Source organism: Lepidochelys kempii, chromosome 8 (assembly GCF_965140285.1).
Source record: "Lepidochelys kempii isolate rLepKem1 chromosome 8, rLepKem1.hap1, whole genome shotgun sequence".
NCBI classification, from domain to species: domain Eukaryota; kingdom Metazoa; phylum Chordata; order Testudines; family Cheloniidae; genus Lepidochelys; species Lepidochelys kempii.
In genome coordinates this window covers 92,905,708-92,977,796 of record NC_136387.1, presented here as the reverse complement: position 1 = coordinate 92,977,796, position 72,089 = coordinate 92,905,708, and the positions used below count along the sequence as shown (strand labels likewise).

At 43.6% G+C, this 72,089-nt stretch overlaps 1 protein-coding gene and 1 long non-coding RNA gene across 2 annotated transcripts; one reads left to right on the top strand and one right to left on the bottom strand.

The window, feature by feature from the left end:
* Positions 1-8,465: 8,465 nt before the first annotated feature.
* JUN (Jun proto-oncogene, AP-1 transcription factor subunit) lies at positions 8,466-10,841 on the bottom strand. Its single transcript, XM_073357534.2, has 2 exons — positions 10,163-10,841; positions 8,466-10,012 (listed from the first exon to the last, which is right to left on the bottom strand). Exon 2 carries the CDS (start codon positions 9,986-9,988, stop codon positions 9,044-9,046), a length of 945 nt encoding a protein of 314 aa, XP_073213635.1. The 5' UTR covers positions 9,989-10,012; positions 10,163-10,841; the 3' UTR covers positions 8,466-9,043.
* Positions 10,842-27,106: 16,265 nt separating this feature from the next.
* On the top strand, positions 27,107-47,010 carry LOC140916592 (uncharacterized). The gene is made up of 3 exons (XR_012160559.1): positions 27,107-27,278; positions 31,288-31,402; positions 44,657-47,010. It is a non-coding gene; the product is annotated as an uncharacterized LOC140916592 (long non-coding RNA).
* Positions 47,011-72,089: the final 25,079 nt, after the last annotated feature.

The following is a 72,089-nucleotide window of genomic DNA, read 5'->3' as shown; positions in this document are numbered from 1 at the left end:
CAGGGTGAAGGACTCAAACTAGAAAAAACAAGATATTTTGTCTTAGTTTCCCTCCTCCCCTCTCCTCATTGGCAATTTCAGTTAATTCAGGCACTTGTTGATTAACCTGAAGTGATAGGGACCGAATCTTGATTGGCTCCTGTAGGCACTATCGGAGTATTAATAATAATTAATAAAATTAGTTTTTAATGCTTTTTTATAAGGAGATTTAAGCAGGCAGCTTCTGGTATTTACTTCATATTTTTATACACCAGTGGAAGAAGCCATGATTTCTGTTCATGATTCATCAGAGTAAAATGGTGCATGAACAAATTGGCCCATAAGTAAAATTTACAACAGGGCAGACTTTTGCAGAGTATATCTGTATTAACAGAAGGAAGCATCTCTTTTGTCCAGTTAGCTAGTCAGTAGGTCAACCTCTTGAAAGTACTAAGGCTTCATTTACATAAGAGCTATTAGTAGCTTTTACTTTCTCAAACTAAATATCATGGCCAGATTTTCAAATTGGGTGTCTAAAGTTAGGCTCCTAAAGCCAAAGTTAGACATCTAAATTGAAGTGGCTTGATTTTCACAGGCCTTGAGCTGCTGGGATTTGTGAGTGCTCAGCATCTCTTAAAATCAGGCCACTTTGAGTTGGATGAATAACATTAGGCACCAATGTTGACAGTAGTGGGACATATTTAAAGAAAAATCTCAGTAACTTCTGAGGTAGTTGAAACTTTTTTGAATCTCCCGTTTCTTCTTTGAGTATGTGTCTGTGTGGATCCTACTTTAGGTGTGCATGTGCTTCATGCACATGAGATTGAAGTCTTTTGAATGACAGTGTCTGTTGGAGCACATCTGTGTTCTCACGTCCCCCATCCTGAGACCATAAAGTGCAGAGTGGCCACAACTGTCCCCAATTCCCTTGGACATTCAGAATCCTAGATAAGGGAGACTCAGAAAAAGCAGGATTGGAGGACAGGTGGTGGGAGCCACATGAATTACATCTCATAGAACCTCGATAGGTAAGTAACCAGTCTTTCTTCTTCAGGCATTCTATTCATTCTTTTTTGAGCTGTTCTGAAAAATGGAATTTCTACCCCATATGAAATTCTGCTATTTCAACATTTGGTCTCATCCCAAAATAGGACAAAAAGTCAAAATATTGAAGATTTTTGCTGAGCAAAATTCTGAAAATATTCAGTTCATAACCTTTTGACATGAAAACTTTGCCATTTTCAATCAAAACAATATTTTATTTTGAATATTCCTGTTAAAAAAATCAGAAAATATAGTCAAACATTTAAAAAAAACACAACTTATTTTTCTCAAAAAATTTTCAGCCAAACAATTTTGAGCAGCTCTACTTACTTCGCAGTATTTATGTGGCTTTTTTACTCTTTTGAGTTTTAGTTTTAGCTCCAATGAAAGCGGACCGGTTACTTCCACCTTCTGGTTCTCACAGCTTAGCAGGATATTGTGGCAGCTGGACTTTTAACACTGCAGAGAACTACAGAAATAAAAATACGTGTCATGGAGGGTGGAATAAATTCACAACAAATTCAGGTTTGAATTTTTAAATCTCCCTTTCCCCACTTCATTTTGTTGTTGTTGTTTGTGCATCTACACTGTGGGGCCTGTCCTGGGGGAGGAAGCTTGAAATTCCAGTCCAAATTTTACATCTATTTCGCACCTCTAGTTTAAGGCATGAGTATATGAGGATAATTGGGAACTATGGCCCCGATCCTGCAACTGGGTCTGTCTAGGTGAACTCTGGTGCCTGTGTGAAGACCTATTCCAGTGAGACTCTGTGGGCATAAAGATTCAACCACACAGATCTGATTAAAGGAGTGGGTCCTACATATGTAAAATTAGGGACTTTAATGGGCAGAATGAAGAACTGGCTGAGAGTTTTACAAATACATCAGGGACAAAAGGAACGTCAAAGGTGGTGCAGGGCTTCTGGTAAAGAGGAGATAACGTAAATAACAGAGTAGGACATGGAGAAGGCTAAAATACTCAATAGCTATATTGCTGTCTTTGTTATAGAAGATGAAGAAAGTAGGAGGCTCAGGAAGATGTATAATACTTGGAATCTAGAAATATTAGGAATCAGAATTAAGAAGAGTCAGGACAAAATACTGAGTTCCTGTCAAAACTGACAGGCCCCACTTGTGAATTTGCTCCACAAGGGCAGCCAGATCACTTCTTTTAAATACAGTAATTTTAAAGTGTCAAGTTCAGACACAATTGAAACAAATTTCAGGTACATAAAATCATCTCCAGTTTCCCAAGGTTTCAAACAGGGCTTCGTGAATAGCTTGTTGAACTTGTCCCATACAGGACTCCTGCTACTGTTCAGAATATTATTAATCTCTTAATATGGACTAAATTTGTGTTTGTTCTTTGAATTATTCACCCAGCTCTTTTGAAAGCATGGAAATGTGATGCCCTTTGAAATCTCTGCAGGAACTTCCTGTCCACTGCTGTGGTTGGTTTCAGAATCACAAGGCAGCTTTTGCTTTTTTAAAAAAATCTGTATATTTGTACCAGCCACATGCATTTCCTGGAAAAAATGCTCCCAGGCTCCTGATATGTGGTCCCTCCTGTAGATTGACCCTGTTCTTTCCTGACTAACAGATGACCTGAGCAAAATCTGTTTTCAAAGGCATTTATTTTCTTTTAAAACCTGCATCCTTCAATGACAGTAGCTGCTTTTTAGTGCCATCTGCTGGAATTGTCTCCAATCTCACTAGGTACTCATATCTTCCCTGCTGTCTGAGCATTTCAAAACCCAGGTCTAACAACATACCAGATTAAAAGGAGTAGCATGGTGAGTGTCCCCAGTTTGGAGAAATTTCTGGTAGGAGCTGTTACTGTGTGTTGTGTCACTTAGCTATGCTAAGTATTGTCTGATGAATACAAGGCTCAAAATACAATTTTTTTAGGAAGTTTAAGACATTTTCTCCTTCCACTTCAATTTTGTCCATGAAATTAATTTCCAGGTTCTTCACAGATGTATGGACTACACCAATACAGGAACCTGCCAGATCCCAACCTTCTAGGCTTTGCCTCAAGACCCCAGAGAAGTTAGTAACATCCCCCTTTCTGAATTAGGTTTTTCCCTTCTTCCCTAACTAGCCACTGTTGGTGTGTCACAGTTGAGGCAGAAAAAATATGAACATCTAATGTGACCTTCTGAATTGAGACTGTAGTGTATTTCAGTGAAGAAACAATAAACAATGATATGCAAAATCACAAGAGAGGATCTGCTGTGGAAAACCACTTTAAAACTGCTTATGTCTTTGTAGGTGCTTAACCACAATTACATGATTACTCGCTACTAATTTTCTTTGTCATAAGCACAAGTTTTGCACATAGGAGTATTGTATAGTGTTCGTTTCAGCAACAGACATGAGCAGAGCTGGGATATCACCACGTCTTGGGTGGGTTGCTGAGCACAACGTCATGGGTTGCAAAGGGTTGCTCTGTGATCCTGCTACCATCATCATGGTGTTCAACTTAACCATTAAGTGTCCATCCAAGTACAGGAGATGGAATCTGGGGTCAAATATCTCTTGCTACCGCATATTGTAGGGATCTGTGGGACTAGAACATGGGCTTGCAGTATCTGAGACAGCTGATGGTTCCACGTCGCCACTAGGAAGTCAGGCAGAGCTGAATCCAAGGATCACTGGGAGATTTGGCACCGTAGGAAGTACCACCCAAAAGGTCCAGAGTGCCAGCAGCCTTGTAATTGGACCCTGGTCAATATTTAACCCTGGAGGGTGGATGTCAGGAGGTGTTGTGTGTCCAAGGTCAGCAGTACTACCTAGTGGTAATACTCTGGACTATGTCACCCAGTGGTGAGAGTCCAGGATTCCCTTTCCTAGCAGTTACCGGCTGAGGGGGGCATGGAAACAGGAACCCAGGCCAACCCTGCTCTACAGGGGTTCCAACCCAGGACTCTTAAAAGCAATAGTCCATACACATGACTTAGGGACTGGCACCCTGACTCCAGTTCCCTGGGTCACTTCCTATCCCCCAGCTTCTGTTTCTCCATCAGCACCATGGGTCTGCCTTGGGATCCTGCTTGACATCCTCTCAGGTCCATCTCTGGAGCACCTTCCCCTTCTGGCAGCGACTCATCCCCCGGGCTCCCTGCAGTTGAAGGGTCTGTAGCAGCTTGGCTGTAAGGCCAGATCCTGGCTGCTTGGAGTCCTGGCTGCTTGGAGCCCTGGCAGCTTCTCTGCAAGAGGCTTGTGCACCCAGCTGCTCTCCTGCTCCATCCACTGAGATTCAGCTGAGCTGCTCTCTTTTGAATGCTCCCTTCACTGGGAGTATGCCCAGCATAGGTGAGGGTACATGGCTTCCTGTGTTCATTGCAGCTGTGCCCATTCAGTGCAGGGTCTGTTCACACCATCACAGTGGACCAGGAAGTTTGGGCAATAACACAGACATCTGGCCTGCAGTGACATTAGCATTGGTCTTGCCTTGCCTGCTGATCTCCAGTCTCTGACCCCAGCCTGATTCTTGCCTATCAGTTCTGGCTCTAGTGATTGCTCTGATCCCTGCTTGCTGATTATAGCCTTGTGGCTGTCCTTGACTTTTGGAACCCAGCCCAGCTGTGACTGCTAAACCAGACTGCCTATGCCCTGGTCCCTTAGACAAATGCCTACATTTTGAAAGGCTTTTCCAATGCAGGGTGATTAGTGTCCCTCTTCTCTTCTCCCCACCCCCCCCACCCGACCCCGTAATGTTTCTGTGTTAGACTTTGAGGTAGACTGTACATTGTAATATGTTGGTGTGTATGTTTAAAAAAATTCTCCTTGTTACATTGGATTTTTGTTTACTCCTTATGTTTGTAACCATTTTATTTGTGATTTAACAACTTTGGACACACTGCTGCAACTGTTCTAGTTTTCTCAGGTGTGGGGAAATCTATCATATTATCTAGCTTTGGGAAAATATTGTAGCCGAGGCACTGAACTAAACTTACAGATTTGGGTTGTCCTCCAAGCTTTGCCACAAACTTCCTGTGTAAGCTAGGACAAGTCCCCTAATCCCTCTGTGCCTTCTCTGCCCAGCAATCAGAGAGATAATAAGGATTGCCTACCTTGCAGGGCTGTTGGGAGGATACATTTATTAATGCAGGTGCAGTGCTCAGATACTACAGTGATGAGCATCATAGAAAATCCTATTGGTTTTTCTCAAAGGTAATTATAATAGATTCTCCCTTTGCCCAGAGGGTAGGATAGATCCTACCCTTGCCCATAGGGCATAATAGATCACAGAGTTGCAGATGGTTTGTTTTTATTTTCATGGAGAAGGTGACTTGAGGCACCTACTGGCCATTGTACCTCAGTAGTGGTGTATGTTACCTACTAGGTGTATGCTACATACTAGGTGTATGCTACCTAGTGAGTTATGGTGGCTTAATGGTGCTGTGATTTGAGATCAGCATTTTCCAAACCTAATCACACATAAAGAGCAGAGATTCAAGGATGGAGGAATCTGTTAGTTACTATTACTGCTGTCTGAGAATAAAAATGACAGGCAGAATTTCCTTTACAAAGCAGAATAAAATAGATATTGACTGGTTTTCCTTTTTATAGTGGCAAGCAGTTATCCTTTGGGCTGAAAATTATTCAGTGAATAATCATGATCAAAGACCTGTTGTGGCTCACTTTTTCTACCCATATGGGAAATAGTGGTGTGTGGGGTTATTTTTTAATATACTATAGACTCAAACGCTAATCAATATTTCTGTAACACAAACACACTGTTCTGATTAGAATGCTCACTGCCTGGGCACTTCTATGTAGCCTGCTCTCTTTGAAACCCTGCCTTTTTTCTGACTTCACTTCCTGAATCTGCTGACAACGCTCACTGCCAAGTAAAATACATGTCCACAATGCTGTTGTTTGCAAAATATTCCCTTGCGAGTACAGCTGGGGCAATAAAAAGTTTCTCTCTAAACCACAGAGAACGGACTATCTCTTATATGAGCAAGAAATAGTATGCATTAGACAATATGTAATCTCAACATTTAAGCAAATATTGAATTGCTGCATTTTTCCTTCAAGTCTCCCCTTATTCTTGTGCCTCGGGATCACTGAGTGACCTAGAAAGCATGATTAGACTGAAATTCAGCAGAAGTGAATCAATGGAGTGACAGACTGGCACTACTAGAGACTCTTCTCAAAACAGACACTTCCTCTGCGTACCCTGTAAGCTTGCCCTACCTGTAGTGGCCTGGTGTCTCAACACTGACCTCCAGACACCAAGGGGAGAGTTTAATACACTGTTCATCCCCTATTCTTCCCTTGGTCCCCCATGAGACTGCCTACTAGGATGGCTGTTAGGCCCAGGTCCTCAAAGGATTTGTGGAAATCAATGGAAACTTGGAGTCTAAATGCCTTTGAGGATCTCGGCCTCTTGTGCCAATTGCAATAAAGGATTTTGTGATGTACACACTTGTGTGTCGCAAACTGGACTGAGACAAGCAACTCAGTTCACAGGCGCTAGTGAACAACTATCCAACCCTGGACATATTCCTGGTTTTGTTACTACTAATCAAGCTTTTTCCTGTGTTATCAAATGTCATTTATAAGATGGAACACACTATAACTGTAACGTTAAGTGTGTGGATTATGATGAATGGGTGGGGCAGTATATCATGCAGCTGTGTCTAATTAAAATAGAATTTTGGAAATATTTGTTCGGGCGAGGGAGAAAAACCTTGCATGGTTAACTAAAAGCCTCATTAGTAGGATCTCCACTGTCAAGAGTTAAATCTGTACCTTTGCAGGTAATTAATCTTCTTACCCTGCTTATTTTGCTAGTTGGCACTTGTTAAGTCCCTGCAAAGTCACACCCAGCAATGCTGTGTATTATCCTTCTGCTTTCTATTCCTACATATGGTCAAAATCAACTTACCTTCCGGGTTGCTGACATCAGCAAAATGTACTCTTGGCAAACTACAGCATTCTCCCGGTAACCCTTTGTTTGGTAAGTGTTTGTTACAATTTTATGTATCTGATAGCTTTACTTTCTATTTGCTACTAATAACTCCAGCTACCAACATGTGTATAACAAGGAAAAAATTTACTATAGTATTATAACTTGAAACAATCCATCATGCATATGATTTGATACCCAAGGATCTATAACATGAGCAAAGGATCCCCTTTCAAAGGAAATATGTATGTATGCTATACAGGGAAATATATCTTGAGCTCAAGTAGTAGCAAAAAGTTTGTGTGCGCGTCAAAGTTTCACTAACACTTAATACCAGTGTGTATTATGTAGTTTTATTCTGAGATGTTAAGCACGACTGTCACCTTATTTCGTGTTGTACTCACTTATTTGTATTTTAACGAAAGACAAAACTTTCAAGCTACTATAAAAATATTAATCATTTGGTACCAGACCTATAATGTCTGTAATTAGTGAATTACACTTTCTGCCTATCTTTTCATAGTATCTGTTATCTCTGAGATACCTGGTTTTAAAATCACTCTGAATACATTTCTATAAACCAGACCGTTTAATTGGATACAGAGCCAGTAAGCTGAAAATCCTGAAATCATAAATTATATTATTTACCATAAACATGGGTTTATTTCAGATGAGTTAAGGGACTTCTCAGCTACTGCTTATGTTCTCATTCTATTATCAAAAGTATTCTCATACTTCCGTTTTTTAAATGTAAACCAAAAATGACAGGTAAATTGTCAATTTCCCTTTTTGTCCTTACTGAATGTCTTTTTATTTACATCCTAATTTTCAATTTATAGCTATAGCTACTTAAGTTCCCCCATTATGTTAAATTTCTCCAATTTTCATATTGGTCACTAAATTTTAGTCAGCAAAAATGTCTAAAAGGGAAAGGAATTCAAGATATGAAAAGGGCTTATAGAATGATTTTATTATGACAACAAATATTCATGAACAAAGACCACCTCTTATCTAGGAATAATTAGACAGTAATGAAGGCACCCATATGAAGGATACATTGTTTGTGAAGTGACCTACCTTAAAGATGATGTTGGGGATATTATTTTAATAAGTATCTAATATTAAATAGATAGTTACAGTTCAGACTATTCTAGCACAGGGCAATTTGGTACAATGGCAAACTCCTCAAATTTTTAAAGCTACTGTCTACATTGTGCTATTGGATTATGGTAGGCAATCCAATCTGAATTAAATCCATAAAACATTTCAAATGCATAAACTACTTCTGTTTATGTTACAGGGTGTGTTTTATCTTTTCCCTTCTGACACATTCTCCAGGACATGTCTTCTTGTTACAGTGTAAAATTAACATACACCAAACTCTAAATGGTAGAGTATGTGGTAGAGTCCTGATGTAGGTACTGGCAAAAAGAGAGGGGAGGGGGAATAAATGCATTTAATACTTTTATAATTTTCTTATATATAATAGAACCTTTCTGGACTTTTTCAGAAACAAACATAAAAAAAATTATATACTTTATTACAAATGGTAAATTCAGAGTGCTCAAAAAACCCTCATTTACAAACATTACTGGACAGAACACAAACATAAAAATAATTTACAAAGTCATGAAGTAGTTTATTGACATTAATCAGCTTTCATAAAATAAAAAAAATGTACATACACGATTTACTTGAAGGCAGGCAGTATAGTTCCATTTTTATCAGCCTCCCACAAACCTCCCTCCCATTTGTTTTCTTTAAGAGTATTACAGAAAGCAACCTACAGTCTCTATTGCAGTTTAACCTTTAATACTGAATGATCATCGAATGTTAGGTCCATGCAGGTCTTGGTCAATATTAAACAAAGATCTGATGTATCATCTGAGCAGGAACAGCACTTCTCAGAGCGGTGCTGCTTTGCCACTAGCTCAACTGAAGGCTCGCCAGTCTTTCCACACATGTGCTTTGTGGGGTGCAAGCAGGACTCAATGCCTCTCAGCCTTTACCATTAGCTTTATGTATCTGCCACTTGTTATGTGTTTGTTTTTTCTGTTGCTCTACCACAACATCATAGTTCTTTTTTTCCAAGTCAGTCTCTTCAAAATGTTTGCAACTGTTGTGTTAGCATTAGCTGGCATCCACTGTTGACATGGTTCATGACCTTCTGCTTAAGCTGTGCAACCTGTTCTCTGAGCATGTTGGCAGTGGATGCCAGTTCTGAGTTCTGGGCTTTCAAAGTTTTCACTTTTTCTTCCAATCTGGCAATCCTTTCCAACTTCCTTTTCCGGCATTTGGAGGCTGCAATTCTGTTTCTCATGCGCTTCCTCTCAGCCTTGATTCTCTCCTGTGACTCCATATCAATAGGGGACAGTGGAGGAGTCTCTCCTGGCATTTCAGGTACAGTCTGGGGCTCCTCTTTCAAAGCTTGCAGTCTGGGATGCTGCACTGGCATCTGAGGATTAATGTGATGCTGAGGTGGATAGCCCATGTTGTTTGCATTGTAGTTAGGTGCTGTGCTGAGTGCACTGGGGTTAAAGTTGCTGAGATTGGCATACACTGGAGGCTCACTGTGCAAAGTGGTGTTGAAACCATTGTTGCCAGCCATAGAAGAAACAGGTGTCATACCACCATTAACAGGTTGGGCAGCAGATGTAACACTGGGCATCGTATTCTGGTTGTGTAGCTCTGCCAGTGCCCTCACAAAGCCTTCAGCAAACCCTTCTTGCTCATCAGTAACATTTTTGGGACAGAGAAACTGTGTTGGGGTAGGAGTGGTGGTGATCAAGCCATTGCTGGACTGGATGATGAGCCTTTCCAGTTCAGGAGATGCCAGCTTGAGGAGACCAACATCTGGAGAGGTAAGAATATCAGCATTCTTGTTCCTCAGGTGGGGCTTGAGATTGCTTGAAGGATCAGCCAGATTTAGAGTCATATTCTGCTTCAGGACTTTAGGATTATTATATCCATAACCACCACTTTCTGGCTGTACAAAGGTAGCATTTAGGGCATCATCATAGAATGTAGGTTCCATCTTTGCAGTCATAGAACACAGTCCACAAAACTGTCTCTAAAGCAATAAGAATTAAACAGTGACAAACGCGTTTGTTTTCTAAGTCCCGTTCAAAGAAAGTTCACCTTCACTTTAAACTACTGCTAGTGTAACTCTTTCACCAATGAAAAAGCCTTTTAAAACAATCAGGATGAACGAAAGCCTTACTTTTTTGGCCACCGTGCAAGTGGCTGGAGTGTCTTTCCCCTGTTTCTTCAGCGCATCAGGGCCGAACTTTTTCAAACCCCAAAAAGAGTCAGCCTGAGAATGGAGTCGCAGCAGTCCTGGTGCCAGGTTCTGGGATCTCTCTCTCGAGTGAGACTGGGGAACGGGGGAGAAATCCAGTCTCTTGCTTTACGGTTTCACTCCGGAGTAAGTGTCCGACTGGGCAGCTTCGCCTCCTTATCGCTCGGCGGGAGGGTCAGAAATCCGGTCACTTTTCTGTCCCCTTCTGCTACGGCGGGGCTGTCTGGGGGAGCGCGCTGCAGAGCCCGGCCACTCGCCTGAGCGCTTCCCCGCCGCCTCCTCCGGCTGGCAGCCCCGGACCCCGCGGCGCCGGACCCCCCGGCGCAGAAGTTGTCCCAAGTATTTTCCCCTCCGCTCGCGCTGCCTGGACTCCGCCAGCTGCGGAGACGCTCCCGGCTCTCAGCCCTCGTCCGCCGCGGCTCGGGGTCCGAGCGGGCCTGGTCCCCGCCGGGAGCCGCCGCAACGCGAGACGCCTTGTCCCGGGTAATCGCCCAGCCGCGCTCGGGAGCTGCTCGCCGCGCTGCCAGAGCAGGCCCGCCGCTGCCGCTGCCGCTGCCCCGGAGCCCGCTGCACACTCTGAGCCCTTTCCCGGCGTGCAGCCCAACACTTATCAGCGAGCAGTAACCCACCAAAAATAGCCCATGATGTCACCCCGCGGCCTTCCCATTGGCTGCGGCAGCCTCCCCAGGGGGCGGCGGGCCGCGGGCCCGGCCTGTTGCAAAGGAGCCGGTCGCCATGGTCACCCCACCCCTAGAAGCTTCTCAGCGCCTCGCAGGGCACTGTGGGATGAGGTAATGCTTGTTCTCAGCGCGGGGCATTGTGGGCTGACGTATTGTTTTTGAATCTCTGGTTACCCGCTGAAGCGCTCTGGTGGGGTTGGAGGAGCTGGGCTGGAAGGGGGAGCCTCCTTAATAGGAAGGCACCAAGTGGTGGACGGAAGGGGGGTGGGGGCAGGTCCACAGAGGGAGACGCTCCTTTGGACACTGGGTGGCTAATGGGGTTTTAGTCAATCCTGCTGCTTGAGCCTTCACGGTTAAATCTGTTGGCAGGGGATTTGGTTAATCCTGGGCTGCCTGCTCGGCCTGTCTTTAGGCTGCTTTCTGAGCCCCCCCCTTCTGGGGTGGTACGGTCCTTAAGGTGGTCCGATCGCCTCAGTGGGCGCAGCCGCCGGTCGGCAGAAAACAGCGGCGAGGGCGGAGGAACCTGAGCCGCACGTGATTCCTGATCCCCCGCCCCCGCTGCTGCTGCCGCGGGGGCTGCGGAGCTATGCGCGGGGAGCCGGGGAGCGCGCGGCGTCTGCACACGCGCTGCGTGACCCCTGCGCGCTCAGGGGCTGGGGCGCCGCGGGGGGGAGGAGCGGCAGCCGCCGTCCCGGCCGCTCCCGGGGAGGGGAGGCGACCCCCGGCTGGGGGGGGGGCTGAGCGGGAAGGCAGCCTCCGAAGCTCCCGCCGGGTGTCCCGGCGGGCCCGGCTCGGGGCGATGCGCTCCCGCCCCTGACTCGCTCCCGCGTTCAAATCCTGGCCGCTCCCGCCTGGGAACTGCGGAGCGGGGCCGGGCCGGGGCTGACTCCACGTGATTCCCTCTCCTTGTGCGGAGCGAGAGACGTGCCTCGCTGGCAGGCGTGAGCCCCGCGGGTGGGGGGCGGGCGTGCCAGGGCCTCTCCCCGCCTTCCTGCCCGCCGGGCTCTGCCAGGTGCTCCCTGCTCTGGCCTCCCTTCTGCACCAGCTCTCCGAGAAACCGGAGAGAGTGTCGCGTTCACACGGAGCTTCCCCAGCCCCCAAGGGCTGCCGCTCTGTGCAGGTGCTGATGTTGCCATGAAAACGTGGCTCTGTCCGCTCTGCCAGTCTCACCGGGGCGGGGGGGGGGCGGGGGGGATTCATTTGTTACTCTGTGTCACGCTCTTCGGAAATAAAAGTGCTCAGTATTGGAGGGGCACCGCTGGCATGCCACCACCTCGGAGGACATACAGCGCTCAAGTCCAGGACAGGAAGGGAAGGAGGCTGCTGTATTATATTGTGCATAAGAGATCCACATTTCTTAGGCTCCTAGCAAGTAAAGCAGTTAAAAAAGAAAAGGAGGACTTGTGGCACCTTAGAGACTAACCAATTTATTTGAGCATGAGCTTTCCTGAGCTACAGCTCACTTCATCGGATGCCTACTGTGGAACTGTGCATCCGATGAAGGGAGCTGTAGCTCACGAAAGCTCATGCTCAAATAAATTGGTTAGTCTCTAAGGTGCCACAAGTACTCCTTTTTGCGAATACAGACTAACACGGCTGCTACTCTGAAACCAGTTAAAAAAGTTAGGTAGCCAAATTATCTGTTGATGTAAATTGTCACAGCTCTATGGAACTTTGCCAATTTACTCCAGAAGAGAATTTGGGCCACTATGTTAAATCGCCTCTTATTATATGTAAAACTGCAAATTATTCATGGATTTGAACAAGTACTTTAAAAAGTGAAGCATTCCAGTAATATTTTTTTGTTCTAAACATAAAAACTCCTTCCATTTCCAAATGGGATTTTTTAAAAAGAAATACAAATCCTAAGCAGAGGTAAATGTCATATCCCACTATTTTTCTAAATGATCTCCCAGTTTCTTTTTTCAGTTTGAATTTTTTTTTTCACGCGCCTTCCACTTGAATTTGAGCAGTATATTAACTTGCAAAAGAGCCAATGCTGCTGGTTTTGGAAAGTAACTGGTGTACAAATAACATGGGCAGTCTTTGTAGCATCTGGAGTAATAGTTTATGGTGTGAAATTTTAAATTCACTCCTGAACATATAGCCTACTATGTGAAGATTCTCTACATATTGCCACAGTACATGTAATCAAGATATGCCTATGTTCCAGAAAACTTAAATTCTGTGATGACAGGTTTCAGAGTGGTAGCCGTGTTAGTCTGTATCACAAGGACTCCTCATTGTTTTTGCTTAAATGCTGTGTAGCACACAACAAGAACTCCAACTGTTAAATAGTTTAAAAAATCAGTAATATAAAACATATATATAAATATATAATATAAAACGTAACATACAATAATAAATATATTTTATTTAAATAAGTAATATAAAACATAAGTAATAATAAATAAGTAATATAAAACATAACGTATAAATTAGTCTCTAAATCCAAGATCAGCCTGTTCAATGCTAGACACATTCATTTTTTAATTTATTTTTTAGCCTTTCCCTGCCTCATCAAAAACTACACTCAAGACAAATAAAATTGTATTCCATAAAGATACATTTCAGTTTTTCATTTGTCTATTCAACAATGGGAAATCTTTAATTTTACTTACTACCATCTCTTGTGCCATTTTTATATTATGATGTGTCAATGTGCAAAATTATCAAGTTCTTTAAAGGTTTGTCTACTGTGGGAAATTATTCTGGAAAAAGGGTAGAGTGTGAATTTAAAGCGCTGTAGCTATTCTGAAATAATTCCCTCTGTGGACACTCTTATTCCAGAATAAGAACACCTTTTCTGGGTTAGTTTAATCCATTATTAAACTAAACCAGAGAGAGGCCCATATCCTCAAAGGTTTTTAGGTGTCTAATTCCCATTGAAATTAATGGGAGTTAGGCACCTAAATACCTCTAAGGATTTGGGCTAAAGGCACTTCTACTCTGGAATAAGAGTGTCTACATGGGGAGCTATAGTACAATAGCTATTCTGGTCAATTTCCTCAGGTAGCTAAGCTCTAAATCTTAAGAGTGTTAAATAAGATCGCAACAATCTTTAATTTGTCCGGGAGCACTATTTTTATCTGCCTAACTCTATTTTTGCTGCTAACATTACAAAGCCAATTTAAGATGTAATTCAAGAATATGGTCAGTGTACTATTCAGGACTCTATATTTATCCAATTTTATTTGTATGAACTGAAAAACAGGTTACTGCTCCATTGGGGTCTGATCCAATATGAGTTATCAATATGAGTTTTCCATTGACTTAGTGAGTGTTAGAGTGGGTTGCTAGTTTACTGTTGTGTAGGGTTTTTTCTTTTCTTTTCTTTTTTTTCACCTACTTTGCTGCCAGGCAGGCTTTGACTTCCTTCCAGTCACAACGGTGGAGTTTCAGAACCATAGGTCAAAGTGGTCATTCCAGTTTTGCTGGGAACAAGTTGCTACCATGGCCTACTGTGAGGGCGGACACCCATCAAACACTAATTATGTTAACTGATACTCATTTAGAGGCTATTTGGTCAGTTGAGCAACACGCAGTTAAGCTGGTCATAAAAATGCCAAGTATACCTGCACAGCTTTGAAACCAAAGAAAAATTGACTTTATTTCCTTGTTCTGTTTGTTTCTTCCTGCTTGTTGCCTGTATATCATTCATCTGAAATGAGTGGTGGCTCTCTGCTCAGTGGAAGATTGGGAATCTTGGCTTAGCACCCAGCTGACCAACTGAGATTCATTCAGTACCATAGAACTCAGAGTCTGTCTGCACTTTAGCTGGGACCCTACCTCCCTGCCCTGGTAGACAGACACATATTAGCTCTGCTCAAGCTAGTGTACTAAAAATAGCAGTGTGAATGGTGTGGCACAGATGTTAGCACAGATTAGCCACCCAAATAGAAATCCATCCATCCTTGTGGGTCCATACTTCAGTGGCTAGCCCAACCCTCTGCCTGTGCCACAACGTCCACACTTATTTTTAGTGCACTAGCTTGAGCAGAGCTTGCACATGTCTGTTTACCTGGGCTGGGAGGCACACGCCCTGCTGCAGGGTAGACATCCCCTCAGAAAATCTGAATCAGAATTAGGCCCCATTGGTGCAGAGATTTTGAGTCTTCATGGCCAGCATCCACAGAGCTGGGGATTTTGGGTGAATAGATCCCTGAATCAGCTATTACTTTAGCCCCGGCTCTCCCCCTTTCCTGATCTCCTAAAGTAAATAGTGTTGTGAGATGAAAAAACACTGTGCCATTTGTAGATGAGATCCATTTACATGCCTGAATAAACTTACTTGTGGGTAGGAACTGGAAATTAACTATATATTTCCATTGATGTGACAGGCAGATGCTTTGACCAATGGTAATACAGATTTTCATAGAATCATAGAATATTAGGGTTGAAAGGGACCTCAGGAGGTCATCTAGTCCAACCCCCTGCTCAAAGCAGGACCAATCCCCAACTAAATCATCCCAGCCAGGGCTTTGTCAAGCCTGACCTTAAAAATATCTAAGGAAGGAGATTCCACCACCTCCCTAGGTAACCCATTCCAGTGTTTCACCACCCTCCTAGTGAAAAAGTTTTTCCTAATATCCAACCTATCAAATCCCCCCTCATTCTTCTCTTCCACAGACTAAACAATCCCAGTTCCCTCAGCCTCTCCTCATAAGTCATGTGTTCCAGTTCCCTAATAATTTTTGTTGCCCTCCGCTGGACGTTTTCCAATTTTTCCACATCCTTCTTGTAGTGTGGGTCCCAAAACTGGACACAGTACTCCAGATGAGGCTTCACCAATGTCGAATAGAGGGGAACGATCATGTCCCTCGATCTGCTGGCAATACCCCTACCTATACATCCCAAAATGCCGTTGGCCTTCTTGGCAACAAGGGCACACTGTTGACTCATATCCAGCTTCTCGTCTGCTGTAACCCCTAGGTCCTTTTCTGCAGATTTTGATTTATAGCGTTCTCTAATCAATCAATACAGGGTTGCATGAAGCGATCAGATGATCTGAATAATTAAATGGCCTTTTCAGGGACAAATTAACATTTTTCAGACACACAATATCCATATGAATTGTATTTGGTCTTGAGGAATTAATGGGTCAGTGACTGTGTTTTCACATTTACAGTGAGCACCTTTTTTTTGGCAACACTCGCAGAAGGAGCCAGGTGCTTTGAAAACTTAAATATAAAGCATAGATTGAATCATTAAGAATTCAGTTGAAATACTGTGTGATTTCTTCTTAATTGCCAGCCACCTCCTGAGTTTTGGGTTTATTTTGATGACCATTTGAAAAGGCATAAATAGTAGTCTGAACTCCAGGTGCAAGGGAAACAATACTTGTGGAAATAAAATACCTCCTTGTAACATGCCTAAAATAAAAAACCTACATTCAAGTGTCTCTCTTATTTTTCACCCACCTCTTTCCACATTACTACAGGAGCTCTGAGAATTTTTTTTTCCTTGCCTCATATCTTTAACCTTGAGGCTTTGTTCACCACTACCATCCTTCAGGAAGAGTAAGATTGGGAAACACTGGATCTTCTCAAACTGTACCTCAACTTGAGGAGTGAGAGACTGGGGCTGATGGCTGAAGTCAGGTTGCCTATAAAGCAGGAACAGAATGCTCTTCCTGGTGTTTGCATTTGAAAAGGGCCTATAAAACTGTGGTTTATCAGAATTACAAACACTTGTAGATTAGAGCGACAAGAGTGAGGTAATATCTTTTTTTTGGACCGACTTCTGTTGGTGAGAGAGACCATCTCTTTTGGTGAGACAGAAGAAGAGCTCAGTGTGAGCTCAAAAGCTCGTCTCTCACCAACAGCAATTGGTCCAATAAAAGATGTTACTTCACCCACCTTGTCTCTCTAATATCCTGGGACCAACACATTTACAACACTGCAAACACTTGTAAATGGTTATCTTGTCTTTCTCCTCCATCCCCTCTTAGTCATCACTTAGCCAAGATATACATATTTATCCCTTTTAATCTTGCTTCTTATCAATCCCTTTAGTCTGTCCCCTCCCACCCCCCCACCCCCCGCCCCAGACACATCATTTGAACGAATCACTGAATTTCCTCCAAATTATGTATTGATGGAATGGAGGGAAATGATGGGTGAGGGAGACAAGGTTGTGAATGATGGAGGAGGGGAAAAGTTGGGAGACTTTTCAAGACCCGTTGGGTTACCCCTGGGCCAGGACAGCAACACTGGGCACCAATCATGGTAAGGCAAGTGACATAGACTGTACTGAGGGGAGGTGTAGAAGTACAGGAAAAAACATTGGAAACAATGTTTATTTGCTCATTTGCACTTCAGGGTTTTTTTCAAATATTTTGTACAAGTAATTGGAACCTGTAGTATTTATATTTAACAATTAGAAGGAAAGGATTGCCATGGTCATCTCTAGAGCTGATCAAATAATAGTATTCACAAACAGTTGATGATTTTCCCCATCAGCTATTACATAACATTATTCACTAATATTTTCCCCCTTCCAATCTAGCTCTATAAATGATTGAATAATCACCAAATATATGTTGGGAAATATTGTTGTCAATCAATTTATTATTAATTATTATTATTCTTCAACTAGCTATAGTTATTGCACAATATCCTTTCATTGATATACTGGCTTGGTGAAAGTTAACTGCTATTGTGAGCCAAAATCCTGGATCTAACTCCCCCAAACGTTTAGGGTATTCCAGATCTGAATATCATGGCTTTAGTCTGTCTCTTGGTTATTATTTCTGTAGCACCAGAGGTGTGCATGGTAGTTTATGAAACACACAGCTGGACAAAGTCGCTGGGCTGTAAAGCTTATAATTGGGGATAGAGGCACTACAGAAAGTAAGGCTGGCAGAATAGCAGTTGATCAGCAATGGGAGTCCAGAGAAAGAAGCGGGTTTAAAGGTGAGATATAAAGGAAGAGTGGGAGGATATGTGACATATGGGAAACAGAAGGCTGTTTCCAGCCTAGCGGGCAGGCAGCATGAAAAAAAATCTATTATTCATAACATACAAATAAAAATATACAAATACAGTTGGGGTGGGGACTAGATGAATACACAACCTTGAAAGACATTTAACAGGCTTGAGGAAAAAGAGCAACTCTGGAAACGTTATTCAGGCTTGACTGAATTCCATTTCCATTGTGGAGCACCAAGGTTCATAAGTGCCGTTGTGTTTCAAGGTCTGGCTTGTTAACATTTCCAGAAAGTGTGTTTCAATGGCACGTTTTCTCCATAAGTAATGACCACAAACACTATTGATTTTATTTATCTGATATGACTGAAAACTTCTGATTAACAAGGGTTAACAATTCAGAGCCCTTGATAACATAGCCTTCCTTTTCAAAGCCATTTGATTATGACCCCAGAAAGGCTCTGGAATGCTTGTATTTTTAATTAATAAACAACCTGGCTTCCTATCAAAGCTGGAGCCTCACACTGTATCAGCAGCTGTTGGAGCAGCAGGGCTCCTGGCAAAGAGGAAAGATGGCACAGGAAAGGAAGTGACTCTGTGTGAGACCAGAAAGGCAAAAGTGTAAAGGACTGTGCAGGGAATTTGTAATGAGTTTTGGAGCCTTTCATCAGTAGGTTATGGGTTCGAATCGGGACCCAGGTTGTTACTGAAAATCCTTATTCATTACCATCTGACAGTTGTAAAGTGTCCTGTATGAAATGGCTTGGTGGTATCAATCTAGCTTTTAAAGAATTGGTGTCCACACCACAGAACCCTTACTCACAGCTGGCACTGTTGTTGGCCATCAGCAAAGGAGCCACCTGGTAGAGACAGTAAGCCTTCTAGAATCGCCCTGGAGATGGGGCAAATTGGCAGAGCTCTGTAGGGAACCTTACATGGTGGCTGCCCAAGTAGTACATATGGGAAATTTCAGTCTTCGTAGCACAGTAGTTTTTTTCTGAGGTCAGTTTGAAGGAGATATAGAAGTTACTGAATGGCTAAGAAAGAGGAGGGCATGGAGTGGATCGGGTGATATTTCAGAGAAGCTGCAGGGACAGACAATACTGTAGACTGAGCATGGGTATTGGCATCACCCTGGGATCTTACGGATTATATAGCAGGTACAAAATGGTGGGCAGTGTACTTAGATGCTAGAGGAAGTGCAGCACAAACAACTAGCAGTGCCTTTGGCCAATGCCCTGGTCAGATTGAGAGGACACTTTGTTTACCCAGTCCTTTGGGAATGCACAAAATATATTAAAAATACATTTTTAGTAGATCAGGAACATCAATATGAGATCAAGTGTACTTTAGGATGAAAGGACAAAGCTAACGGTGCACAAGCTGAAGGCTGTGATAGATGCTATTTGAGATTCAGCTGTTCTATATTTTTGGGAGTATAACTGGAAAGAAACATTCTGAAAAAGGCTGCACAGAATGCAGAGATATGGGTACCATCTGCAATGTGCACATATTTGGTGAGACTTTGATTCAGCCAGAAGTTGGCCATAGATCCAGCTAAGCCATATGAGAGAGCGTAAACATGAATGTGGTAACAGCTAATGATGTGACCTAGCTTTGTTCCCTTTGGCACGTGTTGGGCTAATGTTTTTCCCTTCTCCAGAACCATTGCAGTATAGGAAAAGGTGCGTAGTTGGCAAGTTAGCAAGCTCAGGCATAAATGTTCAGGGTATGGATGTTTACAACTTGTTGCCAGGTGCTTCAAGTAGCCATCTAGGTCAAAGATACAGGGTCATTTCAGTGAAAGCACCAAATTCAGCCACAGCCGATAATAAAAAATAATAATAATTAATAATAAATCTGATCTTTGATTTATTGTATTGATTTATAGACCATCTATCACTGTATCAGTTAGGGGGATGTGAAGATGTATATCTATATCTAACCTTTCAAAACAGCCATGAAAATTCAGAAGGCCATGCAAAAATCTGCTCACCTACCTATTCAAAAGTGATGGTAATGAATAAAGTAATTTTATTTTACTCATCTGTCTAAAAATAAGTACTCACCCCACTAAAGTAGGTGAGTAGAATTGAAGCTAGAGTATGGGACAGGACTTAGAAACTCTGGGTTCTATTCTCAGTTCTGTCAATGACTTGCTGGGTGACCTTGGTCAAGTCACTTCCTAACTCCATGCCTCAGTTTCCCTAGCTGTGAAATGCGGCGAGTGTTACTGACATCATTTGTGAAGTACTTTGAGATCTATGGATGAAAAGTGCTATATAGCAGCTAGGTATTATTAGTAGTATAGAAATGCCTAAAGATTGACTCCAGTTGCCACAGGGAAGGTATGGAATTCAGACTGGAGGAAGGGGGTTCACATTATTAAAAAGCTTGAGAACCACTGCTCTATACCACTATGGAAATGGCATACCTGGCTTCTCAGTGGTATAAAACCTTTGCTTCTAGTCCCATGGGATTGCAGGATATCATAATGTGTTTGTTTATCCTTCAATCTTGCATTCCTTTTTTTTTTTTGGCACTTATTCAAGACTGAATACAGCAAGTGCTTGGATCTCAGACCAGTGTCATTTACAATTTCCAGTCCTTCAGTGGAATCCTTATCATTGGAGGTTTTTAAGAACAGGTTAGCCGAAGACCTGTCAGGGATGGGCTAGGAATATGTGGCCCTGCCTCAGCACAGGGGGCTTGAGACCCCGTCCCTTCCAGTCCTACATTTCTATGATGGTTCCTTGTGACAGAGTTCTGAGACCCATAAGGTGGACCAGCACTTTGGTCGCTGTACATCTAATTACCTCCCTCCCCTTTCCCCCGCAGGGCCTGATTGAGGAAAGGAATGACTAGTTACTAGATGAGCCTGGACTGGGGAGAGCTAAGGAATGAATTAGCTTGTTAACTGCAAGAGTAGAAGCAGGGAACGGGAAGGAAAGGCAAATCTCAATCTCTTTTCTTTCTTATGATTGTATGACGCTGTAAATAAGAATTACTGCATGGGACTGTGACAGAGTGGAGGATGATGAGAAACAAATAAAGTACATAGGAGTGATCACAGAGTGGAGGTTTCAGAGTCATTTACAGGAGAAGACAGGAGTGGTGGGCTGTGCTGTCACTTCCTGCAAAATGTAATTCCCAGAAATTTGCCTTCTACCTTGGGCACTTTATTAGTTTGAGCATTTTCTATTTGTATTAATGTGTGTTGCCGAATAATAATCCTTTGCACTCATGTAGCATCTTCCATGAGAGAATGGCAAGATGCTTTGCAGAGGTTAATGAATTTCTCCTGGCAAAAGAGGTCGGGAAGTATTATCTCAAGTTCACAGATGGGGAAACTGATGCATAGAGAAGCTGAATCCTGACCAAAGTCACACACAGACAGTTTCTTGGCAACTGTTAAAAGAATTCAGTAATCATAATGCCTACTCCCATTCCTTAACCGCAAGATACCATGAGAACTCAGCAACTCAGGTGTAAGCACCTCAGGGCAGAGGCCATGTTTCCCATATATCTGTACAGCGGAGCTTTAGCATACTGATAGCATCTAAGATTGTTCCTCATGTCAGCCTCTGGATGCTCCCTAAATACATATAATAATAACGTTTTAACAAGCCATGGGGCAGATCCGCAGCTGGTATAAATCAGCAGCTCTCAGTGGCAGTCATTGAAATCCACGGCGCTACTCCGGTTTCCCCCAACAGAGGATCTGGCCCCCGTTGAATTATTGGGCCATTGGACAGCCCATGGAGTGAATTTCACTACTTTTCTCGTTCATCTGCGTGCTGAAGTTGCTCCTAACACACCTTGACCAGAGGCAGCAGCAAATCGCTCCGCGTTTCAGCCGAACAAAGGCCCTTCTCAAGACGTTGCGCGGTGTCAATAACGCGGCAGCCCTTCACTTCGCACGAAGCGTTCATGGCAAGCCTGCAAAGCGCAGGGCGTGGGAGCAGCCTGCCCGCGTTCACGTTCTGTCCTGCTGCGCCGGATTGCGACAGCCCAGCCTCGCTGCACCACGGCACGTACTGTAAACACGGCTCTGCGCTGGCAGAACAATGCCCGTCTCGGGGAAGGGGTGACCGGCTGGGTTACTGAACGTCCAGAGAGTCTGGAAAACAAGCCCAGGTCCCCTTGGAACGGTGCCACTTTCCGGGCTCCCACCAAACAGCCCAACGCCAGAAAGAGACATGTGTCTCGGCAGTCATCAAAGGGTTAAAGTTCTAGGGGGGAGAAATATCTTCCCCACCATCCATCTCTGTCTTCAGGCAGCTCTGGTTTTGCATTCCTGTCCCCCTAAGCAGGGGCTGTAGTGACATGAGTGAACAGACGTGGGTAAACATATAATAATCTTTGAAGTGAACAGTGTCCCATCAGAAAAGGAGCCTTTTGGTGACCTGTGCATAGGGTTTTTTGTAGCGTTAGGTGGGGGATCTAGCCAGGGGCAAGACACCTTTAAAAGTCTTTATGATGCAAGTGAAAGTAAAGTGTATTTCGGTGAGTACCAAAATCCCCTGTGGCTTTCTGTTGAGTGTTGTCCCCGCAACAGGTGGTATAAAGACAGCAGAAAAGTTATCGTCAAAGTTTAACTTTTTTCCCTCAGGCTGAGCTGTTCTCAGACTTATTTTAGCATTCAGATGAAAAACAATGTATTTAACTTGTTTGTTTTGTAAGATTTTTTATTTTCTCTGCTGTGCCCTCCCTCTTATTGGGTGTATAGATTTGCTCTTCCTCTCGTGTTGTTTTTATACACATTGAGCACTTTCTTAGGCGGGTGTCTTCCAAGCCAAATGAGGGTGTTTCCAATTCTTATGGGAGTTCCCCTTTCCTCCATGCACAGCAGCTGGGCAGTGCACTGCTGAGAACAATAGAAAGGAACATCAACAGCCTTGGTAAAGCTTAATTGATAGATGTACATTAAGTCTAGAACTGCATGACACCAATAGCTGCCCAAATATAGGACAGTGGTTTGTTTTCTTGGTGTTCCAGTTACACAGGTTTAGATATAGTGTGTACTTAAAATTTAGGCATTTTGGCCCAGATCCACCATAGTACTTAAGCTCCAACTTTCAGTGCACTCAGTGGAAGTCTGGAGCCTAAATACTTTTGTGGATCTGGGCCTTTATTGACCTGAAAAAGACCTGAACTCTAGCCTACTAATTAAGTTATTATATAACATTTACAAAAAACACACATTTACAAAAAGTAACCTGCCCCTGTGTAAACAAGTATTTGAGTAACAGGGACACCTAGAGAATGGATATATATACCTTTGAAATGTAAAGATGGAATAATTGTTCCTAAAATGTTAAAATGAAAAATTGGGAATAAATTAGCCAGACAGAAGGTTTTAATTAATTATATACAGAACCTATATATATGGTGCCTACCTACTAGTGGTGAAATATTGGCTCCATTGAAGTCAAGGGCAAAACTGCTATTCACTTCAATGGGTCCAGGATTTCATCCAATTGAAAGCATATAGATACAATCAAATTTTCAAAAGCATCCAAGATACTTAAATAAGTGGTCAGATTTTCAAAAGAGCTCAGCTACAAGAAACCCTTTCATTTTCAATATCTGCATTAGAATTTCTTTTCACAAGACTCGGGGTATTAACTCTTGAATCCTGGCCAAAATTCCAACCTAGAAAGAATGTATCATCTAAATTCCGCTTTTGGTTTAGTTTGTATCAGGTATCCTTTGGTGTAGTGTTGCTGTGTTCTATTAAAACAATCACTGTGTTAAAGACCTTGGGAATCATCTGGATGGAAGAGATTGTAGACAACTTAGACACTCATACCATCTCAGGGAAAACCCAGAGTACAATAATAAGAAACAATTAGGAACAAGACATCAAAGGGTCTCAGTGTGAGTCCCAAGAGGAAAAATACAGCTTACATTTGTTTTGATGTTGTCTTACATAAAGTTAAAGATGTGTGTGTGGGGGGGTGTTCTAGGTCACCACCTCAAGGGGTGTGCACTTAAGACAACACAATCACAGACTCCAAGATTTCCCTGTGGTTTATTTTGGTTGTAGGGCCGTGAAGATAAGACACATAATTGTACCACATACATGGCAGTGCTATCCATCTGATAAATTGCACTAACCATGCACCTTTGACCACCTTGCCTACACTCTGTCTGCTAATCTATTTCCACCAAGACTACTCCTAGCATTCCAAGCCCTTGAGAAGCTTTAAAAAAACAATCACAAAAATGTTTTTCTTTCTCCAAACGTGGAATTCTCCCCCCCAAATCATTCTGGTCTGAGGCCCAAGATGGGTAACTTTCATTCCTGAATTAGTGACAAGTTTGAGGCCCAATATCTTGTGACCCTTCAGGGCTAAGTATGGGGGATTTATCCCACTGGGAATCTGAGAATCCCTTTCCTTTCCAATGAGAGGACACATGTATTTAGAATTCTGATAGCTCACAATTCATTGGTCCTTTAATTTGTAATATTGTTTTAGATAAGAGTAATTCTAGGTCATTTTTAAAAGCTTTTACTGCGTTTTAGGCCTTGGCTATATTGGGAAAATGCAGTATGTTATAAAAGGATGTTAAACTTGATTATTTAAAAATGTGTTAGCCGATTATGGCTAATCCACCTTTGCCACCACCAGCTAAATCATGGTTTAACATCACTGATTTGCATCTACACAAGCTGCTAAATCATGTTTAACAGGTTAACTAATGTTTTAAACAATATGTTTGCTAATATAATACATTTTCCCGATACTGTAGAGAGTTTCAAGGAAGTGGAACCCATCCCTGCACTCTACTAGGCATGTGCAGTGCCATGGAGCATTAGCTAGGAATCTTGCTCTTGCAAGAGGCCTTTTACTTTTTCAGATATGATCTTAGTTTAGCAGCTACAGTACTTTCCTCTCTGGAAGGCCTGCACAGCTGATCTCAAGATTTTAAAGAAGTATGAGTAAGGGAATAGTACCGTGGTGGTGGAGGGATACAAGGTATACTACCAGTAGATTTTTAGAGTTTTGGTAGCAGATGGGAACAGATCCTCAAAGGTATTTAGTCTCCACCTAACTTCTAGTGATTTCAGTGGAAGTGAAGAGCCTAAATACCTTTGAGGATCTGGCCCATTGTATCTAAAATTGTTTTCCTGTAAAAAGATTTCTTACACGGTGGTGACTCCATCATGGTGTAGTATAAGGATGTTCTAGACACTTGTTTGGTGTGGGCTACATAACTCTCTTGTGGCTTTGACCCTTATGAGTAATGCACTCATCCTAAGAAAATGCAAGCTAAAAAACCTTTACACTGTCCCATTGGGTTCCTTCTTTCTCTTCTTTTCCAAGTTCTGATAGCGCTGTGTACACAACAACAAAAATGAAACACACACCTCGCAGCTAATGGATCTGATTGAAAATGAAAGAAAAACAGCATGAAGACAGCATGGCTTTTACTTTGCAGCTTGCCACCGGCCCCAGCTATGCTACTTTGCGCACTGCACAGAGGAGGGGGACTGGAACATGGGTCTCCTATAGGGGTGCCCTAACGACCAGAGTTATTTACATGCTGTCTGTCTCTGGCCCAAAGACTGCTCCACTATGGAGAAATACTTCGAGAGAAATAGTCATTGGGCCAGAGAGAGAGAGAGACAGAAGGGAAAAAAAGAGAATCCCTCTGAAGCCTGGTGCTTAGGGCATCCACAGGGGACATCCACGGTCCAGTTCCCCTCTTCCAGTCACTCTTTTGTTATTTATTCACAGTGGAACAGCGTCATCAGGAGAGACTGCCCCACTTCAGCATATCCCATAACTCAGCAGTGAGAGCATCCTCCTGATGGGTGGGAGACCCTGTGTTCAAATCTTTTCTCCCCTTCTAGCAGAGAGAAGGGAATTGAACTAGGGTTTGCCACATCTCAGGCAAGTGCTCTAACCACTGGGATGAAAGCTATAAGGTCAGCAGTGCCCCCCTTTTCCGCCCCCTCCCCCCCAATTTTGAACAGCACCCGATCTGGTAGTTGGTCTCTGAGCACGCCTGTCAGATTGGGCCCTACTTAGACAGCAGAATGCCTGTCTTCTCTGTGACTTGCTGTGGGACTTGGGCAGGAGCTGGACATCTGGATGCCTAGAGGAAGGCAGCAGTGCCTCTGTCCAGAGGCAGAAACTTACAGGGAGAAACTTCCAGAGGCAGAAATCTACAGGCCTCAACAGAAGTCTTATGACTCACTGTGGAGCTGAAAACTGGGACTCTAGGGGCCTAAAGCCAAGATTAGGTTGCCTGAGTCTAGGGTTTAGATACCTAGGTACCTTGGTGGATCGGAGCTGAAGTGTTTTGAAAATGTGTGAAAATATTTAATTTTGAAATATTTCATCAACAATTTCATGAAAAATGTGAACAAAGGGGAAACATTTCCCCCCCACAAACTATAATTATTCATAACCAGCTCTAATTTTACAGCAGTTAGGACAAGATTTTCATATTTGCTAAAGCTAGATGCTGAAATAAATGGCCTGCGTTTCTGATTGGATGAGGATCTTGCAGCTCCTGTTAAAATCAATGGAAACTACAGTTGCTCAGTGCCTCTGGAAATCTGGGCTAAATATAGATTAAGATGCCTGACATTCAGCACCCACTCTTGAAAATTTTGGCTTGACTGCCTTAAAATGTAGCATTAAAATGACATGCTGTTCTCCCACCAGCCATCTGCTTTTCCAGATTTGAAAATGATCGTTTAATTAATTAAACTTCCCTGCTTCCTAAAGGTGGTGAGGGCCTAATTCAATAATATTGTAAAGTGCTTTGAGATTCTCAGATGGAAGGTGTCAGAGAGATGCAAAGTGCATTAGCATTGGTATTATGCAACAGCCTCCCTTTTGAAACTGTGGAATGCGTGTGATCCTGACCTTGTTTCTGGAGGTGTTCCTTTACCTTGATAGTATGTTTTCCTGCAGTACCAAATATGGTCATGAGGAAATACCTGTCTTTCTCCTTATAAGGGTAGGGAGCCACTTCCCAGGCTCACTGTCAGTTTTATTGCTAGTAGCAGTTACACAGCTCTGTTTAGCCTCCTGCCTAAAAAGGCAGTTCCTGAGATCCCTAATCTCCAGGAGCAGAATTCCACAGAGCATACAACCCTCTAAGGTCAGTCATTTACTTACAAGGAAAGCAATAATTCAGGATCTTACTTGTCACTTTCCAAGGAAGCCAGTCAGTTTACACGTAGAGTTTTGGCGATCCTCTACTGTAAGTGATTAGACAATCAGTGAATAAAGTGAAGGTGTGGGCCGATCCTGCAAGCTGTTTCATGCTGCTATTTCCTCCACCAGCACAGATCCCCATAGGACCCTGAACAGCCACAGAGGTGCACCCAGGTGGAGCAGCTGCCAGACACAGAGGCCTTAATTTGAAAAGCACCTTGGTGCTTCCCAGCTCAAAGGATCTCATATAAATGTAAGGAATATTTTAGATATTAATGGTTTTTCAACATTTTTGAAGAAATCCCCGTTTCTGAATATTGACTTGCCTCTTTCCCACCCACCCAAATTCTTTTTTAGGGCCAGATTCTGACACCCTTACTCAAGATCAGCAGTATCTTTCCACTGGTTTCCCTAAGCCTAAACTTGACAATTCTGGGAGGGATTTTCAAAAGCACAACTGGTTTAGCCTACACACAGCTTTTATATCAGTGTAACTGTGTTGGTTAGGGGTGTGGTACAACCCCTAGTGTAGACAGTTATACCAGTATAAAATTGTTTATACTGGTATAGCTTATTCCCCTTCCCTTACCAGAATAAGCTCTACTGGTATAATCATATTTTTACTGGTATAACTGCATCCACACTAAGGGATTTTACTGCTTTAATGCCAGTATAGTTAAAGCAATACAACTTTTGCATGTAAACAAGGCTAATATGATTTAGGAGCACAAGTCCCACAGGAGAAGTTGTAGTCCTTAAGTCACTTAGGAGCTTTTGAAAATTCTACCACCTAACACAAATCCTTGCTAGCTCCCCTCCCGCATATTAATTATCTGTGTTTTCCTATCACTTCCATTTGATTTCAGTGGAATCGGTTGTGGAATAACGTAAATAAAGGTATTGAAATCTGGCCCTTACTGTTTAAGGGGCAAACAGATTCAACTACCTTTTTTGTGATAACACATGATAAGGCAGACTCAACAACAGATCAGTTTAACAGGCAAGTATTGTGAAAACAATGCACATGCACATAGTCTTTGAAGTATTTATTTGTAAATGGGACTTTTATGGAAAGTGTTACTATAAAAGGCTAGAAAGCTTTTACCGAATTGCTTGCCTGCCTCTTGGGACTGGCTCTGGTGCATATCTGGTCTTGAGTTATATAAAACTACATTTTTTTGAAAGTGAAAAAAATAGTTTATTTATATGGATGTAAATAAGTAACATAAAAGAGCACTTATCCTGGGCTCCAGGTGCCCAGGCCATTAATTAGATGATACAATGCAAAACTATTACAAAATTTGTATTTCTAGAACCTGAGATCAACAAACAGTCACAGTGGTATTTTTGTTTTGAAGAGTTTTTTACATGGGAGGTGGGGAATTGGAACTGATAGAATTAATAATGGGAAAACATTTATTATTGGTTGAGTTCTGGTAACCTATAGAGAATATTCACTGATATTTCCACAGGAGTTGTTTCATTAGGTGAAAGTCCCTCCTTTTGAATACATAAAACATCCCATCTAGCCCTGAAGAGAGCCATCCTATAAGGAATATTAGCAGAAATGGATAATAAACATTAAGGCTAAGATTTACTTAAGCGACTAGTGATTATTAGTGCCTCAATTTTTGGGTGTCCAAATTTAGTCACCTTAAAAAGGTCTGATCTTTAGTAAGCAGGGGTCAGCAACGTGTCTGTACATGGGCACAAGTGTCCATGGTAAAAATTTTGAGGACCGTGAGGAGCGCTTATGGTCACCTTGGGTGGCTCCCTGCAAGCGTCTCCCTGTCCCTGCTGTTGCTGGCAGAAGTGCGGCCAGGCGGCTCTGCAGGCACGCTGCCTCCGTCCCCCCCTCCCCAAGGGCTGACTCCGCAGCTCCCAGCCCATTGGCCAGGAATTGCAGCCAATGGGAGCTGTGGGGTCAGTGCTTGTAGACAAGGCAGCACACAGAACCACTTGGCCATGCTTCCACGTAGGCACTGGAGGAGGGACATGTCGCTGCTTCTGGGAGCTGCTTGAGGTAAGCGCTGCCCAGAGCCTGCACCCCTGAGCCGCCCCCCTGCTTCCCTGCCCCAGCCCTGATCCCCCCTCCTGCCCTCCAAACCCCTCAGTCCCAGCCTGGAGCTCCCTCCTGCACCCCAAACCCCTCATCTCCAGCCCCACCCCAGAGCTTGCACCCCCAGCTGGAGCCCTCACCTCCCCACCCCCCTTTTCCAGCCTGGAGCGCATACCCCCATACACACACCCCCACCCCCTGTCTCAGCCCCCCACCAATGTCCGTCACTAAGTCCGGTAATGTTGTCAAGTGTCCATCGCGCAACACAGTGGTGCTGACCCCTGTTAGTAAGCGCTTGATCCAGCAAGATGCTGAACACTCTGGCCCAGATCTATGGAAGTTAGGAGCCTAAATACCTCTGAGGATCTGGGCCTCTGCCCCTGATCTAGCAAAGCACTTAAACACGTGCTTAACTTTAATCCCATGAGCAGTTCCACTGAACTCAAATGTTAAGTGCATGTGTTTTACTAGATCAGGGATACAGCATGCAGAACCCTGCAGCCAAGTGCTGAATGCCCACTTTTTAAAAGACCATGCCAAACTGAGGCTCTTCAGGTTGAGCACCCAAAAACCGAGGAACTAAAATCACCAATTACTTTTGAAAGTCTTGGCCTAGAAGTTTACTTACAGTGAAAAGCCTTCATTTCCGCATGTCAGCTCATGAGTACAAGACCCGTTGCCTATTTTCTTGTGTTTTCCCATATTTGGTTCCATGTTTGTGCTGTAAAAAGTTAGGAAGTATGGTCAAGTACTAAAACAACGTGACTAGGCTTCAGGGCAATGGTATATTTCATGAGAGGAAAAAATATTTTATAAACATGGTCAGCTTCCTACAAGAATCAGAGCCTGGAGCACCCTACAAAATGTTCCCAGCAAGACTCACTGTCCCTTGTAGTTACCATAATGAAAAGCGGGCTGTGTCCTGGCTTTGCGCTGAGCAAGGGGCAGCACACTGTTGAGTTGCTTTTGGAGCACACCTAATGGGAGATGGTGACTCTGAGAGATCTGCCTCCTCGTTTCCCTCTGCTTGGCAGGCCTATACAGGGTGCAGTATAATTCCTGTGGCTTGCTAGTGTAATTTTGCTAACCAGCAGATTGCGGGGGGGGGGGGGGGGGGGGGTTGGGGGGAGGGGGAGCTGTGTTGACTCCTTGTCCTGCCCACTTGCCTGGGGATAGGAGTTTAGCAGCCGCACAAATGCCACTCTTTCCCCCATCTGTGATCTGGGTAGCTGGAGCAAGGGAGAAAGAGCCACCCGTACTTCCTTGTGCTACCACATGAGTTGGGCTATAATCTGACCCTGTAATAGTAAGAAGAAAAATAAAGTGGTAAAGCAGTTCGGAGATTCTTTTATTAAAGTGTCAGAAACCCCAATCCTGACACAACATGCTACACGAGGCAAGGGCTCTCTTTTAAAGAGCAAGATTGTATGCTGTAGGTGGGAGATACTTGTAGAATTTACTCACAAAGCGTTTGTGCATCACAATAAGGGGATTCAGTGGTTACATTGTTGAGAATAATCCTGTTTCTTGTACCCCCAATGGCTGATGTACCCCTTAGGCAGAAACCAGGAAGAGATTATGGAGTTGGCCAAAAAGGCACTGCTTGCTCATACGAACATGCTGGTTACATTGACAGTCTACCTGTTTCTTTCTAATGCTCCATCTACACTAGGCAAATGATCTGTTGCTGACCACAGTTGTCACCACTGGTTTGCCCTCAACACACATCATGTGATATAAAAAATGCAATTCAGCCAGGCCTCTACAGTGCTTCTTGTAACAACATTAGTAATGGCTTTGTCCAATCTACACTAGGATCTTAATCATTGTAAACACCACTTGAGGGGAGGCTAAGGGACATGGGTGCAGCTGGAGTTGGGGTGAATGATGGAGACTTGTCCCCACTTCAACATTTCTTCCCCACTGTGCAGTGGTGTCTTTCTCCATATTCTGGTCAAGGGGAGACAGAGATCTCTACTATGGCTCGCTGGCAGGTGTTTAGATTATTTTGAGGTCTCCTGACTAAACCATGACAGGGGGAATCCTGGTGTCCGAATCCCCAAGATTTCTGATGTCATTGTGGCTCACCAAGAATATATTTCTTGTAAGACCCTATTCCCCAGCTAGTAACCCAGCCCCTTGGTCATGGATTAGGAGATTGGCAGTACAATCTAAGTATTTGTCATTACCCCTCTTCTTCCAGATGGCAAGAGCCGAGAGACAGAGCTCACAGCTTTCTCCATCTCCATGGAACAACAGGAGGTCAATGTTGCTTCTGATGATTCCCTCACCTGTCCACTCCAACTTGTAAAAGATAGGTAAGGGGCAGGGGTACTTTAAGAAGGGAGTCACACATGGCATTGGGGAGGGTGTAAGGGAATGCTAGGGGCTGATGGAGCTTCCAGGTCCTGGGCCAAGGTGGAACTGGTTCCTTCAGAGCAGATGAGATTGATCTAGTATCACTTGCCTGGGCTGGTAAGCCTGTCCTTATATAAAGGAGAGGAAGCTGAGGCTTCTGCTCAAGGTGAATCAAAGGGATAAAGCCAGGGCATAATGAGAACCCCTCAGGAGGTGCCATTCTCTTAGGGATCTAGGACATCTTGCATGTTTGTCCTTCATGAACATCTAATTGCCATAAGGCACACACACCTTTAATCCCTATATATTTAAACCAGATCTGCCATGATAAAATCTGGTTAGAATTGCACAATAGGGTGGACTAAACTACCTGCCTAAACACAAAAATCCCTACAAAACCTATTTTTAATTTTTATATTAACTATCAACTACAAATTATCTAGCTAGCAAATTCATAGGAAAAAGAGGAGTGGCATGCTTCTCCTGCCTGGTCAGTTTAACCCGTTTTAATATCCCCAGTAACTGCCAAGACGAGTGAAGTGGTCCGATAGAAGAGCTGATCCACTGAAAGCTGTACCCTAGAAATGAACTCCACTAATCAACTGTTCATGACTCCAACAGATGTTTCTGGTTTTCAGACAATTAGAACCTCATGCTCCTTTCTGCTTTCTTGCTCTGTTTTGTTTTTTTTTCCTTTCTTTTTTTCTTTACCCTACCAGGAGCAAATGCCACTACACAGCTGAAGCTTCAGAACTTGCCATGTGATAAGGGAGACAAATTAAGCCAGTCAGCAATGTCAAGGTTTGAAGTGGTGGTCCATTGAAAGCGCTGGGTCTTACAAGCCTGAGAAGTAGCACGTAAAGTGACTATGCTGTGGTTTTGTTGTAGTTGCCAGGACTCTTGTGTGAAGTTTTGAAACGTCTGATGAACTTGGACCAAAACTTCTTCTTTTCAAAGGCTGAATCATTTTAGGATGTGGAGCTAAAGTTAAATGATACTTTTGAGGATATGAGTATTATACTATGCAAACCACAGACACAGGATAAGAATTGTTGACACAATATTATTGTACAGTTACATATCTATTGAGATAGGTCTCAGTCATGATTTTTCAGAGGCAGCAGAAATATAAAGGCAAAGGAAATGTTTTACTTTGATTTATTTAGTTCTTTAAATTTGAATTGTCCCTTTCAGTTTCTTCTTATTGATGAGTGACTGATGGATACCTGATCAACCAATATTGTAAGAGAATCTGGGCAGGAAGAATGAAATGTAACCTCCCCAAAAGGATGTGGTACAATCTCATGCCACCAAAATCAAAACCAGCCAGTGGAAATGAAACACCTGTTGTAACTGTACAATGAAGCAATGCAAACCTTGTAGCCACTGGAGACACATTTCTCTGGGAACGTACCAGTCATTTGCAAACTATCTTTCTGTTAGCAATGAGCAATTCCCCAAGTACTCTCCTTTGCCCACAACTGACACACAGTCACTTGAAGCAGGAGCCATAGTTTATCAGGGATGAATGGGCCAGACCAGGAAGTTTATCAGTATTCACAACTCAATAGGCAAACACCAGGGGAAGATCATGACCAAATGTGGGACTTTATAACTAGTGCTTGTTGTTTCAGACATCCCAAACAGAGTATATTAACCCACTGCTGTGGCTGGGCTTGTTTTCTGTGATAAAGGCAAGTACAAACAGCAGACTGAGTTGGAAACAGTGTCATTGGGTGAGCGGTGAGAAAAACAAACTGACTTCCTCTCCTGGCAGTCTTAGAATATTAGGTGATGTTACCAAAGGCTGAGCAATGCCAGCAGCACTGTAGGACGAGAGCATTCTCGCCGAATGTATGATTTCTGCAGTGCCCAGGTGCACCGCTATCATTAGAGTGTGTCAGTATTTCTACTGTAAATGCACAGGGCCAGAACCTCAGTGGGTGTAAATTATAGCAGGTGAGGATCTGGCCCAGAGTGCGCACTGTACAGTTTCCCTACATAAGGCCTTTTCACAGCTGCAGCCAAGCTGGTGGAATGCCCTCTTCTTTGAACTTTGTACTCCTCACTCCTCCGGGGCCAAATTTTGCCCCCTTGGCGCTGCTTGCATGTATTTGAGAGCAGAATTTGCCCTTTGGTATTTTTAAAGAGAGAATGAAATTATTTCTTTTTCTAATTGTTTCTAATTAGATATTGTATGTGGGGTTTATGTTGTGCACTGTCTTTAAACACTGGCTGGGTGCGATATACAGTGGTGGATTACTCACTGGGCCAACAGGGCCGTGCCCAGGGGCCATGGCCAATTGGGGGGCCCCGGAAAAATGGGCGTCCTGTGCCCCGACCCACTCTGCCTGCCTGCCTGCCTGGTGCTCCTGCCGGGGAACAGGGGAAGACCCCATGCCCTGACCCCACTCCCCAGCAGGAGCAGCAGGTGGGCGGAGTGGAGTAAGCCCCCGCGCTGCGACCCCATTTCCCTGGCAGGACTAGGGAGGGGAGGGAGGTGGATGGCAGGGTGGGTCTGGAGGCAGAATGGGTGGGGAGGGGCCCCCACTTGGTCTGGCCCAGTGCCCCACAAAACAGTAATTCACCTGTGGACATATAGTGCTATCAATACCCAAAACCATTCTTCTCTTGGGCAAATGGAACATCTTCAAGCCCAACCCAGTTTTCTCACCCTGCACTTACCAACTCAGCTTTCTGGTTTGTCTCCACTGCTTTTAAAGTTAGTAGCACCTTTAACCCTGAATTCCTTCTTCACCCTCCCACATCTGCAAATCTGCCTGTTGCATTCCCAACAACACTGCCTGGGTGAATGCCATTGATTTCAAGGGAGCCAACACCGCTTGCGAGTCACTGCTTCAGCATTGCCTCTACTAAACCTGCCACCCTTACCTTCATCTCCTCTCATGTTCGTTATTATGATTCCCTTCTCCATAGCCTCCTAGCGACGCGTACCAATTTCCAAACAGCACTGCCTTCATTCTAGCCATTCAGAGATGCGGGCCTGCATCAACATGATCATCAACCCCAGGGTCTGATTCAAAAACTGATTTTCCTTTGTCAAGGTCATTCTGAATTCTAATCCTGTCCTTCAAAGTGCTTGCAACCCCTCCCAGCTCGGTGTCATCCACAAATGTTATAATGGAGTGGAGGGTATGCTTATAAAGGATGACACCAAGGTAGCGATCCTTTGAAGGACAGGATTAGAATTCAAAACAACTTTGACAAATTAGAGAATTGGTCTGAAACCAACAAGATGAAATTCAGTAGAGACAAGTGCATAGTATTTACACTTTGCATGGGAAAAAAAAATCGAATGGACAACTACAAAATGGGGAATAGCTGGCTGGGCAGTAGCACTGCTGAAAAGGATCAGGGGGTTATATTTGGGGTTGGGAAGGAATTTTCCTCCTGGAAAGATTGGCGGAGGCCCGGGTGGGGGTGGGGGAGGGTTCGCCTTCCTCTGCAGCATGGGGCACAGGTCACTTGCTGGAGGATTCTCTGCACCTTGGAGTCTTTAAACTACGATTTGAGGACTTCAGTAGCTCAGACATAAGTTAGGGGTTTGTTACAGGAGTTGGTGGGTGAGATTCCGTGGCCTGCGTTGTGCAGGAGATCAGAATAGATGATCATAATGGTCCCTTCTGACCTCAAAGTCTATGATTCTATAGTGGATCACAAACTGAATATGAGCCAACAATGTGATGCAGTTGCAAAAAAGACTAATATCATTCTGGGGGTTATTAACAGATATGTCATATGTAAGACATGGGAGGTAATTGTCCTGCTCTGCTTGGCACTGGTGAGGCTTCAACAGTGTCCTTTGAAAAGAGGTGGACAAATCAAAGAGAGTCCAAGGGAGCATTACAAAACTGATAAAAGGTTTAGAAAACCTGACCTGGGAGGAAAGGTTAAATTTTTTTGCCATGTTTAATCTTGAAGAAGAGTGAGAGGGAACCTGGTAACAGTCTCCTTTATGTTAAGGGCTATTATAAACAGTGATCAATTGTTCCCCATGTCCACTGAAGGTAGGAGAAGAAGTGGTCAGTTTAATCTGCAGCAGTGGAGATTTTGGCCAGATATTAGGAAAGGCTTTCTAACGCTAAGGATAGTTTTGCTCTGGACTAGGCTTTGCAGGGAAGATGTGGAATCCTCATTAGAGGCTTTAACGAAGAGGTTAGACCATAGGTGCTGGAACTACGGGTGCTGGGGGTGCTGTCGCTCCCCCGGCTTGAAGTGGTTTCCATCGTATCCAGGGTTAACAGTTTGGTTCAGTGGCTCTCAGCACCCCCACTATACAAATTGTTCCAGCCCCCTGGGTTAGACAAATGTCTGTCAGGGATAGTCTAGGTATATGTGGTCCTGCCTCAGAGCATGGGGCTGGAACAGGTGACAGCTCAAGGTTCCTTCCAGCCCTACGTTTCTATGATTCCTGTTTTTAAAACACTCCAGGGACTTGCTGATGCAGACTTCACGGACAGTGTCCCTTCTGCTGCTCTAGGGCCAGCCTCATCTCTAGTACCCTGACACATACTTCTGCCAGCCTTCGTGTGAGAAGTTTCTCTTCTGCAGCTCCTATCGTTTGGAGCAGCCTTGCCTGACGGACGATGGGTACGTCTACGCTGCGGCTGGAGCGTGGGTAGACAGATTAGCACTAGCTCTGCTTGAGCCAGCAAGCTATAGACAGCGGTGTAGCTGGGGGTCTGGGCAGGTTTGTACTGATGCCTATGCTACCCCTGGCTATACAGCTCTTTGTAGTGCGCTGGCTCAAGCTAGTGGGTTTCTGGCTCCCCACTCTGGGGAGCGCGCTCCAGCTGCAGGGTAGATGTACCCTATGTATCTGGTCCAAACTGAGACAGTCAATGGAAAGGCTCCTGTTGATAGCATGGTATTGGATCAGATCCGATCTCATTATAACTTTATTTTCCCCTGGCTTCACTTTTAATCTCTTTCTCTTTACTGCTGTAGCGCGCCAAAGCAGTCTGGGAGAGAGCTGTTGTGAAAAACACTGCACAAAATGTGTTCCTTCCCTGGTGTGCTATCTTAGGGGACATGCTGAGACTCTCGGGGACAAGAGCAGGTTCAGGACTCTTTAGCTCAACTCAAGTGTGAGTGGCCATTTTGTCTCCTCCCATCCCCACGCTGGTTCTGCTCTACATGGGCAACTGTAAGCCAACTGTAAATCCAAAGTAATTACTGAGGTTGGTAATGTGCGGTCAGTTGAGCCTTTCCTATTAAAAAGGGCTGGTCTGGAGCACTAGTCACTCTCTGAAGAAGGGCCAAGGTCTGAATAGGGAATGAAACTAAATCCTCCTCTTGCCCCCTATTCAGGTGGTCTCTGTAAGTCTGCATTTAAACACATGGGGCCAGATTCAGCCCCGGGCTGTGGTGCAAGGATTTCCACTTTCCATTCAGGGTCTGGTGGAGCCAGTGCAGCCCAAGCACAGACTAGGGCTGCTCTCACTTGCACCCCTAAAGTAGTGGCCCCTATTGGGCTTTGCAGGGATGTAAGAACACCAGGGCCATGCCTGGTCTCTGACTCCACCCCACCCTGCAACGGCCCCTGCCTCTGGGCTTGCTGCAGGGGTGGCACACAGCTGGCTACTGTGCCTAGACATAGAGCCTCCATGCCCTGGGGATATACCCGAGGGGGAGTTGAGCCTGTTCCGTGGCTCATTTGCATGAGTCTAGCCGGCATAAAGGCACTGGAGGGCAGTGATGAATCAGTCCCATAGGCAGGGCAACAGGGGGGAAATTTGCTCTGCCACTAGTTGCTTTTCAGGGGCTTTCAGTCTGACCCCTCTCTCACTAACATTGTATTCGTGCCCTCCCTCACATATGCACCATGCAATCAGTGGATAGTCATCTGCCTGTCGCCCGCCCACAGAACACACCAGGAAGGAAATTGCTGCTTTCTAAAAGTCGAGGATATTTAAAAAAAAAAAAAAAATGTAGGCAGCCCCGGGTGTTGTACCAATTCCTCCGGGACTGAAGGAATCCTTTCCCCTGTGATTCATACTGAGCTGTACAGTCCATCCGGCAGTGGCTGTGTCAGGCAGTCACTCACTGATAAATGGGTGCTGGCTTCTGGCTGCTGCTGGCACAAGAGGCTGCAGTGTTTTCAGTCTCTTTGATTACTCAGGGCACTGGTACTTCCTCTGGCATTTGTTTGTCTGCAGGAAGGGGTGTGTGTCTCTGTGTGTGTGTGTTTTCTTTTTTTTCCTTTTACACATGTGGAGCCTGAAAGTTTGATTCAGACTTTCTCCCTTTTCTCCATTTCCTGTAGGCTAATGGCTCTGTTTTCTGGTGATTAGCCAATACCAGCTGTTCTGGTGATGAAGATGTCTCAAATCAATTCTATCCTGTCTGGCTTTCCAGGAAGAGGGTCCCCCTGTCTCTCTGATTGAAATTTATCAGTGTCACTGCAGGCAGGAAATTTGCTCCTTTACAAACTTGCACTCGCCCGCTTATTTTTATTGTTTTAACATTTTCCAGAAAAATAAGTCAGAAAACAAACCTACTTCCTCTTTAGAAAGTGCTGTTTTTAACCTCTGAAATGCTGATTCCACTGGTAGGTCATTGTTATCGTAGAGCACTTTAAAGTAACTGCAGGATCACAAATTTAAAAATCACAGTCAATGCTGAATCAGCATAAAGAACAAAACACTAAGAGCACCGTTTTCAACCCTCAGTGCCTACAAAGAAGCTCTTGAATACTACCTCTAGGCTCCAGTGATCTCCAGAAGGAAGGACAACAGGATTTGGGTCTTTAGCACCAAAATAAGTAGCTTTATTTTCAAAGGTGCTGAGTACCTGCAGTTCCCAGAGACTCCAGGGGGTGCTCAGCACTCATGCCTAAAATGTGAGCGCTTTATAATGGAGTTCAGATGAGGAAACCCTTTTTTTACTAAACATTAAATTTGGGTGCATTAGTGCTTTCCACATTTTTTTCCCCCAAAGATCAATATTAATGAAGGGTTTTTTGAGACATACAAGCTGAAGATACTCTCTTGATTAATTTCAGACATTTTTGGTGTCCTCCTTTGCCAAATTTCATTCTGGCAAAGGCAAAAACATATTTCCTACTGCAGTCTGCAGGAAAACAATGTGTCTTTTCATAGCTGGGAGTCAAGTTTTGGCAATTAAATTAGGACCAATGTCCATTGATCTCAGTGGAAAACCCTATTATAAGAGAGAGCTCTTAGACCACATCCTGCCATCATTCTGCACTGAGAAACCCCTCTAAGTCAGCAGGAGTTTTGTACAAAAATTTATAGCAGGATGTGGTCCACTTAAGGGCACTCTGAAGGTTGATAAGCTCTAAACTGAACCTTCCCTTCTTCATTCTATTGCTATTGGTCCTCTAAAATCAGGTCTTCAGATGAAACAAAACCCCAGCTTCTCAGTTGGGTGACCAAGCACAACTAACACAGGCATTAGGTTCTTCCGAAAGTGTGGACACAAGTATGAGGCAAGCCTGTGACATTGCCCAATTTCCCCACTTTGCTTTCTCCATCCTAGTAAGCATGGGATTGGCTCCACATCCCTTTAACTTCTGAAGAGAATAGCAACAAGGAAAGAATTTCTGCCTTAGATTGACCAGTGACTTTGGCAGGTGAAAAGTGTTGCTAATTATTAGTTCAAGGGCATAGCTGGATGAGTGGCTTAGCCTTCACTACCAAATGTCTTTCACCTATGACCAACATAAATGATTTCCTGGGTCACAAATCAGCTTCTAGCTTGAGGGGTGCTTGGAAGATCAAGTATCAAGTCTGTAAACTCTCTAAATTTCTTAGAAGCGCTGATTCAAAGAGACAAGAGAGAGAGAGAAAAAAGAAAAACTGCTTCCCTTCAGTTTACTGCATATAGGTCTTTCAACAGAGACCTTAAAAATTGAGGACTTTGTGTTCTGGATCAATGTTACAGGATGGCAGTATCATAGTCTGCTGGCTAGAATTTCCTGATTGGGAGTTGGATGGAAGAGGTTCTATGCACAGCTCTGACACTACCTGATCTTGGGTAAGTCACGTAACTTCTGTTTCCCTATGGGCATAAAAGGGACAATGATTCTCAGCTGCCTTTGTAAAGTCCTTGGTGATTTATGAATTAGAGCCATATAAATACTTAGTAAAGGGCCTTTCTTTGGTAAAGGTAAGGGGTTTGCATTGGAGTCTTGGCAAAAGTGTTCTTGCCCCCCCGCTCCCCCCTTGGCTGTTGCCTTCTGCCCCAGAGGTAGTGTTAAAATGGTGTATGGTGAATAATCATTCCATGCCAGTACTTACTGTTGTTCATGCATGGTCTATAAAAGTGAGTATTTTAGTAGAAGTACATTTGTGTGATGCTTACAAGAGCTGACCTTAAGTTCTATCAACCTGACGCTGTAGAAACTGCCTGATAAAACACTCACCTGGTTGTCAAGCTGTCTGGAATGATTCATGAATATGGGTGCCAACCTCAGGCCAGATTGTTTCAAACCAGGGCACAAACTCCAAACTGTCTGTGTGGTCTAGAAATAAATTTCACCAGCTAAGTATCAAGTGTGAATGCTTCAAACCCTATGACAGCCTGGGAGTCAGGCAGTCCTTTTATGTACTCTGGTCTATCTTGTCATACAGGCTAGCCTGCCTCTGTGATAGATGGTCCCTTACACCAAAAATCACAACAATATTCAGGTTAATCCTAGTACCACAGGACCAGTCACTTACCAGTCAATTGCACCTTAGATGGCTCACCAAGGACAACACCTGTAGCTAATCCTATCTTAAGCTAACTAAACGTTTATTACTTAGGAAGAAGAAATGAGTTATTTACAAGTTAAAGCAGGTAAACATACAGGCAGAAATGAGTTACAGTCTCAGATTTCAAAAAATAATAGAAGCTACTGTAATGTACAAGCTCTCTATAACCTTTAGGGCAGACCCAAGCGAAGCAGTTTGGAGATCCCTTGCTTACGCTTAGAAATATTGCCCTCTCCAAATTCCAAGCAGCATAATCATACGGATTTGTCTAGTCAGGGATTTTCATTCTCTTCCCCCAGAGATCAAACTGTGATGGGATGAGGGTTTAAGCACATCCACTCTTCATGGGTGTTGGGTGGGGAGGGGGAAGATACAGATGATATAAGTGAGATTAATGCATGCAGCAACTCAAAAGCATTTCATAAAGTCCAAATGCTAAACACCTGTCTATAACTCTAATACCTAAATACTAACACACCGGTGAGCCAGACTGACTAACTCATAGCTGGAAACTAGTGTTCAGTGAGGCCGAGGGGCCTTAGCATGAGCTGCCACCTTGTCTGCCCGTGTCACAGTGGTAACTTCAGGTTTCAGAGTAACAGCCGTGTTAGTCTGTATTCGCAAAAAGAAAAGGAGGACTTGTGGCACCTTAGAGACTAACCAATTAATGGTAGGAGACCAATTAGACTGGCTTCCAGTGTCTTGGCGAACTGTGTTTTTGTGTGGCTTGAGGGTATCCCCTTGTGCTTCCAAAGGTAAAGCTTCCCTTAAAAAGAGTCTAGTTCTCTTAATTACAAAAATAACCTTCAAACTGTGAAGGAAGCCTAGCTGATGAAGTGATGTCTGCCTGGGTCTGGGGTGTGACGTGCCCCATTCGTATCAATGAACTGTGAACCCACACAAAGCACACATCAACATGAATTACTTCACTGTTGATCAAAGCATGAAAGAAAAGAAGGGAGATAAGGATGCATAAGCCACCTCACCATAACAAACCTGCACAGCCTGTTCAAGCAAAAGCTTGCTGAATCTTGGGCCTTGCAGACATGGTATGGGTCATTTTTCTGTAGCTCTGCTATGTGAACTATTCGTTCCTCTTGCTGTAAGGGATGTGTGTGGCTGTGGGCACTGCGTGGAATAACTAATGACCAAAATGGGGGAGTTAGAGGTGGAAGTTTCTTCTTAAACAGGAAGCATGTGAACTTGCCATCCTACCCCAGGCAAAGGAGGAGACCTCTAGGTTCCCTGTAGAGTTCTCGATCGTGAAGCAGATTTTATTCATGCCACAAGGCAATTGGAACGTGAAAAGCAAGAAAACTAATGGAGAGGGAGGAGAGCTTTGTGGTTAATGCACTGGACTGGGATTCAGAGCTTTGAGTTTAGTTCCTGGCTATGCCATGGACTTTCTATTTAATCTTGGGCAAGTCACTTAATCTCTCTGTGTCTCAGTTCCCTATCCATGAGGGTTTATCTGCATGAGAAAGTTGCACCGTTTTAATGTAAAGTGTGATATTAACCAGTGCAAATTCCTATGTGTTCAAAACATGCTTATTTCAGTTTCACTTAAGTCAATTAGGATCGGTTTACATTCAACTGAAAAAACCCACTTTTCAATCAAAGAAAGTGTCTGCACAAGGATCTGCACTGGTTTAACTAAAAAACAATTTAAATTAAACCAGTGCAGCTTTCCCATGAAGGTGAGAGAACGTTTCTCTCAGCCATGTCTTTTACGATGTGCGTGTACAGCACCTAGCACGATGATCTCAGCAGGGCCTCTACACAGCACAGGAGTGCTGCTGCAGGTAATAACCATAACAGGTGCGGCCCTCATACTCTCGATCCCCTGGGTTGCAAGTTTGGCAGCACAGTCTGAAGAGGCCCTGTTTGCACATGTACTTCCTGGAAGAAAATGCACTTCAGACTGACACAGATGTACTTTCCAAGCTTTCGTTGGGCTGCAGTAGAGAAACTGGGGAAAAAAATGCGGTGAGAAATACCTTGAGGCTGGCCTCTTTAACAGTGGGGACTAAAACCAATAGGGGCTTGAATAATTTATGAGCTTCATTGCAATCCTTGAGTTACATTCCCTTTGACTGAAAAATGTGCGAGTTCAGTCTGCCCGTGGAGCCGCATCACTGAGATGAAAGGGAAGCTTTTAACTGCTTCCTGCTATTGTCTTTGCTTACTATCTGCTTTGCCACGAATGTTCTCGTTGGTAGGAATTCTCTAACACTATGTTCTTGTTTTGATTCCCAGGAACAATAAAAAAGAATACGGTTTGGAAAGGACATATGGAAATCTTCAGGGCTGAAAAATAGCTCTAAAGGACAGTAGCGTGATAGTCACTACTGGCAATACAAATATTTGGTGTAGATATAAAAGAAACTTGCACTAAACATACTGATATTCTGTCTGGGTAGAAATGCGTAGACTTAATGCCTGATCTGGTCAGACAGCAGTAGGATAAAGAAGAGCTTTATCACAGTCTTTGTAACGTTCTCTCCACCATGGACACTAAATGATCTTTAATATAAGTCAAATACTCCAAATGAGGAAAGAGAGAGAAATTAGTCTGAACAGGAAGCTTCAAATACTGTAAGACTAATTGAGTTTGGATAATTAAGGGGCTTTAGAGAAGTAATTCAGAGGAGAATGGGAAGGGAGGACAACTTAATTGAGATTGCCTGTCTGTGATTTCTCTGTGCAGCCTTCTGTGGCATGGCTTGGTTGCCCTTCATCCTGACCTAATGGAGTTGATGTCATTTTTATGAACTTTATTAATTAGCACATTGCAGACTTGCATTTACATTTTAAAGATGTTTCTACACTGTAAAAAGCACTGAGATGATCTTGTGTGCCTTCAATTAGTGAAGAAAACAGTACCCCATAATATATGCCAACTCAGGGACCCAGCTGGTAGCATTTGTAGGGTTCAGGCTAGGAGCTAGGTGATGAGGATAGGATGACCAGACAGCAAGTGTGAAAAATCAGGATGGGGGTGGGGGATAATAGGCACTTATATAAGACAAAGCCTCAAATATTGGGACTGTCCCTATAAAATCGGGACATCTGGTCACCCTAGATGAGGAGCAATTGCTCGGTGCTGTTCCCTGCTTCACTGGAGGTTGTGAATTATGCAGAGATGAGTCTAGCAGCCAAATCCTGATCTCTATTACATCAGGTAACCCAAGAGCAGAATCTAACCTCCTTGGAGGGAGAAAAAAAATGGCATCAGTAGCTCCTAATGGTGGTGGCAGGGTGCTACGGACTGGACTGTTGAGGGTAGATAGCAGGCCAGTTCCATAGTTTGCAGTGGAAGTGGATCCTTTACAGTTTGGCACTGATATAAATAGTTAGGAGGAGCAGCTTAGAAAGGGTGTTATATATGTTGGCTTCATGACTCCAAAACAAAAGAAGCAAGCAAGCCACGTTTTAAGAATCTGCTGGTGTCTGAATGATGCTTGCACTTACAGTTGGTAGCCACGCCAGCTCAGGGTGTGATCTCTGCAGATCTCAGAAGGAAAGCAGGTCTTGGCCTGGCCACTAGTCAAAGGGAGGCTGCTAAACACAACCCAGGGTGCAGCAGAAGGTGGTGCGAGGGATTCATTAGGCAGAACTCTTCTCTCGAAGTCTGGACTGGACTGTACTGGATGCTAGTGCTGCCCTGCTAGTGGCGCCCTCTCTTAGTTCTATCTAAAACAGGGCCTTGCCATGAATGGTCACAGATTCATAGTTAGTTTTTTTTTTTGTTTTTTTTTTTACGGCCAGAAGGAATCCTTATGATTATCTGTTCATTAGATCATTAAAGAGCTCCGGGCACTTTTGGCAAGAATGAGGATATTGGCCCCAGAGCACTGCTAGATTACAATGTGGGTATTAAAGTCATCTTGCATATTTGTAGTATTAACTGGATATGATACTCTTCCCTTCCCTCCCTACATTTTTGCATAATGTTACTGTAGGCTATTCATCAGCTACTAAGTTCTACCTCAGAGGTGGCTGCACTTTGGTTGCTGGTGAAGTGGTTCTGGTGTGTGTATCTAAAGTTTGTATCACGTACAGTAAATATAAACATAGATACTGTTTTGAAATAATGCATTTAAGTAGTAAACATAGTAGAAATATATTAATATGCAAATATATAATGAAATACAGGGAGTTTACAGCACTTAGTAAGTAGGGAGCATCAGTCACCATAAAACAAAAAGCATTGTAATTCTGGGCATACCTGGCATAAGCGAAAAGTGCATCTAGATTGAAAACTTATTTGCAAGATCACAGGATTTCCTTTAGAATGCATTTAGAACAGAAGGTTTACCTTCCACATTACTGCATCCTTCCACTTAGCACTCAGGTGTGTTCTGATCAAACCGCTAGTTTCAGTAAACTTTGGTAATGGAAACGTAAACACCCGAAGGTTTCAGAAAATATGTATTATTACAAAACTCTTATATAGTGCCATATATTTCCTTGCAGCTTCACCCGTTCCCAAGAGTTTACAGTCTGAAGCCCTGTTCCAAAGCTGAATGAACTCCATCAGAAGAATCTCACTGACTTCAATCCGTTTTGAATCAGGTCCTGACGTAGCTTACAGGGATGCCGATGAGGAGCAAGTCTGCTGAGACACTGTCATAGAGTCACCGGGCGGTGCTCTGGAACTACTCCATAGAAAGCCAGTCAGGACTCTGGGGGAGCCTCCTCTCAGTGAGCAGACTGTCTTCAGGGCAAGAAGCTTACACAACTTCGATCTTCCTGAGTCTGGCCTTGGAGCATTCGGCATCCCCTTCCACACCGTGCGCTTCCCACAGCGAGTCCACATAGGCAGGGCTCCTGCGGAAGCCAGTGGGTCTTGCACCCCAATTCCACAGTCAGACATGACTCTCAGCCAGCCAGTAAAACAGAAGGTTTATTAGATGAGAGGAACACGGTCTAAAACAGAGCTTGTAGGTACAGGGAACAGGACCCCTCAGTCAGGTCCGTCTTGTGGGGCAGGGAGGCCAGAGTCCCATCTGGACCTCCCTCCATTTTCCCAGCCAGCTCCAAACTGAAACTCTCTTTCCCCTCCTCTGGCCTTTATCTCTTTCCCAGGCCAGGTGAAATTTCTCTTTGAATTTCAATTCTCTTTGCTCTCCAACACCTTCAGTTGGCACCTTGCAGAGGAGGGGCCCAGGCCATCAGTTGCCAGGAGACAGGGTGTTGGCCATTCTCTGTGCAGACACCATCACACTGGCCCTCTAGGGCTCTGCAACAACCACACACCCTTATCCCACCACCTAGATACTTAAGAAATGCATAGGGGAAACTGAGGCACCCACCCAGTATTCAGAGAGAACATTAAGAACAGTCTCACTTCGTCACAGACACCCATGAGGATGTGGGGACTCACTAAGCAATGAGAAGAAAGAAGAGGCGTTTGCTTCAGATAGTGAGTCATATGACTGTACCACCCTGAACAGTCTTAATCATATCTGATCTGTGAAGCTAAGCAGGGTCAGGCCAGGCCTATTCAGTAGTGAGTGGGAGACTTTGTAGGAATACTTGGTGTGGTAGGCTTAGTGAGGAGTCCAGTGTCTAGGTCACTAGCCTGGGATTTGGGGAGGACAACTTCAGGTCCTTGCTGCCTTACAGACTTCCTGTGTAATCTTTTACAAGCCACTTAAGTCTCCTTGTGTCTCAGGTCCCCATCTGTAAAATGGGGGTAATAGCACTTACCCCCCTCATGGGGGTGTTACAAAGATAAATACATGAAAGGCTGAGGTGCTCAGGTATTATGGTAATGGGAGCTATATAAGTAATTAAATTACAGTCTTGAAGGAAGAAGGCACAGCATAAAGCATTGGCAATGCAGACAGTGTGAGCTGGAGTATGAGATGCACAAAGGGCAGGATGATATTCGGTCTTTGATAAGAAGCTTGACTGCGGGGCAATAGGGGATAGGAAGCCAATGGATGGAATTAATGGGGGGAGGTGATGTGTTTGGCTTCAAACAAAAGTAGAGGAAGGTGAGAGGCAGTGAGTCTAGCCAGAATAAAGTTGTAGTCCTTATAACAATAAGATTTGCAGGGTGAAATGCGGGTTGCATTGAAGTCAATGGGAGTCTAACCACTGACTTCAGTAGAACCAAGATTTCTTGATCCATTCCCATATGGTTTGTCACTAGTGTAGGATGGGCGCTTAAAAATGATGCTGTCTCCCTGTAACTAGCCACTGTCATAATTAAGCTGTATCATAATTTTAAAAATAAGAGAATCATAAATAGGTTTGAGCAGGCAAAAACCTTTGGCTATGTGTCCTGTGTCATAAATAACTATCAAGCTGGGACTGTGCCTCAAAATCTCATTTGCTTCCACTTTACCTAAGAGTAGAATATGTGATTATTTACACACAGTGTCTTGTTTCTATTAGTACTTTTAAAACTCACTATCTGGAAGCTATCCGTTTAATCTAAGCTAATTAGGGTAATAACAGCCGAGTGTTATTTTTACACACTCATCAGCAAGCAATCCTATTGACTGTATGCCAATAATGTGTTGTGAACAGACTCTGATATGGGCTTGTGGCACACTGAGTGAAATTTCCCACTTAAAGGCAAAAGAATATGGCTCAAATTCTCCCTTCATTTATAGTGGTGTGCAGCCTCATTGACTTCACTGGGGTTACACCCATGTTCATGACAGAGAATAGGTGGTGACTCTCTCAGAAGCAGGTAGCCATGCACTCAGCACACAACGTGATGCCATTATCTTGGAGAAATGGGAGGTAAGGTATTGCACATTTAAGCCGCAGTCCTGCTTTGTTTGTGAGACTGATGCTTACTCATGTCATACTTCTATACCTATTAATATACAACTTTTCTATGTTAGCTCATCTCTTTAAAAGGATGGTTACAGTAAAGAGTATACTAGTCAGTGTCTCACTTTCTTTACTGCTTTCTTAGGGACTATTCTTTTTGGTCTGTGTTTACACAGCGCCTAGCACAATGGTTTGTGACAAGGGCTTATAGGTATGACAATAATACAAAGTGTTGCTCATTCCAAAGTCCATCAGCATTTAAACTCGTATACTATTCCTTTATGTTTATAACCATACTTTATATGTAAATCTCCAAGTACATCTGTGAACAATAGACTCCAAAGGTCTCTGTTCTAATCTGAGATACACAAACCAATTTATCTAGAAATGCCTCTGGGGAAGTTGTGCACCTTTGGGGAATATGTCGATGTTTGAAGATACACAGGGTCCGATTCTGATCTTGCTTACATTGGTCCCAGAAGTGATGTAATTGACTTGAATGGAGCGACCCCAAGTTACACTACCTAACTTGGACTCCAGCCAGCATGCTAGGAGAGTGCATTTCTCAAATCAGAAAGGCCCTTTTAATTTAAGGAGAGGGCTTGAAGTCTTCAAGAGCGACGAGCCTACAATTGATAAAAGGCCTCGTCTGCATTGTTTGTACACACTATTAACTTGACTCCAACAGTCACCAGAGAGTTTGAAGACCTCTGAGGAAATAATAAAGGAATCACCTATTTTCTTCCTCCTTCTGCTCTTCTTCCTCCTTCAAATGTTTCCATGCAGAAGTGGTGATTTAACGCAAGAGGCTCTTTTCTAATGAACAGAGACTTGCTTGTGCCTGGAATTTGTTAATCAGAAAGTGGGGGACAAACTCCTGGATGCTTTTAGTCACAGTAGAACAAATTCTGTGCGGTAACCTACTATCTTCAGGTTTTTTCACAGTGATTGTCATCGTTACAGCTCCTCTGGGGCTACCTAGACATGGGGAAGTGGAATAAATAATCAGAAGATGTCTCTAGCTGATATTTTCAGCCAAATTGATATCGGTCCAAGATTTAACACTTCCTTTCTCTGCCAGCCACAGAGTAAGAATAACATGTTTTCAGGATATCAGAAACCACTAGAAATCTGTCATGCTTTGCACTTGAATAGCACCTTTCAACTGAGGATCTCAAAGCAACACATTTTTGGAGCCTCACAGTATGCTATGCGGGGGGGAGAAGACTAATTATTTAGCATTTCTTTATTACTATAACTGTCTGGCAAAAGAGGGGACTGGAGCAAAGATCTTGCTGTGTGGATCTGAGGGCAGAACTTCCATGCAAATAAGACGTACAAAAAACTTCAAATGCACTTCTTACTCTGTCAATCTGTTGGTGTGTTATCCTCCCATGTATGCAGGGGCACCCCTAGAATTTTTTTCTGAGGGTACATACCATCAATGCCTATGGAGCCATCCCTGCTGCTGGCTCCAGCTCCTCACCTGCTGAGTTTGTGCCTTGCTCAGCTCCCGCCTTCCAGTCTGTCCTGCTCACTCCCTGTCCCTGAGAGAGGACACAGGCTGCTGGAGGTAGGGTGAGGCCTTGGTGCAGGAGCTGGCCCTCACATTGGCTAGGAGGAGCAGTGTTGGCCCTGCCCGTCCCCACTCAGGCTTGGCCCTGCAACTCCTCCATCATGATGGAGGGGCCATGAAGCCAACATTAAGCGAGTAGCGCTGTGACAACCACACCCTTCCCCGTTAATGGAAGTTGCAACATCCCTCACTCAGTTTTGGCTCTGTGGCCCCTCTGTCATGACAGCTGGTCAGCGGGGCCAGACCTGAGTGGGAAGTGGGGCAGACAGTGCTGCTTCTTCTCGATGCCGGCAGTGGTGCGCACTATGCACTAAGCAACTGTGGGCACCACGGTGGGCATGTCGTACTCCTCTGCAATATTCTCGTCTCCCCCTGAAGGGCAGAAAGGTTAATGACTTGCTATGTGACTTAGTCAAAGTCAGTGATGGAGCATGACTCCTAACCATCTGCTCTGACCACTAAGCCTATATATGAAGAAGCCTCTTTTACAGGTCTCTTCCTTTCTAAATAAAACTCTTTTGTCATTGGGAACCACTCTATTTGGTGTGTTTTTGTCTTCACAGCTATAGATGTTCTACTTCTAGAAACCTCTAAATGGTATGCTAAAATCCCATATTTTCAGGGCTATAACTTGAATATGAATAATACGGCTCTGTTGGTCCCAGAAACTTTGGAGTAAGACTCATCCTGGTCTAGAATACCATTACATGTTCGCTGTGACTGTTTTAAAAATAAAGATGCACTCAATGGATCTTGACTCCAATGTTCTACTCTAATTGCATGTATGAAGGTTGGGATAGTGGAATAGTACCTTGTGGCCCTGTGGGTAAAACTTCCCCATGAATGTGAAATCCCTGAAAAATTGCAAAAGCCATTCTTACCCTGACAGTCGGAGGCACTTCCTCCTTTGTGTCATGCTGCTTTGCAGTGTTCTTTACTCATGGGCTGCGTATATTCAGTGTCATGAGAGTTACACACTGAGTGAAGAGGGCAATTAACCCCACATATGTAAATATCTTGGATTTCATAAGCAGTAAATGGTGGGGAGGGGGCCTCACAGTGTCTTTTGGAAGCAGATCTTTAATCTGTCTTTCAGTAAGCAGACCTTAATTAAACTAAATGTGTGGCTTGAGAAATGCACTTTAGGAGTGGTTTTCCCCCCATATGTCTCTGTACCTTATTTTCCTCTTTGGTCTAATCATTGGTAACACAAGAGAAAATACAAACACTTTAAAAAAGAACAAACAAACAAAGCGCAGTAGTTTGCTAGCAGACAAGTCGTGATTACAATACACCTGCAAATGGAATGCAATGTCACTAACAGTCCTGGCTGGAAAGTAGGCAGTGTCTGCTCACCCAGCTGCCTGTCCTACATTGAATGCCGTGGTAGCAGAGTGTGCAGCTGAGCCAGAGAGGCGACTCCAAGTAATGACCTGGAGTACAAAGGGTTGTGCTGGGAGCTGCTGTGTCTCACCATCCCTTGTTGGTGTCTGTATGTGCCGCTGCAGAAGTACACCCAGCACGCCTGTTTTCGTGCTCTATTCCCTAGTCGCAGGTAGATAGGAGGAGGAGGAGGAAGACACCTGTACTACCCAGATGCTTTGCTTGGCAACCTCCATGCTGTGGCCAGACCCAGCCTCCCACTCCAAATACAGCCATCATGGCCCTGCTCTCGGTACCCCTACAGCAATGAAAACAACATATCGGTCATTGCCCAGATACCCTGGCCTGACCATGGCATTTTAAAAACACCCAGTCACCATGATAGGCTTCCTGTCTGCACTGGCAAACCTGAGAGCCAAATATCACTTCACTTTACACTTTCCATCCCTTATGCACATAGTACCCCACTGTTCTTTGCATGGAGATTTTCTGATGAGCTGTCACCTATGGCTACCTTTATTTGGCTGCCTCCAAATCACATGATGTCAAAGTTTGGGCCATGCTACCAGAAAAAGCTGCCCCTATCCTGACCCAGATTGCCCAAACCTCTCTTTCTAATGGCTGAGAGCTAAAGAGCAGCCCCTGGAGACTAGCGAAAGCTATAGATGATGTGCTGGGTATTTATAAAGCACTGGACTACCCAGGAGAATTTAATCCTAGATTCCTGCACATGCACTGTATTGAGCTCTGTGGGCCTGACCCAACTCCCATTGAAGTCCATGGGAGTCTCTCCACTGACTGCAGTGGGAGCTGGATCAGGCCCTGCATCACCACGCACACAGTTAAGTATTTAAGTTCAAGAAACATGGATTTCTTCCTGGGTTTTCTGCATTTGGTGATAAGGTGCTGCACACATAACAAGGGAAAGGATCACACACAGATAATACAAAGTATGCAAGAGTCCGTTAGTCAAGATTCAATGTAAAGGATGTACAAGGTCCAGACACTCATGATACTCATGTTTCATGTCTGGTCACGTAGGCTTGAGGCAGAGATCACTGCACTCTTGCCAGAGAATTTGTGACTTACACAGCTGCCAGTAGGGAGGTTCTGTGGTGAGGGCCAAATTACCATGTTGATTGATCTGTGCTGGAGAGTAAGATGTTCCTGAGCAAGAGGCAAAATTTTGCCTTCTCCCTGATTGCAGAATGAGTCTCTCTTTCAGAAAATGAAGGATTTCATTTAGAGGCAAAGATTTTTATTTTCTATTTATTTATTTATTTTCCTTCCTAAATAAATAAATGCATTTAGGAAACCTCCTGTCCCCTCCATCCATTAATTTACTGCTCTGTTTGTTTCTCTTCATGGGTATTCCCCCAACCTCTCTGAAATTTGTCTTTTTTTTTTTCTACAACCCTTGAATAATAAAGACCTATCTGGTGTGAGCCTCCCTCTCAGTTCTGCCCATGGAAGCCTCCTGTAGTCTCTTTGCACTAGCTGAAAATAGGATCTTTCAGGATGGATGGCTTTGAATACGGCAAAAGGAGCTGTGGGCTGGTGAAAGGGTCCTGGGAGCCAGATCTGGCCCATGGGTCACATGTTTGACACTCCTGGTTTAGACGTTGTCACAGTGGTTACATAAGCAAAATCTTATCCGTTGCTATTGCTTTTTCCAGTGGTCTGGATTAGTACTGACTGGAGCTGAGAGTTGTCTTAGACCCTATTGGGTTTAGTCCTGGCACAGTGGCTATTCCGGCCATGACTGACGAGTTTTGATTGTAGTAGTAATAATAGTCACATGTAGCATAGACTTTCAGAAGGAGAAAGGGAAATTAGACCATCAAATCCCATTGAAAGTCAGTAGATATTTGGTGTTCTTTTTGCCTTTGAAAATCTTTCCAGGCATTTTCAGTTCAAGGGTCTCAAATATTTCCCAACTTTAATAGATTAAGGGTCAAATTTTCAAAAGCATCTTAATCTCCAGACTCTCCAGTGAGGTGAGTATCATTTCCCCCATTTTTCTATATGGGTAAACTAAGGCTTTGTCTACACTAAAGGGAAAAGTTGAATAGAATAACTCAAATCAATGTAGCTTCGATCTACTTACTGCAGGGTCCACACTACGCGATGTCAACGGGAGATGCTCTCCTTTCGACTCCCCTTATTCTTCTTGATCAGGTGGAGTACAGGAGTTGACATGAGAGCGAGATCGGTGGTTGGTTTAGCAGGTCTTCACTAGACCTGCTAAATCGACCACCAATGCATCGATTGGCACAGCATCGATCCTCGGGTAAGTGTAGACAAGCCCTAAGGCACAAAGAGTCAAAGTAACTTGCATAGGTACACGCTGAGTCATTGCTGCAACTAAAATTAGTACTTGGGCCTCCTGACTCTAGTCCTGTGTTTCATGATGCCTGTCTACTTGATTACAATAATCTCTCCCTAATAAAAGGGAAGGGCTGTTGAGCAATTACAGATATTAAGAATGTGCTCTGGAATGCTATCAGGTCTCTCAAATACCTTTTAACATGTATTTAATTCACTGATTAGTTGCTTCATACTACTTTTCAATGGGGTTTTCTGAGGCTATCAAAGTCTGGCTTTAATCTTTTCTCTTTAGGACTTAAAAGACTTAGTAGTTGGGTTTCTACCCCCACCCCCAATGGAAAAATAAATCTTTAACTTGAACTTGAATTCACAGAGCTCTCTCAAACATTGAGTATCGATGTTGTTTCATTATTAAACCACTGTGCAGCTGTTACCATGGAAACAAAGCAACAAATATTTGGAGCTACGTAACACCTTCCACCAAAATTCCAGACAAGAATATTTTGGAAAGTGCTTCTGTCAATCAGGCCACTCCTGGTCATTGAATGAATGCTTTGTGTAGCTCTAGTGTACTCCTACTCCGACTTGAAAGGGTGGGACACTCCTCTCAGCTTTCTAAACAATGCTTGGGTTTACATTTACCAAAAGAAAAAGAAATTAATTACTTCAGCACTTTGTTCCCCAGTCTAAATGACAAGTATGAGATTTCAAGAATGTCCCAAATTTAAAGCGTAAAGTGTCTTTTACTTTAAAAAAAAAATCTATGGGGAAATAGGGATTTCTTTATTTCTTTATTTTTTAAACTGGCAACTTGCCGAATGATTTCACCTTGAACCCAACACAGTCAATTCAGAGATGAAAAGGAAACACTGAAAACTTGGCCAAAAGTTATTTTTATCTTACTACAATAACATGAGCCATCTATTTATTACCGGTGTGGAGGGATTTTTGAACTCTGCCGGGTAATTTTTACCTGAGGTGTCTCATCTGTCTATACAGTTGTAGGTGAGGGGAAAAGCGACTAAACACGACAGGAGTAGCTTTCTAAAATTTCAAATGATGGTATTGTCCGTCTTGGTCTGCACCCTTGTTTTCACCTGCAGACCAAAGTCACAACAGTTGAACTGTTTAAATGCCAGGAAGCTACTGGAATAGTTCACCAAAAGATCTAACAGATGAGGAGACCGCAAATAGACCAGTGATTCTGGTCCTCAGAAATCGTCTGAGTCTCACCATAGTGTTGCACTAAGTAGAACTAGGAGTAACTTCCCTGACTTAGTTGAACGCCATGGTGAATCAGACCCACTGTGCATCAAATCCTGTTGCTCTTCTGAGGTGGACTTTATAATAATGCATTACTCTAGGTAGCATCTTTCACATAAGGATCCTGAAGCAATGAAATGTTAGTTAATGAAGCACCTAGGAGGTGGGGTAAAACCCATAGGGTTGTCTGAGTATTTTATTTTATTTAAAATTCCAGTTGAACTTTTCTTCATTTCTCCACAATGAACACCTCCTCACCCACCAGTATTGTTTTAAACCAACTGTGATATAGTCAAGAATTGTTCAAATCTTAAGCTTTTTAATTTCAACCAGCTCTAAAAGTCATTTTCAAATTCCAGAAAAGTTGGGATATCCCTGAGTGGTGGAATAGTCCTAAAAGCTTTGCTATCCCGATCCTTGGCTTAGCTGTAAAGTTCTGTTTTAGGTAACTGAAAATAGGACATGGCAGGATTAAATCTCTCTCCCAGCTAAAGGGAGTCTGTGGGTCAAATCCTAGCATGTGTCCTGTCCTAAAGGAGGATATAATCAAGCTACTGCCCCCTTTTATAGAAGACACCTCTTTTGTTCTCTCAAAACCCAGCCCTTCCATGATGGAGGCTGCATTTTACCTCACAGTCCCTAATCAGCCTGAGGCAGATTCCTCTCCACCTGTGGCTGGATTAAGTACTTTGTTACTCCATATGCTGTTGTAAAGCCACTCGTGGAGTTACACTGGAGTAACTCTGTGGTAAATCCAGGTCTGGATGTTAAATGACATTCTCTCTAAAGTACATCTGCTATTCCACACAGGGTATTATTTTTCAGTGTAATGATACGGCAAACCTGATTAGGCACTGGTTTGCTTAGTTTAGATTTATTAATTAAAATATGCTACCTTTTATCTGTTTGTTTTATAGAGATGCTTAAAAAGAAGGGAGTGTGGTGGGATTCAGAAGCCAGGGTTTAACAGGAGCTTGAGCCTAATTAGGCCACTGGGTGGCACCTGAAGGGGAGTTAGGAATAATTGGTGATCAAACCCAGGTGGCAAGGAGCTGGGCCTTCACAAAGGAGGGAGCACCGCGTAATGGGAAAAGGCCAGGCAGAAGACCCCTGAAAATAGTAGTTGGCAGTTTCCTCTCTTTGGCTAAGGGCAGAGAGATGCCTGAGGCCAGAGGTGGGTAGTCCTGAGGCAGTGACAGTAAAGTCTAAGCAGTGTTTAGACAGGGAGGCTGCAGGGAGAGAGGGAAGAACTCTGCAGTTGCTCTCTTTGCACTAGAAAATGGAGATTCCTGGAAGATTGGAGGAAGCTCCTGTGGCTGACTGTGACACTAGCAGGACCTGGACCTCTGGGATGAAGCCCTAGGAGATGCTGACTGTTACAAAGATTGCAGCAAGGGACTGAGGAAAAGGCCTGAAGAAAGGCTAACAGTAGGAAGGAATCTAGGAGGGCAAGGGCAAGGTGTATGATGGAGCAGACCATGGAAGCTCATCCTATGGTCACTGTATACAGCCGGTGTAGATGGAGGGCCTGGCTTCCTGTACCTGCCACTGGGAAAGTGGCACAAAGCCCTCCAATGTAAGGGGAGAAGGAGGAATTAGGACCCAGACAGAAGGACATAAGGACTGCTGGGTCCAGAGTTGGGGGTCAGAGACCTCACACAGAGTCTTGGAATTATTCGTTGGACTTCCTCTTACTTTGGAAGGGGTAGCACTAAGCTGGACCCGGCCAAAGGGCTGAGTCCTGAAAACAGAGAGCTCACCAGAGGGCTGGAGTGGCCATCAGCAGAGAGCTCCAGACATAAGAGATGCACCAGCCCCAGCAACGAGGGGGTATGCCAGTGGTGATTCCACCCTTCTACAGGGTGCCTGTCTAAACCTCTTTGAACAGCCTAGGCATCCCTGACCATTTAAAAATACAGCAGTGCAGCAGTACACTGTAAGATCCCTCTCTCGTTGTGAGCCAGGCACCTTTAAAAACTCCAGTCCCTCTCCAGTTTAAGATATGGGCTCATAACTTGTGCAGTAAACAGTCATGCATGCCAAATTAAAACAATTTATTATTACTACTGCCGCATAGCCTGCTTTTCTCGCTGCCTGCTGGTTTCATTCTCCATTGGCTTCTCCAAGCCCTCGCTAGACTCTCTCCTGACTGGCCAACTTGCTGCAACTTCTGCCTTTTAAAACAAGGAAGTGTGGCTGCCAAGTGCTCCCCAGTCTCATAGTTCCACCATTAACTAAAATTATGGACTCTGACTCTGAAACCAGCATGACTGTATTCCAGCCAATGCATTTGCATTTAAACCAGTGCCCCAGGGATCAAATCCCCATCTTCTAACTGCAGCCAGTACACTGGGTTATAAACACCATGCAGTTTGCTTTGTGACCCCCCCGCTTTCTAAAGAAGCTTTTTTAAAAAAAAAAAATCACTAAAGTCACTTAACCAAGATGTTTAAACCTCAGACTGACGCAACTAATGTGTGCGTGTGTGTTGAGTGGGCAGAATACTAGGATACTTCCCCTTTACTTTTGTGTCTGAAGAGGGCTAGAGAATTCCCCCCTCCCACCAGAACCTGCCCATTTAGCTTCCGGAAAAAGCCAGAGGGGTTTGCTGCAGAGCAGCGAAAAATGCAATTTTCCCTTGGGGCTGAGCCTGCTCATTTAGCACTTTTCCTAATTTGGCTCCACTGGTCCTGGAGCGATACCGATGCAGTTTTCATTGCTGATATTTACCTGTTGCCTCATGGCCATAGGCCTGATTCTCTGTCGCTGCAAACGGATGGACGCTCTGTCATTTGACTTCAACGAGGGTGGGACTGGTCCCAACTGCCATTCCTACTAAAATTGGCCCCCATCCGCCCAAACACTTAGCATGTGCTTAACTGTAAGCATACGAATAGTCTCATTGACTTCAATTGACTACTCATGCGTAAGTGTGTTCTTAATATTAAGTGTTTTGCTGGACTGGGGCCATTAGGAGCCAGATTCTCTTCTTGGTTATACATTTAAAGGTTTTTTCTTGGGGATGGTCACAAACTTCCCCTTAAAACTTTTTTTTCCAATGGAAAACTGGGTTTCTGACCAAATGGAAAATTTTTGCAAAAAGTGTCCTAGGAGGATGAAATACTTGTAATGGGGCAGGAGACGTAATTTTCAGACCAGCCCTAGGTCTTCCTTCATGTCACAAGAACAGAATATGACCCTAAAAAGTACAGAGGAGTGAGGGAGAACTTTAGCTGTGCTAACTGTAGCTGAATAGCCCTTATTAACTGGTAAGCTCTTTGGGGCAAGGGTATCTCTTGCTCTGTGCTTGTACCACACCTAGAACAGTGGGGTCGTGATCTATGACTGGGGCTCCTAGGTGCTACTGTAATACACATAATAAACTGTAGAAGGACACTACCAACACACTGCAGAAGCAAAAATTGAGCTCCTCTATACTTATGAAATTACAAGACATTGCGCTCTGGTGCAACACTTGGGCTTCAGAGAATGCATATGAGTGTCTGTCTTAACCACTGAACCCTTAAAGGTCCAATTAAAACCTCATGAAAAATTGTTCAGCGATGTTTTAATATGTAAAAAAAAAAAAATGCTTCATAGCTCAGCTTTATGGGCATGTATGGCCTCTAAGATTTCTGAAAACTTTAGTGTATTTTTATGAATGTCATGTATTCTGGATTATTTAGCCAATTTGTGTGCTTTTTTTCCTCCCCTTCTCTAAGCTTTCACCATTGCTTATAACCCAAACCACAAATAAAGCATTAAAATTATTGATGTGAGCTAAGCAGGAGGGCAGTTGCCAAAAATAGCAGTATTCACTCGGGCTCATTCTATGTAGCTCTGGAAAAATTATTCCCAAAGCTGCAGCAAAGATCACATTTTTTCCTTTCTTCACTAATAGCAAAAATATTACCTTTCAAGTACTCTGTTATTCCTGCAGCTGGGGGATAACCAGGTTGGATGACGCTTGAGGTAGCTACATCAGCAAGGCCTGCCAATCCAGCCTTCTGGTAATAAATTGAGAGATTTATTAAGCCCCTCTCTCTTGCTCCCCATGCGTGTTTTTTGTTTTTGTTTTTGTTTTTTGTATTGGCAGGAATAGATTTTCTTTCATGAGAAAGCAAACTATATAGATGAACGAATGAAATCCCTTATTTGACCTAACTGAGCTGTAGGAACTTTATTTCATGTTTTTTCCATTTAATGAGGTACATGAGAGCAACTTTAGTATGTGTTGGGTCTCCGTGTGATGGTGTATTTTTTTTTTTCAATAGACGTTTGTAGTCCAGCTTGCTATGAATGTAACTGAACAAGAGATGGGCCCGGAGATTCAGAAACCTCTGAGGATGGAAAAGAGGATCTTCTCTTTGTGATACCTTACCCTCACAGGTTTCAGAGTAACAGCCGTGTTAGTCTGTCTTCGCAAAAAGAAAAGGAGGACTTGTGGCACCTTAGAGACTAATCCATTTATTTGAGCATGAGCTTTCGTGAGCTACAGCTCACTATGGCACCTTAGAGACTAACCCATTTATTTGAGCATGAGCTTTCGTGAGCTACAGCTCACTTCATCGGATGCATCCGATGAAGTGAGCTGTAGCTCACGAAAGCTCATGCTCAAATAAATGGGTTAGTCTCTAAGGTGCCACAAGTCCTCCTTTTCTTCTTACCCTCACAAGTGCTACAGAAGGACTTGTTTACACTGGTTGGGAGGTATGTTTCCCAGCGCCGGTAGACGGATGGGCACAAGCTCATAGCAGTATGGATGTTGCTGCATGGACAGCGACACAGCCTGAGCCACCCTGCCTTATCCACACTGCTCTTTTTAGCATGCTAGCTCAAGCAGAGCTCATGTGAGTCTATTTGTGCTGGGAATCACACTTCCCAGCTGCAGTGTAGATAAACCCTGAGTGTGACAAGAATGAAGGTCTTAGGAATGTTTCTCCAGCTCCTGCCAGCAGAGGCACTTCCCCAACCACCACAGCCCACATGGTGGGAGCTGCAAGAGTCATTATGCCTATCTAAGGGGAAGAGGAAGCATGAGTAAGAATGGCCCATGTTACACACAATACAGTACACACACCCCACTGTGCCCAGCCAACTCTTCTGGCTGGAGCAGAGGAGCTGTTACAGCCTCACCCTCTCCCCTCCTTCTGGACAGGCAGCATAGCTGACATTAGCCTTGGCCAGCCCTTGTATTCGGGGAGCGAGGCCCAATCTAGCCCTAATAATAGCAAACCTTTCAAGACTCCTGTGAGCTGGGCAGCTGATATTTAAACTGAGGTACGGGGAGCAGTAGTGACTTGTGCAAGGTTACACAGTGAGTCACAGGCAGGGCTGGACAGAGAACCCAGAAAGCCTTTTGTGGCAGGATGCATTTAGACCATAGGAGAGAGAAGTGGGATTGATGCAAAAGCAACAATAAGGAAGGGGGGAAAAAAGACCATGCGGTGTGGAAGGGCTGGAGGGAAGAAAAGTAGAAAATACATACCAAAGTTTCCAAAAAGGCTTTCCTTAAAGGAAAAAGCAGCAAGGGGTGGACCTGGCATTTACAGTAGCCTCTTCCCCAATATGCACAGCTCTCATTGGTGAGGAGAGGCACGTTTTGCCTCCTGTGAGTCAGTGACAGGATGTTGTGGTGCTGGATAGTGCTACTTACCTGCACTGAGCCAAAGCACAAAGGCTCAGAGGAATAACTAGTGCCCCAAGTGAATTTAGGGAGGGAAGGAGGCCCAGGATTGGGAGCTGTAAGATCTGGATTCTATCCCCAGCTCTCCCTCCAATATTCTGTGTATCTCCTTGGAGAAGTCACCAACCTTTTCTGTGCCTCTTGTCCCCCATCTGTAATATGGTGATTAAAATGCTCCTATATCTCCTAGGAAGGTTGGGATTTGCAGTACTTTGAGATCCTCAGACAGAAGGTGCAGTAGAAGTATAATTCATCTTCAATTGCCTTGCAATCAAACTATCATCTGCACTTACATTGATTAGGACCTCAATTTTAAGGTCTATTTCTTAAGTCCTCATGCTTCAGAGCTACTCATGCTTCATGATTACTAGCTAGGGTAAGGAAGAAATCTCCTACACTTGCAGAATTAGATTAGGGGTGTTCCTCTTAAGCATCAGCTGCTGTCAGAGACAGGGTACCAGAATTGATGGACATGAGCCTGTTCTGCTTTGGCAAGGCCTATGGACCTGATTCTTCTCCTGAAGGCAAATGGAGTTTTGCTGCTGACTTCAAAGAACCCTTTGGCTCATTGCTTGAACACAGCAATGTGTCCCTTCCTCAGTCACTGCCACATCCTGGGCACCATGTTTAGGGCTCTATACATGAGGCCGGTGATCCATTCTGCCCTATGAACTTACCCTTGGAGACGAGGAGCAACCAACAGAAAGGAGGGGAAGAATATACTCAATGGGGACCACAAAGGTTGCCGAAATGAGCACAAGGGAAATGGTGCAGCCTTGGAGCAAAGCCAAGCTTAAAAACCAAGAAGCCCAGCTGCAATAAAGGAGAAGTCCGAACCAGGGAGAGGGACCTGCCCCCGGGCTCTGTTGCCAGACAGCAAGGAACGAAACACATGCACATCATTGTTGTGGGAGTTTTTCTCTCATTAGATCAAAAGGACAACAGCACAGCAATCTGTTGCTTGGGAAGAAAATGTAGCAGAGAGGAGGAGGAGGAGGATACACATGTGGGCAGAAAGACACCTCTTGGAAAAACAACCGAGGAAAGATCCTGGGAGAAATATCTTGCAGAGTGGATCAGACACGTCATCATGCAGTAAAAGAAAGGAGAGAGTACAGGAGTGGGTGAGGGACAGGCACCTTACTGCATGTTGATTGCAGCACAGCCTGCATTAGTCCTTCCTTCATGCACCCACTCAAGTGCTAGGAGTCAGCTGTGACAAGCAAGATGTCACTTAATTGAACTGGCTACTTAGAGTGACAAAACTGCTGCCTCAAAACACTGCCTGACTAGCGACTAGAAACACTGAATAGCGACTAGATAGATGAAGGATGAAGAAACAATACTAAATTGGTGTTACAAGACTTAATTTGTCCTCCTTGCAGTTTTTCACTGTGCTGAGCTATAGCTGGTTTTTCTCTTGGGACTTAAAAACTCTTCTGCTTATTCCACCAGAGATTATAAACCCCATGCCTTATAGCTATTACTTTCTCAGGCTATATACATAAATCCTAGTAAATGTAATCCATAGCTATGGCCTCCTAGGACTTGGAGGCGCTGAATGATCTCCGTGTTCCTCTTAATTGCCATGAGACTTCACACCCAAGTTAAAATACACCCAAGAATTTAGCAATTTGACCCTTAACAGCCCAACAATGCCCCATTCGGTCTCAGTAATCCCAAACGTCTTAGGCAAAGGCTCTCATTGAGGGCCAGTGTCTCAAACAAATCTGAAGTTTGTAAAGCAAGCAGTCTGTTAGGCATTGGCCTAAAGCTGGGAGAAAGTTTGTAAAAAGCAGCAAATCCACTGTTTATTCCTGATCCATAGCTCAAATACCTTGTGTGCTTAACCTCAAATGTCTAAAAATAAATCTTCCTTTGCAAGAGACTACACATTAGCTCCTTCTTTCCTGAAATGCTTATTTTTCAGAAAGTTGGGGGCTGAATGGTTCAAATCCACTTCACTATGGAAACTCTTGCAACCCTAGCTATGGAATCAGTATTATGGCTTTGTAATACCGGTGAATATCAAAGACAGAGAGACAATCCAGGCTGATTTCCAGATTCCATGTTTTCAGTTAGAAAAAACCTCTCTTGACTTGTAAACTCAACACTTTTCATACAGATGTCTAGATACTGGGAATGCCTATGGAACGCCAGATGTTTGTTTTCATTGTTACTTCTCAGAGAATAGCCAGGCTTAAAGACTTGAGAAGCAGTTGAGCAAAAGCACCATGAAACATGAATGGGTAGGAAAATGGGACCATTTGCTAGATGGTGAACTTCTTTAGGAAAAATGTAGCCATGAGCCTTTGAGTCACAAAGTTTTTGAATTTGGCTCTGAACTCCCACTCCCAGTTCAGAGTGTTCTGATCCAGGTTTTTGATTCAGCCCACAAGAGGGGTCGAGGCCACCTACCCTGTTTGGAACTGGATCTGAACTCCCCCAAACTTAAGCATATGTGAACCGGTAGCTTTGTTTTCAGGCGTAGCTCGGGTAAGAGGGGAAAAAATTGGAAGAGGAAAAGGTATTCACTAATTCAGCTTAGCAGAGCTTCATGCCTCTTGTGCTTTGCCAACAATATTCTTTTCCCACAGTTTGTTGGACTGACAAGTTTTTAATTACCTTTTGTTCCTTAAGAAGGTATTGCAGGCAGCCTGGCTGGGTAATATTTCTTTACATCTGTTCATGAGAGCTAGCAGAAGCAGGTCTATTTATTTCAGTTTCATTAATGGCAAACCAACCTCTCAAATGATCACAATATTTCTTTTCCCCCCAGCTCTAAACAGATGAAATTACTACTTAGAAAATTCCCCCGAACCTTTAAGGCTTTCAGTCACAGCAGAGCTCTTGCTTTTGCTAAATTGTATTATAAGCGCCTTTAATTACAGGGGATGCAGTCTGATGAGCACAGAAAAGGTTGAGTCCCAGAACACATGATAACCAGGGCAAGGAGAGGCTGGTAAGGTTGGTTGGGTATTTTTTTTGGTCGGGAAAGACGGGCTTTGCAGAGAAGATTAATAGTAAACAATGTTAATCTAACTAGATCTCTGACAGAAGACATCACATTCCTCTACCTACTCTCCTCAAGTTATTCAAATGTTAACCATTTCAGTTGTGAGTGTAGCTAAACAAAGGATAAGAAATGCCCTTCCTAGATGTCAGTGATGGAAAATGGATATATTATTTTTATCGTTGTTGTTTCACTGTTGCATTTGAAGGAACACAAGTTAATAATACACAGCGAGCCTCATTTGCCTCTAGCCTCCACTGGTTTTATCCTAGTGTAATTCTATTGACTTCAATTAAGGTATTCCCAACTTGGGCTCAATCCAAAGCCACTGGAAACACTCACACTGATTTCATTAGGTTTTGGATTGTTCCCTTTCTCAGCTGTAAGAGAGGAGAATTGGGCCTTGGTCTTGCAAATGGATTAGCCTTTCATTATGGCCAATTGAAAAGCAAAGCTGGGATGCCTTCCTTTGAATCCCTAAATCTGTGTTTTGTTTTCTAACCCCCTGAAGTGTGCATGTGTTTGTTTTTAAATAGGTCAGATCAAATATAGATTGGAGGGCGCTCTTTTTAAAGTCCCCGTCCAACTAACTATAGCAACAGTCTGGCATGACAATTCCATCTCTGACTCCCACTGTTAATGGTAAGGCTTTGGGCCTTTGGGTAGGCAGGCTATCCTTATCACCTTGGCAGACTTCCAGCTCCAAATAATAATCCATTAATGTCTGCCCTGTTGGCATTCTTGCCAAATACGAGGGATATCTTTTAAATAAACACTGGCAGTTCCCAGTCAGAGGCAAGAGAGAGGGAGTAGAGGAAAAACAATCCTTGACATTTCAGTGACTTTGCAGGGCTAGCTGACACCTGGTACTACCCTTATCTTGTGGTGGTTATGCAGAGCTGCAAAGCACGGCTTCTCCTGTTGGCTCTGTTGCCATCTTTAAATAGAACTGGAAAGGCTTATAATGATAGGAGTAACTTTTTTTTGGACATCCGCTATATTCTCCCCCCCGCCCCAGCTGGGGAGCCCTTATGTTAATATTAACATCTGTACTCCTGTTTTCCTCTGAAGTTCAGCAAACACAGCTTGGCAAAGCACAAGAGGCCTGAAGCTCTGCTAATAATATTTTTTTCCCCACAGTTTGTTGGACTGACAAGTTTTACAACACAGCTCTGCTTTTTGTGAGGCCCCTTTCCCACCTTCTGACTCCTTATCTGTTCATCCACCAAACCAAACAGCACGTATTGATCTGAATCATTAGGGCCTGCATGTCCAGTTTTCAGGGGGATTCTAAACCTTGCTGTTTCAGTTTGTTTTCCACCATTTCATTTAACAGGGCTGTAACCTGACTCTCAAGGACAACTTGAGGTTTATTTTTCCAGCTGTTGTATTTTGTTTGGTGGTAATAAAATGTCTTGTTTGGATATTTCATAATGTCAATACATGAACCGTTTCTAGTTTATGTTTTTTGCCGGGCAGTTGGAAATCTCGTTTCAGTTCCTATTAATTTGATTAGTGAACATTAAAACATTATTATTAGAAGAGTAATGAGGCCAAATCCTGAGGACCTTACCTGGGGGTTTGAAGCAGATTTCACTTATGCTTGTCTTACGCTGGTTCACTGATTTTTTTTTCCCTTCCCCTCCCCTCCCCCCCCGCCCCAAGGAGTTACTCTGGTGTATATTGAATGTAGGTCAAACATTGAGAAGCCCAACAGCATTTCCTAAGCCTTGCATTCAGTTTTCATCAGTCTGACGTCAGTCATGAATGAGTAAGGACTTGAAGTTTTGACCCACAGATATTAAATTTGCTATTGAATTCTATCCCATTTCTTTGGGTCTGATTCTGCAGCTACTCCATACATAAAATACCCCTTGAGTGCAAAATGCCCTTTGTTTGCAACTTAGTATTTTATTTATATGCTTTCATCTGGGGTTTTAGTTTTTTAATTTGATTACTATGAAAAGTAGTGATAACTAGAGCTGGCAGAATTCATTTAAAAAATGTTCATGGCAATATTGGTGGTTTTGTTTTTAAGCTTTTTTTTTTTTTAATTATTTTTATTTTTACCAATTAAAGTTTTTCTCAGTTGTGGGAAATTGTCGGGGATCAGACAATAGTTATTCAATGATGGTAGACTTTGAGATTCCAAAAGTTAAAGCGTTATAACTGTTAAAATGCAAATTGTCAACACCCTACGTCAAAATTTTAGCCTTGAATCCAACTCTAATATGTTCTCAGGCAGCATTTTTCATATGTTGCCTGTCAGTAAATTTCTATGGTCCAAGGGAATATTTTTATTTTCTTTAGTCAATTTGTGTGTACAGTGAAATTGATATGATTAGGTTTGGAAGCATTAGATTTTTGATTAGTAAACAAGTCACCATCTACTCATCTGATTAAACATCCCATCAGATTAATAATATTAAAACTTTGTGGGTGTGTAATTAAGAAATGCAGATAGCCCCATGAGGAAAAAACAGGGGTTGCAGCATTCTAGACATTAAAATACAGATCGTTGGCCAGTGGAGGGAAGGGCAAATTTTGAAGCAGAGCTTCATTCGAAGTTCTTTATATTCTATTCCTGTGCTGTTCAGCGCACAGTGTTTGAACATTTGCATCTATTTTTAAGGAAGACCACTTTCTTGCTAATCATCAGCACTGGGGCCTTATATTTCATGTCTCCTCATAATCAAATGAAGAAATAGTGTTCAGATTGGTCCAACATAGATCCCTATTAATGTACTGTTAGTTTAACATGTTGCTCCACCCCTTCACAGCCCATATATGGTAAGCCCCAGATTCCTTCCTGTTCAGTTACTTAATGATGGGGCCCAGTTAGTTTCAGTTTCTGAAACAACACCAAGCAGAGCAAAAGAGGGTAGAATGACTGACTGGAAACGTTCCCAAAAGACAGCAGATTAACGCACTAGCATACACGGATCCACCTACTGTGGAAAAGAGGCATCACTTACAAATCTCAACCACTCCACTCTTTGCAGATCCTGCCCAGATGTGTAAAGGCCTCTCTGAAATTGTCTGTATTTAAAAGGCGTTATGAGTAAGTGCTCAGTACTTATATTGACAGGTTTCAGAGGAACAGCCGTGTTAGTCTGTATTCGCAAAAAGAAAAGGAGTACTTGTGGCACCTTAGAGACTAACCAATTTATTTGAGCATGAGCTTTCGTGAGCTACAGCTCACTTCATCAGATGTTTACCGTGGAAACTTATATTGTAACCTCTTCGGCAATCAGTTGTTGATTGAACCAAATTGGTTAAATATCCCTGGCAATGAAAGGTTCTTCCTTTTAAATGCTTAAATATTATTACCAGAACTTAAAGGGAGAGCAGAAGAAGAAGCCAAACAATAATAATCGGAGACTAATTAAAATAGAACAATGCATTAACTAGTACATTTTGTGTGTGTGCAAGCCCAAATGTCTATATATGATATAAAAGACAGGTACCTAATTTAGGGATTGAGTTCACAGCTCCTTGCTTCTCTGTTTGATGTATTGGATTACACTAAATTCTTATAGTTGGGACATGTCTTTCCTTCCAGGTATCCTGGTGGAGAGGAGCTCTAAAAGCAAATTGAACTTGTGCAGGCAATATAGAAAGACACAGCAGTAGCTGTGTGTGCTAATGGGGGCCCCTTGGCAGGCATATGTGGTGGGGAACAGCATTGCTCCTTCCCCCTATTTGCAGTGCTGACTTTGGTCTTAATCATAGGACTTTGGATCAGGATCCGTGAGGCTATGTCTGCACTACACGTTATTTCAGTGTAATTTATGTCACACGAGAGTGTGGATTATTCACACCCCTGAGCAATGTAGATTATACTGACCAAAGAACCAGTGTGGACAGCACTATGTCGGCAGGAGAGCTTCTCCCACTGGCATAGCTGCTGCCTCTTGCAGAGGCAGGAATTAAGTCAACAGGAGAGCTTTCTCGCATTAGCTTAGAGCAGCGGTTGTCAAACTGTGGGTCGTGACCCCATTTTAATGGGGTCGCGAGGCCAGGCTTAGACTTGCTGGGGCCCAGGTCTGAAGCCAAAGCCTGAGGGTGGTGGGGCTCGGGTGGGCTCTGGCTTCAGTCCCCAATCCTGGAGTCCTGTAGTAATTTTTGTTGTCAGAAGGGAGTCACGGTGCAATGAAGTTTGAGAACCCCGGGCTTAGAGCATCTTCACCAGAAGTGCTACAGCAGTGCATCTGTAGCTGCTGAAATGTAGAAATGTCCCCTGTTTTTTTCGGGCTTAACATTAACCTGTTTAGAAGGTGGAGGCAGGATAAATGAGTATAGCAACATTGTCTTCAGCAGAGCTATGCTGACTTTCGCCAGCTGAAGATCTGTTCTTGGGTCTCCACTCTCCTGAGTCTTCTCTCCCCCTCCTCCCCCCTTTTTTTTTCTTTTAAAGCCCTTACTATATAACGGTTTACAAGAGTAGTCATGCAAAACGCTGTTGTTACAGTCTAGTTTACTTTGACGGGAAGCTCTTTAGGGAAGGAACTTTCTTTTTGTTCTGTGTATGGTGACTAGCACAATGGGTTCCTGGTCTGATAGGGCTCGTAGGTGCTGCTACAACATACATAAATAGCTATAGCTTATAGTAATGAAAGTGCTCTATTTTGGACTATTAATGTCAGCTCGAGTGATCCCCTTTTTTTAAAAAAAGGGGAAATGGCAACTCTGCTTCTGCCTTAAGCTCCTCTCTCTCTTTAAAGTCTACTGTAAATAACATCTTTTAATTCCCATTGATGAAGGAACTGTGTTTTGTGGAACTACACTGAAAAGTGTTTTAAGTTTCCTGTGGTTGGAGAAATTACCAGGTTCCTCTGTTTCAAGGGTTTGGGGAAACCAGAAAACCAATTCCATGTTGCTGTTGTGACCACTGAATGAATACAACAGCATATTGTATTTTTGTAGGTTAAAAAAGGTAAAAGTTTAAAGGGAGCAGGTCAGATCCTGATCTCAGTCCAGAACAACAACAGTAACTTCAAGGATTCGATGAACAAATCTTGTTTGGTAGGGCAGAGACACACCCCTCCACTTTGACAAAAACTCCCTCATCAGTCCTGACCCTATACTGAAGTGACCCACACTGATAATACATTGCACAACAGATCCTCACTCGAGGTCTTTAAAGAGCAAGTCTCTGCACCTGTTGACCTTATGCATCTGCCTAGCCGGTATATCCAGGCTCTGGATTATGTGAGTTGCAATCTCCTGTGCTCACCCAACTCTATTATCCCATTGTGCATGTACATCCCTCCTTATCAGCTATAGTTGGCCCAACAGAAGTGTTTCATGGGCAGAGTTTCATATCCCATTTTTAACACTGCCTCACGCAGGAGGGTACAGTATGTCTTTTTCTTGACTCCATGGCGTCCTGCCACTTTAACTAGCTGCCACTTCATAAACTTGATTAACAACTTGTTTCTTCATTAACAACCTGCTGGATCCCCTTGGTATGACTCAGTTTCTTCTCGTAGCTATTGCTATTGTGAGGGCTGGCATTGCATGTGCAGAGACTTGATAGTGACAGGACTTCTCTGTTACCTTTATTTTAAAACCCTAAGTGCTATTAACAGGTTTCACATGTCCCTTGTGATACAGCTTCTTATTTCACAGCCAGAAGTGCCTGTGAACATCTTGTTCTTGTTTCCATTGTTCAGGTCTTCATACGCCCCTTAAATATCAATAGGTGGGATTAGCATTCAATCCCTTTTTTATATTTAATATTTCATCATTGGTGAGATTAAGGACAAACATAGAAGAGATGGCACTTACATTCTTACACAGATGCCAAAATTACAGAAGAGATGGCATTTACTACAATTTTGCAGTCTGCATAAGAATATAAATCCATCATTGCCTGGAAAGTTTGCAAATAAGCAGGAATCTGTTTCAGTTGTGAGGAGATATTATGGCATCTCTGCAAATGGGCATGACTGTAACCAAGAGACCATGGACATTCATACGTATTTGTTGACCACAAGATTTCTTGCCCGAAGTGCCGACCTGGCAGCCCATCCTGACCTTAGGTGCCATCTTTGAGCTAGGCTGACTTTCTAAATTCAGGGGAAGATCATCCCCTCTGCTTCCGTGCATAGAGAGAGCACTCTGGGATTGGAAGAGTGGGTAGTTTTGATTGCAGCTGCTTTTCTTGTGGAGTCCGCACCAAACCCTCCACCGTTACTCCATGGGAGTTTGTGAATTAGATGGTAGAGGGACAAGCCATATGCTGTAGCATTGTTCCCTTCCCTATGTAGCGGACACCCTCCCCTAAGCACCTACTGCTTGAAACAATACCAGTTTAGATTCTGGGCTTGCACTGCTTTTGAAGAGGCCTGTTTAGCAGAATTGTGGGATGGCTAGCCAGTGGCAGCAGGGAGGGATCGGGGAGGGACATGTTCTGTTTCACAGCATACTCACAGACACTGTTTTAAACACACAAATGCTCTTGCTAGAAGGTTGGAATGTAATACAGCGTAACTTCTTAGAATTCAGAGTGCTAATGCACAAGAACCGCAAACTACAGACACCAAGCTGTTTGCTCTCCAAAACAGAGGGACAACTCACCCCACCTTACTCTGTGCTGTATCCCTGCAGACTGACTCACTGGGCCCAGACCCAGATCTCACACTTCCCTACAGAGTTCCAGAGCCTGCAAGCAGGAGCAGGAAAGACCCTGAAGTTTAGTGACAGCTTTTTTTTCCCCCCCCCCAGTACACCCTTATCTTTTGTGGGGAGTAGGAATGGGGGGTCCCCTGCACCATTTACTGGCCTCTTCCTCCCGCCTCCCAGAGGTATCTCTGGAAAGGTGCAACTTGGCCATAAACACTTGCATTCATAGCTACACAGACAGAACTGCTTGTTTATCTGTACCAAGCTGATGTTCTTGAAACCAGTTCTTCTCATGAAGGCCCCATCCACTTCTGCTCCCCCCCAAAAAACAGATCACTGAAGGGAGAGGCCAAAGGAAACTTCCACTTGCCTTCTCAACTTCCTGGGATGAATTGGTCATTCGGGCCCTGACACCTGTCCCACTTCCTCCAGCCCTCTCAGAAATAGTTGTATGTAAGAACATCAGTAATAGGAAAGCCCAGAAACAGTCTCTTCAGTTTTTGGACTCTAGGACTCCTGTTTAAAAAAATTCCTTAGTCAAAGGAAGCCTTCTCAGGGTGATATGGACCAGTCAGACCTGGGCACGTTTTTTAATTCATTTGAGCAAGTGGGTGTGTAATGCTCCATCCATAAGGAACACCATAGCATAATGGGGGTCTTTTTCTCATCCAAAACTTCAGTTTGTACAACATGCTGCACTGTTCCTGGAAAGAGACTTTAAAAATATGACATGGGAAGGGTGCAAAAATGGGGACTATATGGCTTACAAAATCCTGGTGTGGCTTGAAAGTAAAAATTTGGCACACCGGGCATTTAAATAAGCAAGATTTTTTTTTCTCTTTCTCCCTGTAATGCTTTCTCTTGCTGGGGGGAGAATCCACCTGCCTTAAAGAATGTGCCCTCGGTATTGGCAATATATCACTGGCTATTCCCTATAAAAGTAGAGGGAGTATTGCACACTATTTAGTTATCCAAAGTAAAAGTGGAAAGTTTTTAAGGACAGCCGCTCTATAATGTCCCATAACTAAAACGTATACTGTTGCTGGCCCCATTCTCTTCCTTAGGACTTGTTATACCAAAGCATAAAGATAGGAAACTCACAAACGAAACAGAAAAAAGAATCTTGTTTCTTTGGTCTTCTTGACAGTGTTTGTTTTGTTTGAACAAAGTTTACCCACAGCTGGTAACTAGCTACTTCTTTAACATTGCTTGCCAGCTTGAGAATTTATTAAGTAGGTTACCCTTAAATAGTTCGTGTTCAGCAGCAGAAGACCTGTTAGTGGATTGGTAAATGGGAACATCCAGGGAAAATGCTTACTAAACACAGAGGGCTGCTTGCAGAAAAATAACTTGTTGATCTTGGGTATGGTTGTAACTCTCATTTGGGTGACTTTAGCAAGGCATTGTGTAGTATGCTAAGTCTATACAGGTGGGGAAAACAAACCCTGAGCTAAACAGAGGGAGCAGTGCTAAACAGAATCCCTAACACTGTATTGGGCTGATTTTTCTTCTTTTCAAGGCTATTTTTACTGAGCGATTTGAATTGACTTTTTGTACAAGTCTGTTGGTAACATGAGAGTTGTCAGATAACCATTCCAGTGTCCCCTATCTCATGGAGCACCTCCCCTCCACTTCATATACTGATCTGCAACCTCACAACTGGTGCTCTAGCATCTACAGCAGTTCTTGGCAGTGGCATCTTGTATGCGGGTAGGGGAAGGTTGAGGTGGGAGTAGCCATAGAAAGACTATCTAGACCCCCTCCGCCACACATACATTCAAATCAAGTTCATTCCCCCATCTCTTCCACTCCATTCCTTTCACCCACTTGTGCAACAGTAACTTCCCAGGATGTCTCTGCACAATTGAACTCTCAGCCTTCAACCAGCTGTGTACCCATGTTCATTCTACAGACCTGGCCTGTCTTATAGGTCAGAGAGTAGGGGAATAATTCAAAGATATGAAATAGAGTAGTTTAAGTGACACATGACCACAATATTAATATTCAACTACATTTAGCAGAAAAGACTGGCGTTTTTTTGTTTCCTTTTTTAATGGAATTTTTAATTCTGGGGAAATAACAACAGTAGCAAATGTTTCTGTGTGAGGAGATCAGTGAAGCCGGGTAATCATTATTATTTTAGAAAGGCCATTTAAAAAAAACGATTCTCTGACTAAGAATATTCATCGCAACTCTTGTGCAATAGACATCAGGCCAAGCACCTGCTCCACAGTCGATGAGTCCTTCTGTTGACTTCATTCGTTTTTGGGTAAGGCTTCTGTTCCTGAGAGGTGTTGGCCACCCATGGACTTCAGTCTATGCAGTCTCAGCACTTCTCAGAACCACTATATATTTTTTCAGTTTATCCTGTATTCTGCCATCACAAATTGACATTCTCTTCACTATTGAATATTACGTTGGGGGTCAAATCCTGAGGACAACTTATGCTCGCTACTTGTTCAGACAAAACTCCCATTGACCCTTTACTTAGAGACCAGATGCTTTGAATTATGGGGTGCCAACATGATCTATGTGTCTCAATCCTCTAAGATAATGAATCCAGGGCTCAGATTAAGGAAAGTCACAATCCAAACTGGCGGTGCAGCCCAAGCAGCAGGCTGCTCCATGTTGCTGAATTTTTGTCTTAATGCTGATCATATGTGCAGGCTGGATTTTGAAACATTTGCTCTGGAGATGAATGAGCGGAACTGACAGACTGGATGATTTGCCCAGTGTGCAGTAACAAAGGAGGGGAAAGAAAGAGTCCTTGGTGTCATCATTTGAGAGCTTGACTGGTTTTCTCAGTAGGTATTTTTCCAGTTCCCAGTAACCTACTGACACTGGCCATCACAGCAACAGCAGCCTCAGTGGTGAAGTTGCCTGTTATAATCAGAGGGAGATAAAGTGAAGTATTTGTTGGAGTGGCAGTACCAGGAAACAGCTGAGACATCACATGACAGAGGATGTGCGCTCTGTAGCAAAGAGACATATTTCCTTACAGGCTAGACTTCTACCAGACTCCTCCAAGGGTGGTTTGAATGAGTTGTTTGAATTACCTGGCCCATTTGCAGTAGGGAGACGTTTGATAGTAGATACCACCCTTGGTTAAGCAGGCAGACTGTTTGCCAAACTGGTCCAGCCCAGCATCACTGAACATAAAATATTCCACCTCTTCAGTGCTGCTGCTGCTGCTATTGCAAAATCATCATAAGCTGCTGTTGTTCCTCAAAGCCGTTCCTCT

Coding starts and splice junctions, on each gene's coding strand:
- JUN (XM_073357534.2), bottom strand. CDS start 9,988: ATGACTGCAAAGATGGAACCTACATTCTATGATGATGCCCTAAATGCT.